At 39.9% G+C, this 60,948-nt stretch overlaps 5 protein-coding genes across 11 annotated transcripts in view; 4 read left to right on the plus strand and 1 right to left on the minus strand.

The window, feature by feature from the left end:
- The window catches only part of nbeaa (neurobeachin a), an 80,598-nt gene extending 56,178 nt beyond the window's left edge, over positions 1 to 24,420 (plus strand). Inside the window, exons 27-61 of one of the 6 annotated variants that reach the window (XM_068331069.1) lie at positions 405 to 488; positions 1,159 to 1,339; positions 2,874 to 2,998; positions 3,099 to 3,167; positions 3,278 to 3,446; positions 3,741 to 4,123; positions 4,629 to 4,765; positions 6,023 to 6,177; positions 7,115 to 7,241; positions 8,206 to 8,325; positions 9,265 to 9,392; positions 10,019 to 10,080; positions 11,433 to 11,497; positions 11,910 to 12,018; positions 12,835 to 13,001; positions 13,884 to 14,008; positions 14,100 to 14,249; positions 14,727 to 14,863; positions 14,993 to 15,110; positions 15,469 to 15,571; positions 15,734 to 15,849; positions 16,717 to 16,829; positions 17,094 to 17,234; positions 17,323 to 17,442; positions 17,969 to 18,121; positions 18,208 to 18,372; positions 18,657 to 18,746; positions 19,244 to 19,436; positions 20,254 to 20,325; positions 20,583 to 20,738; positions 20,855 to 21,025; positions 21,107 to 21,208; positions 22,084 to 22,280; positions 22,382 to 22,533; positions 22,750 to 24,420. In XM_068331069.1, the coding sequence (XP_068187170.1) occupies positions 405 to 488; positions 1,159 to 1,339; positions 2,874 to 2,998; positions 3,099 to 3,167; positions 3,278 to 3,446; positions 3,741 to 4,123; positions 4,629 to 4,765; positions 6,023 to 6,177; positions 7,115 to 7,241; positions 8,206 to 8,325; positions 9,265 to 9,392; positions 10,019 to 10,080; positions 11,433 to 11,497; positions 11,910 to 12,018; positions 12,835 to 13,001; positions 13,884 to 14,008; positions 14,100 to 14,249; positions 14,727 to 14,863; positions 14,993 to 15,110; positions 15,469 to 15,571; positions 15,734 to 15,849; positions 16,717 to 16,829; positions 17,094 to 17,234; positions 17,323 to 17,442; positions 17,969 to 18,121; positions 18,208 to 18,372; positions 18,657 to 18,746; positions 19,244 to 19,436; positions 20,254 to 20,325; positions 20,583 to 20,738; positions 20,855 to 21,025; positions 21,107 to 21,208; positions 22,084 to 22,280; positions 22,382 to 22,533; positions 22,750 to 22,840 (4,746 nt within the window). In that variant the 3' untranslated portion in view covers positions 22,841 to 24,420. Of the gene's footprint in view, positions 1 to 404; positions 489 to 1,158; positions 1,340 to 2,873; positions 2,999 to 3,098; positions 3,168 to 3,277; positions 3,447 to 3,740; positions 4,124 to 4,628; positions 4,766 to 6,022; positions 6,178 to 7,114; positions 7,242 to 8,205; positions 8,326 to 9,264; positions 9,393 to 10,018; positions 10,081 to 11,432; positions 11,498 to 11,909; positions 12,019 to 12,834; positions 13,002 to 13,883; positions 14,009 to 14,099; positions 14,250 to 14,726; positions 14,864 to 14,971; positions 15,111 to 15,468; positions 15,572 to 15,733; positions 15,850 to 16,716; positions 16,830 to 17,093; positions 17,235 to 17,322; positions 17,443 to 17,968; positions 18,122 to 18,207; positions 18,373 to 18,656; positions 18,747 to 19,243; positions 19,437 to 20,253; positions 20,326 to 20,582; positions 20,739 to 20,854; positions 21,026 to 21,106; positions 21,209 to 22,083; positions 22,281 to 22,381; positions 22,534 to 22,749 lie in introns of all 6 variants that reach the window. The other 5 variants (XM_068331063.1, XM_068331065.1, XM_068331066.1 and 2 more) reach the window with 5 other exon arrangements.
- Positions 24,421 to 27,841: 3,421 nt separating this feature from the next.
- LOC137605733 (serine-rich and transmembrane domain-containing protein 1) lies at positions 27,842 to 28,183 on the minus strand. The gene has a single exon (XM_068330440.1). It carries the CDS (start codon positions 28,181 to 28,183, stop codon positions 27,842 to 27,844), a length of 342 nt encoding a protein of 113 aa, XP_068186541.1.
- A 15,467-nt stretch (positions 28,184 to 43,650) lies between these two features.
- On the plus strand, positions 43,651 to 45,642 carry ccna1 (cyclin A1). Its single transcript, XM_068330441.1, has 8 exons — positions 43,651 to 43,800; positions 43,891 to 44,110; positions 44,212 to 44,321; positions 44,445 to 44,671; positions 44,767 to 44,971; positions 45,084 to 45,197; positions 45,293 to 45,426; positions 45,591 to 45,642. Exons 1-8 carry the CDS (start codon positions 43,651 to 43,653, stop codon positions 45,640 to 45,642), a joined length of 1,212 nt encoding a protein of 403 aa, XP_068186542.1.
- A 706-nt stretch (positions 45,643 to 46,348) lies between these two features.
- On the plus strand, positions 46,349 to 54,872 carry sparta (spartin a). Of its 2 annotated transcripts, none has more exons than XM_068331715.1 (8): positions 46,349 to 46,500; positions 47,670 to 48,463; positions 51,804 to 51,998; positions 52,328 to 52,466; positions 52,635 to 52,829; positions 53,060 to 53,221; positions 53,310 to 53,400; positions 54,132 to 54,872. In XM_068331715.1, exons 2-8 carry the CDS (start codon positions 47,693 to 47,695, stop codon positions 54,379 to 54,381), a joined length of 1,803 nt encoding a protein of 600 aa, XP_068187816.1. In that variant the 5' UTR covers positions 46,349 to 46,500; positions 47,670 to 47,692; the 3' UTR covers positions 54,382 to 54,872. The 2 variants fall into 2 exon arrangements, with proteins under 2 accessions (XP_068187816.1, XP_068187817.1); XM_068331716.1 differs by lacking the exon at positions 54,132 to 54,872 and adding an exon at positions 53,618 to 53,982.
- A 448-nt stretch (positions 54,873 to 55,320) lies between these two features.
- On the plus strand, positions 55,321 to 60,032 carry ccdc169 (coiled-coil domain containing 169). The gene is made up of 8 exons (XM_068330442.1): positions 55,321 to 55,397; positions 55,467 to 55,549; positions 55,678 to 55,788; positions 57,312 to 57,352; positions 58,347 to 58,445; positions 58,806 to 58,859; positions 59,155 to 59,231; positions 59,846 to 60,032. The coding sequence occupies exons 1-8, from the start codon at positions 55,321 to 55,323 to the stop codon at positions 60,030 to 60,032; spliced, it is 729 nt and encodes a 242-aa protein (XP_068186543.1).
- Positions 60,033 to 60,948: the final 916 nt, after the last annotated feature.

Here is a 60,948-nt window from a genome sequence, read left to right on the forward strand (position 1 = left end):
CCTATTGTTCTACCAGTACTTGGTTTTTGGGTTATTTACAAATGTGTAGACACAAAACCTTTCTTGTCAGACCTCCACGGTGTTTCTATGTTTTGTGTAGCTTTGTTGCCCTTAAAATGTTGTATCTATTGTTATGCATTCATCCTCCGGCCCAGATGTGTCTACTTCTTGAAATTACAAGTACATGGATCAAGAAACACTTTGTATAATATTCCAACACTTTTTTAATATTATACATATAAGTCTAACTAAAGCTGAGAAGAAATGGGTTGATAATAAGGAGAAGTCAGTCTAAAGATATTTAGTGTATTTTATGAAAAAAAGAAAGAAAAAAAGACCATGTTTTCCAAAAGTCCTTGGGGGTTGCTTCTGCTAAGCCTGTCCCGTTTGTATCAACACTAAAGAAGGCAGGAGGAGCCGGACCCCAGAGAGGGTCAAAGGGAGAGGAGGTGACCCCTGTTCCTGGGGGAGGAGGCACAGGGGGAGAGGTGCGTAAAAGCCTGAGAGTCCCAGCATCACTAGAAGAGCTAACAGCACCAACCCAAGCCCTTCTGTCATCTCCTTTTGTGTCTGTTACTTCCCAAATGTCACTGTTCACTCGCTCTGACGGGCCTGCACCTCTTTTTGCACATCCTGCTTACTGAAGCAGGGACACAGCAAACCACACTCTTGATGTGGTTTCAAATCAACCACTGCTATGCTGCTTGCAGAGTTACAGATCCACTATGAATTTGTTAATGATATAGTTTGACTTTAAAGGGTTATTCGAGACACTGTTCCTGTTTTTACGCCACACTGCTGCTGTCATGGTCCCACTGTTACCATTAGCTGTACGTCATCAGACTGCATTTCCCGTGTTGTGCAGAAAAACCTCATGTTGTCAGATTTTATCATAGAAGTATATACTTTCACATCCCCAGCATGATGAGTTGCTTTTCCTGTTTTTCTGTTGATGCAATCAGCCATTACTGTTGTGGTCATGTATGACCAGCTCCTTACGTTTTCCATAGGTTGCTCATGTTGTTTACACGGTTATAATACAGTATTTCAGCACCTTTCCAAAACCCAGTGGGAGAGGATCCAGTTCAGTGTTTACAAGCTTGTTTGTCAGTTAATAACCAACAAGTGTGTGTGTTTGTATTTGCCTCCCTTCCCCAGACGGAGCTGGAGAACATCGAGGCGACACAGGGTATGTCCTCGGAGACAGCGGTCACGTTCCTGTCTCGTCTGATGGCCATGGTGGACGTTCTGGTGTTTGCCAGCTCTCTTAACTTCAGCGAAATTGAAGCGGAGAAGAACATGTCGTCAGGAGGACTGATGAGGCAGTGCCTCCGTCTGGGTGTGTGCCACTTTGATGCATTCAGTTTTAACGCAACATCTTCACGAGCGTATCGATCAAAGCTGACACAAAACTGGTGTTTTCTTTCAGAGTCATTTGTTTGATTGACAAAGTTAAAGTCTCGTATTTTTCTTCTTGAAACCCCAAAATATTTAATTCCAATTATGAAAGCAGAATAGCAGCAGTGCCCCACATTAACAAGTTTTTGTTTTCTAATGAAGTTAGTAGTTTTAGATTAACTTTCTGTTTATTTGCCAATCAGTAATGAACTATTGGATTCAGCATTCCTGTCGACGTAGTTTAAGAAATAATGTTCAGGATGTCTTAGAATTTGTTAGCAATCGCTGTGCATATAGTCAAAATAAATGCTGAATCTTTTGGTTTCTTATCCTTTAAATATAAGTAAGCTCACCTTTTCATTTCTTTTTATGCTCCTATTATAGATGAAATTGTGACTAGTGTTTTTAAAGTAGTTTTCTCATCATATTATTGTCACTGGTTTTCTGTCAAATGCACATAGACTTAAAGGGACAGTTTACACCAAATTAAAAAATACTATTTTACACAAGTTTTGGGGCACATTTGGAGTAAGAACAGTGTTTTTCATGTCTCGGGTTAGGTCCCATAATTCTAGTGAGGGGAAACTTAATGCTTCAAAATACCAAGAGATTTCAGACAATCATATGCCTTCTACTTTGTGGGACCAGTTCAAGTGAGGTCCCTCTCTGTTCCTACGTGACTATATCCCACCTACACAAAACATATAAAGACATTGTTTGAGTTCCATGTGGATAAAATTTACTGGCCTCCACAGATCGCTGACCCCCACCCTACTGAATGCCAGGTCTTCTTATCCAACATCATTGTCTGACCACAAAAATGCTCTTCTGGATATGCAGTCAAACTTTTCTAACAGACAGTCTCTAAAATCTTGTAGAACGGCTTCCCAGAAGAGTGGAAGCTCACATACGTGCAGAAGTGGGTCCTATTTCATATTAATTCCTCTGAAATAAAAGTTCCTATGGGTGTGAGGACCGGATGTTCTAGTGCTTTTGGAAAAATAGTGTGAATGTGTTGTCTCACCTGCAGTTGTGGTGCTCAAAAATGTTCTATGAAAGTCAGCTATATCATCTGTGTTGTGTTATATAAGGAAAATATATTCACTGTGAAACTTAAATTCTTCTTCTGTGAATTATCTTGAGAAAAGACGTCATGAGTTCTGGAAAGAGGGATTCTTTGGGTGATTTTAGCCCCACAATTAAAAGGCCATGTAATTCCTATGTACTGTATTTAATAAAAGGCAGACAAGTCTACAACTGATATCTCCATCAATCTGAATTAATTAAAGATAAATGTTTTCTTTTAAAATGAAAATGCCCATCTGTGCCTCATCCAATTGTACAGAAAGCAGAGGTCATTAATTAATCGGAAGGATTTATACTTACTTTGGTTGCATTTTTCAGAGATAAAATGCTATGACAAATAAAAACTCTCCAGCACCTGATACTTACTGTTCCTATCTCCTCTTCATCAGTTTGCTGTGTGGCAGTGAGGAACTGTCTGGAATGCAGGCAGAGGCAGAGAGATCGGAGCTGCAAGTCCTCCTTAACCAGCAGCAAGTCACAGGACAGCCTTCACAGCGCGTCCACCACCAGCAAGGTACAACTCACACACATTCAGTCTAAACGTATTCCACACTCACCACTTAAAATCTGACACAGACACGTGAAAATGTATGACATCTGTTTTCCATATCAAGCAGGATCCAGACAGACTCCTGCAGGATGTAGACATCAATCGTCTGCGAGCTGTGGTGTTCAGAGATGTGGTAAGCATGTGTTTGTGTGTATTTTGTAATTTATATGCTATCTATGTTGGGTACAAATGCTAATAGTGTTGTTTTTACTGAATAAATTTATGTCTCTTATTTCGTGTCAGGATGACAGTAAGCAGGCTCAGTTCCTGGCGTTGGCAGTCGTCTACTTTATCTCAGTTCTCATGGTATCGAAGTACCGGGACATTTTGGAACCCCAACGGGAGATTGGCAGAACCACCAGTCTGTCGGGGAGGAGCATCCGTCACGAGATCAACTCCCCAACCAGTACAGGTGCTGTATTTCACCTGCTATAGTATTCTCAATGATAAAATATTATTTCTTCTCAGTGGCGACTCATCATTCTTACATTATTCTCACACCGATTACATCACCTTTTTCAAGACAAGAGATAGCAGAGAAAACAAAAAAAATGAGAAGTTATTTGATGGACAAATGAAAGCTTCAAAAAGAGAGAAAGGGGCTGAAAATCATCAGTTAAAGATGGACAACATGCTAGAAGTGCAGTTTTTATGTCATTTCCTTTCTGTTTCATTTCATCCTTTATTCCTTTCTTTTTTCCTCCAGAGCACCCATCCACAGCGTTCTCTGACCGCGACAAGCAGACCCCCACCCCTGTGGATGACTCTCCCCGGGGCGGCCTCCCACACACAGACTCAGGCATCGGAGAGGAGGGCCATGTGGCCGGATCTCTGAATGGCTCGGAGATGGGTTTGGGGCTGGGCCTCGGCCTGGTGGGGAGAGAGACAGAGAGAGACAGAGATTTGGGAGGAGTCGGCGGAGGTGGGGGAGGAAGTACGGATCTGTTATGTAGCCTGTCTGATGTCAGGAGGTCCCAGGAGAGCCTCCTGGATTCTCCCCACAACCCCAGTTCCACCCCCAACTCCAGCCAAGCCCCACCCTCATCCATCTCCAGCATCAGCCAAACAAACAAAGGCATCAATGTCAAGGTGGGACTGAGCGACTCCATTCAGACCCGCTTGAAGCCATATTTGCCTTCTAGTAATTGGATTTCTCTCTGTGTACAATAAGCATGTTTGCATGCGTTATTTTCCGTGTATGTGTGCTCATCTCACCGAGATGAAAAATATAATGAGGTCAGGAAATACATTTCCAGTTTCTCTGCACTACTGAGTACTCCTTGCACCTTTGAACCATAAATATGGTTTGGAGACTCAGGCAGTGTGTGTATCTCAGATCTGAACTTTTCTATATCCTATATCCGTTTCTCAGAGAAGGGAAATAAGGTTATATATTGTACATGCACATCTTTCTTACTTATTTAAATTTATACTTTACTGCAAGAAAATATGTTTTGCAAAGCATAACATGAGCAATTTCAGGGTGCAAATTTAAAAGATTAGAAAATAGCAAAAAAATATTAATCTGTTGAAGTCTTCAAAGCTTCCGATGAATCCTGGATTCACCCGACGGGTTGTTTCCCCTGAAATGCAGGAGATCCTGAAGAGTTTGGTGGCTGCTCCAGTTGATGGCGGGGAGTTGGGACAGGAGTCTGGGCCCACACCCTACCATCCAGACCCCGCCCTGAAGACACACCCCATGCTGCCCATGCAGTTCCATTCCTTTGACAGGTCAGTACCAGTTCAGCGTTTCACCTACAAGAAGGCAGAAAAATATAATAATAGCAACTTGCACCCTCCCATCAATGAACAAGGCAGTCAGAGATAGCAACATCCTGCAACGCCCCTGAATTCCAAATTTTACCCTAACCTACTTTCATAATGGTCGCAGCAATGAATTCTATATTGTAATATCGAGTATGACATTGATCCAGGTTTCCAAAGGTGAAGGTCATCATCGCATTTTTGTGCCTCTGGCTTCCTGAAAATGTTGGTTTTTGTTTTGTGATTACATCTCATCCGGTTTCAGAGATGTGTACCTGAAAAGGTATAACAGTGAAAATTTGACCTTGATTTAGTTTGTCAAGGTCAATGTTTTGATTTAGTTTTCATCCCCTTGCCTCCCTGAATATAACGTCTTTTGTTTCGTCTTTCTATCCTGTCTGGTTCCTGAGATATGTGCAAAAAATGTACAAAAGTTGACCTGGTTTCGTCAAGGTCAAGGTCATCGTCTCATTTTCATCCCATTTGCCGCCCGAGTAAAGTGCTTTTTCTTTCATCTTTCTGTCTGCAACGGTTGTGAAGATATTTGGTGGATGAACGGACAGACGGACAAACACACAAACACTGACGATTATGATAACAGTTTCTGGAAAACAATGATATTTTATAGATGTGTATTATTATGTGACTGTGAAATTTCTGCATTATTTGTATATGCTGTTGATAAGCAAGAAAACGATACGCTTGAAGTACTACTTTCAAGTTGTTGTTACACTGTATTAATAAAAAATAAAATCAAACATAAGAAAAGCATCAAATTAACACAGCATTATGGCTTATTAGAAGTTTCTTGTATTATATTTGCCTTTATTTTGACAATTCAGTATTTAACTATACAACAATATAATGAGCATATGAAGTTAACACTGCATAATTGAGATGCGCTTTATTTTTCCATCCTCGTATCTAATCAATATCACGGATATTATTGCTGAATATTAAATTTCCTGGGCAGGTCAAGCTATCGATTTGCACAGAGGCACAGATTTTCCTCTCAGTTTCCACATAGATTTTCCACTGAGTCATGATCTGCTTGTATCTTCCATGCATCACATGCATCTTATCCTTGATCCTGCCCTGTGGCAACCTTGAGAGCGGAGTTATTGATTGGTTATGCGTAGCAGACCACAGATGGCTCTATATTCACCTCAAGTTTGCTACACTATCAATCATGCAGGTTGGCTGATTTGGCCCTTTTTCTTACAGGAGCGTTGTGGTTCCAGTCAAAAAGCCGCCGCCTGGTAGCCTGTCAGTCAACACAGTGGGCACACCTACCACTGGTGGATCAGTCACTGCTGGCAGCACACCAAATATTTTTGCTGCAGCAACAGCAACACCCAAGAGCATGATCAACACTACAGGTGAGAGATTAACAGATGCATATATCTTCTTCAGACTCTTGTCTTTATGAAGTTAATTTATTCATTGTTGTTCTGCAGTATTTTGTGAAACACCTTCAACCATTCAAAGGCCTTTTAATGGATGAAGGCTAAATTATTTCTCTCTTCACAAAAGTCCTTGATGTGTTGCTCAGCTGTCCACTGAATAAACTAGATCAGAAACAAACTGTACCAATATATAATAATAATAATAATTATTATTATTATGATTATTATTATGATTATTATGATGATGATTATTATTATTATTTTATTTTTTATTTTTTAAAAACATTTTTTTAAATTATTATTATTATTAACAGGATAATAAGATAAGACTGAAGTACATGCATATGAGGGTTTGGTAAATAGCAGAGTGGTTCTTGTTAAGGGCACATAATAAGAATCCCCTGATCAGGTGAGGAGCAGCTTTTACATTAAGTACTCTTTCAAAATAGGTTAGAGCACAATTTAAATGGTTCTGAAATTTTTGGGAAAAGGTGGCCTAAAGAAAACTGTTTCCTGTTTTAATTTTACCACATTATATATCAAATATCAAATAGTGGACAAAGGTTTTTGTTGCTACTTTTATTCTTTTATGAGAAAAGATCAGGCTGGTTCTGAAAAGTTGTGCTGCATCATTAATATGTAATGGATAAAGAAGAGATTTGTTCCCTGGAAAGGATTGTGTGTATTGATTTCAGTGCTGTTCTCACAAACGGGACCATTACCAGAAGACGAGCGGCAGCCTATCCCGTTAAATACTAGACAAATTGAATCAGACCACGTTTGACCGAGACATTAATTTGTTTCTTGAGCTATTATCCTGCACACTAAACTCAGCCATGACTCATTCGTGGCAATATCACACGTTTTTTAAATTTATTTATTTTTATCACTCTTCTTCCTGCCTTTCTAGGTGCCACAGACTCTGGCTCCTCCTCCTCCTCCTCTTCCTCCTCATTCGTCAATGGTGCCACTAGTAAGAACCTGCCGGCGGTGCAGACAGTGGCACCCATGCCAGAAGACACTATGGAGAACATGAGGTTAGTGGCCTCCGTCTCACAGGGCTGGTTATCGCTCTAACCATTCACTTTCCTCTCATTCTTTCTTTTTTCCTGCTTTTGATTTGGCTTTTTTCTTGAATGCCTGTTGTTGTTTTGTTTTTTTGTTTTTTTGTTTCTTTCAACTTTGTCCCTCTTTCACTTCACACTTAGGTCTTCATCCTCCCCAAACACCTCACACTAGCAGTTCACTCTCACAATAAGGATCCTGATGATACACACCGGGGTGCAGACACATGTCTTCTGAGGCTCAGGTGGCAAATACCTGCTATTAAACATCGTCACAGTTTTCTAAGTAGGGTATTTAAACATGTTTTAAGACTTAAATTGCTATTTGCAATTGAACTGGGCAGCAAATGGACAGAAATAAAAAGTCACAAATATTTCATTTCCACATCATCAAAGGACATTGAACCAATCCAGACATTGCTTTTAACGCTGATATCATCTCATAAAATCAGGTAAATGTAAATCATGTAAATCTGAATCTGTGTTAACTCACGTGTACAAACTGCCCACACATCCTCCTCTGAGGGTCCTCTTCATCCCTGACATGCCAACTCTGTTTTAATGTTCAAATGTACCAAAGAGTCTAACATCAATAATCGTGATAGATCTCACAAGTGAAAGACATGTCAAATAAACTGTAATAAACCTGTTTTGAATTGTGTTTACATCCTCTGTGTAGGCATCTGACACTCCAGTAGCATAAGACGACCTGTGATGTGAGGCTATCCGTAATGACGAAACACGACCGTAGCGGTTCTATAGACGTTTTTTCTCAATGTGCTCTTTCTCTATCCCTGATCTGTGCAGCGTCGTGTGCTTCTGAAAAGTCCACACGCATTCGAGTGGGAGCGTGCGAGCGTGTTCATGTGCTCCTTAATCAGTGTGCATCTCTGTTAAGTGTGTGTTTGTATGACTGTGTGTGTGGTTTGTATTGCAGTGCCTATTGTGAGGTGGCGCAGTGTGCGCTGCGCAGCGGTCAGACGCCCCCTGAGCTCAAGTCTTTTAGCTCTCTGGCAGGCTTCCAGGCAGCTCCCCGAGATGCAGGACAGTGTTTTAGGCAAGGAGTTACTTACCTGTCCTACCACCCCCCCACCCCCTAACCCCCTCCCCCCACTCCCCTCTGCCCCAACCACCACCACCACCACCACCACCACCACCACCACACACCCTCTACCACGCCCAGCCACTCCAAAGTGTTCCCAGAATGCCGGCAGGACATTCTGGGTGTCTTCCTGGTGTCTCTGCTCACACTAACCACAACCTGGACTTCAGACCTGAGTCACAACGTCTTTACAAATCACTATTCACTTTTTAACCTTTATACAAAGATCTGATTTGTGAACACGAGAGGCTCAGGTCTGTGTCAGAACCAACATGCTTATCAGGCATAGTTACCGCACTTCACTGCCATCGCGGTTCCATTGTATAGACTGCTTTGCTCTCTTACTGCCTTTCTTTTTCCATTCCTTAACCGAACACAGAACAGAGAAGTCATCCGCACCTCTACACACGAGACCCTCATACGAAAATGTGTAGCTTCTACATCGACAGTCTACTTAAATACACTATATTTACCTGAAATAAGGGCAGTTTCTGGCAGGTTTATCTATTATTTCCCTTCTGGCTTCACTCATCTCTCAATACACTCAGCGATTAGCCCTAAAACTAGCATCACCAACCCATCATTTACCACACTAACCCAGACCTAGCATCATAACATTCCCCATGATGCTTTACTTTTTTTTCTTCTTTGTTTCCTTTTAGACATTTTATGTTTTTTCTTCTTAAATTCTCTCTGTTTGCCCTTCCCTGCTCCTCCCCTGCATTGCGCTCCATCCTTTTTTCATGTCTCAACTCATTTCTTGCATGTTTACCTCGTCCCCTGCTGTAATCCGCCCCCCCCCCCCCATGCTGTTTTTCTCTCATCATTATTTTATTCCCCTTATTTTCATCCCTATTATCTTCATCTCTCTCTCTCACTTACTGCCCTCTGCAGCATCACCACTAAGCTAGAGCGTGCTCTGGAGAAGGTGGCCCCCCTGCTGAGGGAGATTTTTGTGGACTTTGCCCCCTTCCTGTCCAGGACGCTGCTGGGTAGCCATGGGCAGGAACTGCTCATTGAAGGTACAGGTGCTGTACACGGCTCCTTTTTCTCTAACTGGCGTCTCTCTGTGGAGTCTCTCCATTCACTGTCCCTCACTGCGATGTGTGTGAAAATGACTGAGGGTGAAAGGGTGTGAGTGTGTGTGTGAACCAGTGGATGTGTGAACATGTGACGACCTGAGCGTGAGAGGGATGCGTGTCTTTGAGCTGGCTGCTTCTCTCATTCGTCAAACAGGTATGAGGTCAGGATTTTACACTGAATGAATTTAGATGAAGTCATGTTTAAATCAGAGATTTAAAGAGTTTTAGCTGTGATGCTACAGATAATGATGTGTGTGACGTTTCCCCCCTCTGCCCACCTGCTTCCTGGCGTCCTGTTGTCGTAATCCACCGTCTCTGTGTAGCTCTCTCCTTCTCCTCACTTTCTTATCCTTCCTTCTTCTGGTCCCTACTCTCTCCTTCCTTATCTTTTTACTCTTTGTTCGTCGCACCTGTCTAATCTGTGGCATGCTTTTTATAAACATGATGACTGTATTTAACGGACACCACAATGTTATCTTAGATATTTCTGTAACTCGCACCAATCTGCTCGTCAGAGAGATGAAAGTGTGTCTCCTGACTGTGATGTGTGTGTCTCTTCACTGCAGGTCTGGTGTGTATGAAGTCGAGCACGTCAGTGGTGGAGCTTGTCATGCTGCTCTGTTCTCAGGTTGGTAACCCTTCACCTCTCCCCATCCCCATTCCTCTGTTCACTGTCCTCACACAGCTTGTCCTTAAATCTCGTTCTGAACATCTGCTTTAGGCTCCTCATAATGGCTGTAAAAGTCGGCTGCACACAGAATTATTGATCTGACCTATGAAACACAGCCAACTATGTAATGAGCGCATTGCAGATGTAATACAATATCAGCTATTGTGCATCATAGCAATGCAGATTTTACTCAGCAAAGCACAAAATGTATTTTCCATGTCCATGTTAATATTCATTTTACTGTATTTCAGTTCCACTAAGCAGACGTAATCATTTGACTCACTTAAGAGTCATATCTATCATCTATATTTTCCTGTGTAATGCTCAAGTTACTCCAGACAAGTTTTACGAGTTGAAATAGAAGGTAACTTACCTCTGCAGATCGTTCTCCAGTGGTGTAGGTGATCGCTGATGTTCTTTTCTTTTTTATTATGGTTTTTTTCCTCTTTGTTGGACTCGCTATAGGAGTTCTCTTTTCTTTCCTCCAACTGTTCTTTTTCTCAGCTCTACTTCTTTCCTGTTCTAATTTTTCTGGACTATTTTAACTCCAGTCATCCAGGAGCAACTGTCTCCATCTACCTACCCTTCTCCTCTCTGCCCTGTCCTCTCACCACTCCCTCTGCTTTACCCCTGTCTGGCTGCTCGTCAGCATGTATAGTATTACCCATGTCTCCGGTCCTGTCTGCCATTAGAGGCCTGGGAGAGCAAACCCTAGCCCAGATATCGATCCTCTAGATGGGGGGGGTGTAATAGGAGCTGCTCCCACGTGTCCTTAACGGCCTTAAGAGCTAATGGAGCTTTGATAGTTTGAGGCTTTCAGCAACATTCATGCTCAAAAGTCCTCACTCTCACATGCACAAACAAACAGCATATTGACTCTTAGAGCGATGCATTAGGTTCAGGAAGCCCCAAAGAGGTTCCTTCATCCTTAATCTAAGCGTTTTTGTGGGTGTGCACCGTCACACTGATGGTCATTAAAGAGGAAACAGTAATCCATCTAGTTGGGTGTTTGAAATGTGATTGATGATGCGATAATGTGATGATGTTATACCATGGAAATATGTAGGAGTTTTGTCCACACACAGACCGTTTTAGGCAATAAAGCTTTTCTTTTTTGGTAATACTGACAAGTAAGTAAATACTGTACAAGATACTGTATATTCTATTTTAAATGACATGTTTCTTTAATTGTAGTCAAAACAGATGTTTAATGATTAACAGAGTAAAATTTGTATATTTACACCCTATCTACATCATTACATCAGCAGAAACGATGCATCCAGTGGTTTAATTTTGATGTCTCCTCTTAGGAGTGGCAAAACTCCATTCAGAAGAACGCTGGACTGGCCTTCATTGAGCTCATCAATGAGGGGAGGTAATCCATGACACAGGCTAATTTTTCACCCAACGTAATTCCCTCTGATTCACACATTAACACCAACGCTGTTATTAGTGCCTAAGAACTAATGGGCATGACAAAGCTCTAATGAGGACCATGCCAGGATAAGTGCATGGTGTCATGTGTGTTTTAGCAGTAAATCAGATCATTAAACTGCAATTAAGTGTACAGTTACGTTGGGTTGGTCCATTTCTACTGCCTTTAATCGGGTTCTTTATTTTTCACTCCAACCTGTTTATTGGTGTGTCAGTTTAAATTAGCCGTACTGAGGATAATTTGACTGCCTAATGTTTAATGGAGGACAGATTTCTCAAGCCAGAGGTGTTGCTAATTCCCACAATGTTTGTTGCTCTCTTTCACTTCCCTGTGTGTTTCACCCTTCTAACAGACTCCTGTGCCACGCCATGAAGGATCACATTGTACGAGTTGCTAATGAAGCCGAGTTCATCCTGAACAGGCAGAGGGCAGAGGATGTACATAAACACGCTGAATTTGAGGTATAAATAAAAGGACACCTGATATTTGTCACAATATATGATGCTGTTAAATCTCTTGCGTGTGGATAATAATTAACCCATACTGTTGTTACTAATAAACATTTGTTTTACTAATAGAAAAAACAGCCAAGAAACAACTTAGTCTTCTTGTTTTTTGGCTGCTTTTTTTTTGTTCTCATCCATTAATGCTTAAGGAAATGGAAAAACCAATCCTCATCCTGTACATTTGAATTGTATCTTATCCTCTGATTTAGAAATCCAGTCTATGAATGTATGACTGTCTATGACTGTCTATGAATGTATGATTGTTTAAAGGAGTGAAAGACAAATTCTAAAACGAAAAAGTGATAAATAAATTTTTATCAGTGTCAGTAATTTAAGAAGCAGTAACAGCACTAAGAGACTCCTCGGTGTCCTCTGGTGGACAAACTGGTGGCATAATGATCACTTGGTATGTGTGCAAGTACTGTTCAAATTTCATTGAGTTTTTGCATTTCTGCCATGTTTCTACTTCAACATGTCAGAGGAATATGTAATGTATGTCTATATATGTTCAATAACTCACTAATATGTTTTGAATAAGTTAATGTAAGCTGATGTATTGTCTTAGATGATATGTCGGTCCGTCATGACTGTATATGTAAGTAAAAATGATCAGGTATTGTCATGAGGTGTTTGAATTGAACATCATCCTCTACAGCATTAGTAACGTGACATGAATTCTCAGTCCATGAGTCACAGTATAGCAGCTGTCTTCTCTTCACTATGACCATCTCATCTCTGACATTAATGCTATTTCCTCCGGCCTGGTTCCAGTCAAACTGTGCCCAGTACGCTGCCGACCGGAGGGAGGAGGAGAAAATGTGCGATCACCTCATCAGCGCTGCTAAGCACAGAGATCATGTGACCGCCAACCAGCTGAAACAAAAGATCCTCAATATCCTGACTAATAAGCACGGGGCCTGGGGGACGATGTCACAGAGGTGAGCAGCAGATGAAAAGGAAGCGTGTTTCAAATTATTCTCCGGAACACCTTCAGATTACATGAGAAGTTGGATGTTTCTCGGATATAATTAGAAAATTATATTATTATATTATTATTAAGTCAGCATCATACATGATTTTTGCTCCATGGCGCCACAACACACTATCACTATATGTTATAGCCTTATTTGTGTGAAATGCAGTGAAATCATCAGCGTCTACCATTAATATCAGTATGGAACATGAAACTAATAAAACAATAAAAAAACAATAATCATGTATAAACTTTAATATGGAAGATATGAGAAGCAATCAAGTGTTGTTTAACACAATTTGCCTAAGAAATCAACTCCAGCTGCATCATAACATCACCTCACAGTGTTCAACACGCTGACACACTCACATTAAATCAATGATTGCTTATCATCCAGATCTGCCTTCAGGCTTTGAGCTAAGCTGAGGACATGCAGCATCTGAAGCCTGTCATCCTCCTGTCACTGTTGATTAAGTAAATAGCATGCTGCAGTGTGCATGATGTTAATAAACACCTTCTGCACTCGGAAGAAAACTAATTAAAATCAACTTGGATGTGAATGCTTGGCCCCCATGGTGATATTTTTTTTAAAAATTTGTTCACATTAGTGTAATGATTATGCCAATCACACTTGACTAAGCCTTAATATTCATGTGTAGACAAGGAAAATTAATGTTTTAGTTGTTGTTGGAATTTAATAATTACCAAATTCTTATTTTTTATCCCTAAGAAAAATCTGTTCAGTGTAGGAAGGTTGTTTAGGAAATTCCAAGCATCCCTGAAGTAAATATCAAAAAAACGACACCCGTTGACCTGCTAAAATCCCCCATCCCCTTAATGTCTCTAGCCAATTGCATGACTTCTGGCGTCTTGACTACTGGGAGGACGACCTGCGTAGGAGACGGAGATTTGTGCGAAATGCTTTTGGATCCACTCACGCCGATGTGTCACTGAAAACGCTGGAGGACTACGGTGAGTGAGAACATGCTATACATCATCCGTTTCCTTGTTTTGCACTCTCACTCTTCTATGGATACTCAAAAAAACAACAACATTCAAACAGGCACAGAAGATGATGAAGAGGGCCTGAAATCAAAGAAGAATTTCCGCAGCCAATCAGTCGTCACGCAAAACCCAGAGGCGGAGCTGATGCTGGAGGGAGACGATGACGCCGTCAGCTTGCTGCAGGAGAAAGAGATTGATAATCTAGCTGGTAAGGTGCACACACTGATGCGCGCGCGCGCACACACACACACACACACACAAACACACACACACACAGATACACACATAGTTAGGTGAAGTAACAATACATGTGTACAGTAAACTGTCTATGACTCTTGTTTTTAGTACGTTTTCGTCCAAGACTTTTTATCTCCAAAGGCAAGTTGGACCTTTTAAATGTGTGTAGTTGTACTAACCACCGGACTGATTTATCTGATTCAAAATTAAGACTTAATCCACTAAAAATGCACAAAAATCACATTAATTTCAGGCCAGTGTTCTTGCTCTATCCGATACAACTGTAGGCAAAGTAAAAAAAAATAAAAAATCATCGTCTGAATTACCATGAAATGACTTTGTGTACCATTTAACAATCTTGTGTGATCCCTGATTAATACTATCATCTATTAGTAAGTCATAATATAGTAATATAGAGTCAAACAAATGCGCCCCCCCCCTCCCCCAGGCCCGGTGGTTCTGAGCACTCCAGCCCAGTTAGTGGCGCCGGTGGTGGTGGCTCGAGGGACTCTGTCCATCACCACCACTGAGATCTACTTTGAGGTGGATGAAGAGGATCCTGCTTTCAAGAACAGCGATGCCAAGGTGACACCTCTTTCTTTAGTACTCTTCATTCATGGAAACAATGATTTAGACCGTGTTCTACTACACCGATCCAGACAGACGAGGAGTCGTTTCCCCGTCTATCTAAAGTCTCATATGTTTTCTCAACAGGTACTGGCCTACTCAGAGGGTCTGCATGGCAAATGGATGTTCAGCGAGATCCGAGCCGTGTTCTCCAGACGCTACCTGCTGCAGAACACCGGACTGGAGGTTTTCATGGCTAACAGAAGTAAGTCTGATTCATTTTTTTCCCCACAGACTTTCAGATTTACCAATGAAATAGGAGAAAAGACATTCTCTGTCTCATACACTGTTAGTACAATTTGTTCTATTTAAAATGATTAAGCTGTGCTGAGACAAATGTGATGTAATGTGATCAGCTGTTCCAGTCTTGGGAGAAGATTTTTGTTAACACAAGCTGTGTGTGACTCATCATCAGTAGGGGGGTTCACACCGTCTCCCCCTTCCCTTGTGTATAAATATCTCTGTGAATCAAGTCGTTTCTCTCACTCGCAGAATATTCTTCACCAGTTTACATTGTTATCATGATCAATGATTGGCATAATGATGTTCATTCTTCTCTCCAGCATCTGTGATGTTTAACTTCCCTGATCAGGCCACGGTCAAGAGGGTGGTGTACAGTCTCCCACGGGTGGGTGTGGGGACGAGTTATGGCCTACCGCAGGCCAGGTAGGTGCAGCGCTGACTCAGCAGGTCCACAGCCACATCCGCTGAATGAAAGGGGTGTTTCCTGGTGTTATAGAGAGGACATTCACTGTGTGTCTGTGTGTGTGTGTGTGTGTGTGTGTGTGTGTGTGTGTGTGTGTGTGTGTGTGTGTGTGTGCCCCCCAGGCGGATCTCTCTGGCCACCCCTCGCCAACTTTTCAAGTCATCCAACATGACTCAGCGCTGGCAAAGGCGAGAGATCTCCAACTTCGAGTACCTCATGTTTCTCAACACGATTGCAGGTGAAACCCGCCGTCAGTTCAGTTTCATGAGCTTTCATATCCGCTGTGGACCAAATGTAAATCTGTGGACCAATCAGAGGTTGTGAAGTCAGACAGTCATGTCTGATGCATAGTTCCTTTTTACAAGATCAAACCACCAAGTCATTTCTAGCTGTTGTTTTTTGTGTCCCCGTCCTCCGACATCAACACATTTTTTTAGCTCACTTGCTTTGAAGATTTTACCGGCATGACCTTGTTGGGTTCCTTTGACAGCTAACATTTTGCTGTGTTACAGCAGCACAGAACGCCCTGAATTGCAGAGTCACCTTTTTAATTTTTCTTCGCCATTTGAATAAATGAAGCCCTCATTTTAACAGTCTATTGAAGAAAAGCTTTGTCAACTGTTAAAGAGTTCAGCGTCATCCAGTTTGTTATATAAAACTATTCAAATTTAACCACAGTAACAATGTATTCATATATATATCCTAAACTATCTATAAATGTTTTTACAAGTTTATTCAAAACAAGCGAAATGAGTTTCGGATGCAAGTCTTGATGAACAGCAGCGGGTTTTAACGACAGCTGTTTGTCGACAGCTTGTGCGTTCACTCCTCTGTTAGAACATCTTTCATCACACTATCATACAACCTCGGTCGGAGTAATTGTAATCCCAGTCTGCCACTTAATCTTTGTTGGCGTCGGGAGCCTTTGAGCATGAGCCTGATTTATTAGGCTTGGAGGTTTTGAAGCCTGCCAAAAGGTAGCAGCGGCTCCGTAAATCAAGTTTAGTTAGATGACCATATTAAAAGCATCATGGGACTGTTTTGAGACAAGGGATCGTGTTTTATCCATATAGAGTCATCTCCTATAAATCTTTTGTCCCCACAGGAAGAACCTATAATGATTTGAACCAGTACCCCATCTTCCCCTGGGTTTTGACCAACTATGACTCAGAGGAGCTCGATCTCACCCTGCCTGGAAACTTCCGAGACCTCTCCAAGGTTAGACACTCGTAATTTAGTATGCTATGAACACTGACATACAGGTCAGGGAGTGCAGGCTTATACATTTCTAATAGCGTCGCCTGGCATTGTATAACATGGAATAGCACAACATTGATGTGGATGTTATTCCTGCATCTTTTCCTCCTCCAGCAGAGGATCAGAGAATATTTTAAATGAAAACATAACCTTTCACATTCCTAAAAAAGAAAAGATATTAATGGTTTTTTTGTAGTCACACATTTATTTCCTCGTTTCTTCCAGCAAATCGGCGCACTCAATCCCAAGCGGGCTGCATTTTACGCAGAACGCTACGAGACGTGGGATGACGACAGCACGCCTCCTCACCACTACACGACCCTGTACTCCACAGCGCATTCGACGTTGATGTGGATGCTCAGAATAGTGAGTGCCCACTTCACTTGGAAACATGAACCTGGCCAGAGACTTGAGGCTCCTTTCCAAATGGATATGTCTCCTCTTTTGATCGCAGGAACCCTTCACCACATTCTTCCTCAACGCCAACGATAACAAGTTTGACCATCCAGACAGATCTTTCTCTGGTATCGGCTGCTCATGGAGGAACTGCCAAAGGGACACGGCTGATGTTAAGGTAACCCAGATCAGTCAGACATACACAGTTTCACTGACTGAAGGGTCACTCAAATTCTTGTATTAATTGAACACGTAAGTAGGTACAACTTTAAGCTTTATTGCACAATTTTAAACACATATAATATTATTAGAACATATTATAAATTAACATATAATTATAAAAGTGCTGTACATGTAAGAGAGGAATAAAATTAACAAAAAGTTGTATGACTGTGCAGCAACAACAGCAAATAAACAAGAAGACAGAAGTAAACTCGTGCAAAAACACACATGCATACAGATGCATTATGCAGACACACAGAGCCTCACATGTACTCGAACACAAGGACACAATGCTTGAAATGGACCTATAAAAAGGCTTTTCAGTAGAATTAAAACAGGACAGATTTTCTGTTCTTGTGACAGATTCTTATGACGTCTGTTCCAAAGCTGGAGGTGACGCCAGCTGAAGCAGGGTGAATTTTTTTTAGAGCTGAAAGGAGATCACTTTGTTCAAACAGACCTGTTTCTGTCTCATCCGTTAGGAGCTGATCCCAGAGTTCTACTACTTGCCTGAGATGTTTGTCAACAGCAACGAATACGAGCTCGGCGTGCGTGACGACGGCGTTGCTGTGTGTGACGTGGAGCTACCTGCTTGGGCCAAGAAACCAGAAGACTTTGTCCGCATTAATCGGATGGTGAGAGCCTCAAACAGCGCTTTTCCACAATATAATAAAAAGACTTTTCATACCACTGACTGTTTCTGTGATTGCTCTTCCACCAGGCTCTGGAGAGTGAGTTTGTGTCGTGCCAGCTTCATCAGTGGATCGATCTAATATTTGGCTACAAGCAGCGAGGTCCAGAAGCAGTTCGAGCTCTAAACGTGTTCAGCTTCTTATCGTACGAGGGAGCCGTCAACCTGGACATCGTAGATGCTACACAACGGGAGGTGCGTTTCCATGACAAACCGAGAAATCACTCTTGTGCCTCACAAAGTCGTATTTTAAAAGCAGACATCCTCCTTCGTCAGAAAGCATTCACATGAAACAAGCAAGAACACGTTTGTTTGTTTCTCTGTTATGACATAAATCCTTTTAATTTGACTGGTTATTAAACCCACAGAACTCCATCAATCAAGGATCAAACTATCAAAGTGAATAAATAAAAATAACATCAAACATATACGTAATCTTCCTCAGCTCAGCATCTTCATCTTTGTCTCGCTGACTGTAGGTGCTCGAGGCCCAGATTCTGGCGTGTGGCCAGGTTCCCTCCCAGCTGCTGATTGAGCCACACCCACCTCGCTCTTCCGCCATGCACCTGGTGAGGACACCCGAATAAACGCACTAAAATACAAACAAAAACCATACATATAGATATAGATATAGATATAGATAGATGGATAGTTTTTTCATTTTATTTAGAGATTGTTGATTTATTTTTTCATTGTAAAAACAGGAAACAGGAAGAACATTTTTTAAAGGGTTGTGTAGGTTGTGCTGCGCTGGTTTTAGTTTCCTCCCTGCTCCCCCCAGCAGCAGGACGCCTCGTCGTCTCCACATTAGAGTCCTCCATTTCAGGTTAAAACCCTGAATCCTTTCCAGGCAGCACCTCCACCTCCACTCCTTGGCCCCTGAGCCCCCCCCTCATTGTGTGTACCTGCTCTGACCCTGTACTCCCACTAATTCACCTTTTCCCTTCCTCCCACTCTCCCATCTGTTTTGTCTCCACCTCTCTCCATTCCAAACTCCTTCTCTCTCGCCCTTCTCTGCCCTCCTTGCTCTTCTACTTCCTTTCTCTTTCTCTGTCTCTCACACCAGTGTTTCCTTCCCCAGAGCCCTCTGATGTTTAAGGATCAGATGCAACAGGATGTCATCATGGTACTGAAGTTTCCCTCCAACTCCCCCGTCACTCACGTCGCCGCCAACACCCTCCCTCATCTCAGCATTCCAGCGGCCGTCACCGTCACGTGCAGCCGGCTGTTTGCCGTCAATCGTTGGCACAACACAGTCGGTGAGTGTGTTTATGGGAGTCGGTGTGTCTGTTTGTAGCTGGGTACTGTTATTTTGTTTACTTCTATTTAATGGGCGGTGTATTGCAAACTGTCATTTCTTTTGAGACCGTGTGTTTCTTGAGAGCACTCCTTTTATTTGATAAATGTAGTCATTTTCGTTCATGACACAGAAATTTGTTCATTCCATTTTCTAAAAGGCAAAAATGTTTGATTTTTCTCTGTCTGCTTATGGAACCTGCTCAAACTGTAATTTTCAAGCTTTTTACAATTAATTGAAAATGATTAAATAAGTCAGATAATTATTGGGAAGTTGGATCATTCGAATTGTAAAAAAAAAAAAAAATCCTGTAAGTTTGTAGTTTCGTTGTTTGGGATTGAATTACAGTCATGTTAACTTTTGTGTTGTCCAAATCCAGGATTTAGATTGAGAAATATCTGTTCATTAATGTCTTGATTACACCAAATAATGCACTCATTAGCACAGCAGGCTAGTTGTAATTACTCATGCTAATGTGATTATGGAGGGCCATGAGTGTCATTATTATATTGCTGTACTTCTTTTAGCATAATCCTGCACAAGAGCTTTCATTAAAGAACACTCCACCAGGGTGATCGTATGAGAGGATATAGTGTGTGTGTGTGTGTGTGTGTGTGTGTGTGTGTGTGTGTGTGTGTGTGTGTGTGTGTGTGTGTGTGTGTGTGTGTGTGTGTGTGTGTGTGTGTGTGTGTGTGTGTGTGTGTGTGTGTGTGTGTGTGTGTGTGTGTGTGTGTGTGTGTGTGTGTGTGACTATAAATTCTGTCCTTTTCCCCCCTCAGGCCTTCGTGGAGCTCCAGGATACTCCCTAGAACAGGCTCATCATCTTCCCATTGAGATGGATCCTCTCATAGGTCAGAGCATCTTCATTTAAAACACAGTGTATGAAATAATGATACCACCAGTGGGGGGGGGCACTGGTGCGGGGTGAGGCCTTACATCCCATTACATACTGGGGAATAATGTACAAGCACTGCTGAGACTGCAGACACTTGAAACGCTGTAAGGCCTCACTGCTCAGCGATCAGTTGATGTCTGTCAGGTGACTTGTTTACCTGTTTGTGTCTGTTTATCCTCATTAACCTGCTGACATCTCTGTCCTCTGGTGCAGCAAATAACTCAGGTGTGAATAAGCGTCAGATCACTGACCTGGTGGACCAGAGCATCCAGATCAACACACACTGTTTTGTAGTTACTGCTGACAACCGTTACATCCTGGTCTGCGGCTTCTGGGACAAGAGCTTTCGTGTTTACTCCACAGAAACAGGTAGAATTTATAAATCAGTTCATTGCTTTAGAGGTTTAACTGTGGCCTGCAGTCTGTTGAGCAGAAGGCACAGGTTGAATCCTTCATCCACCTCCCTTCCTCCATACTCTTCACAGGGAAGCTGACTCAGATAGTGTTTGGTCACTGGGATGTTGTGACATGTCTGGCGAGGTCGGAATCCTACATCGGAGGAGACTGCTACATCGTGTCCGGCTCCAGAGACGCCACTCTTCTTCTGTGGTACTGGAGTGGAAGACACCACATTATCGGGGATAACCCTAACAACAGTGAGTGGTGATGATGTGAAAAAATCATCTCAGATCGGTTGGGACTTCAGTCAATGTTTCCTATTGTGTTGTGTCCTCCAGGTGATTACCCTGCTCCCAGAGCAGTGCTGACGGGACACGACCATGAGGTGGTGTGTGTGTCTGTGTGTGCAGAGCTGGGATTAGTCATCAGTGGAGCTAAAGGTCAGTCTATGTCCATGTACAGTAATCCTTGCTACTCGCAGTAAATGCGTTCCAGGAACCACCCGCAAAGAACTAAATTATGCAATATAGCGACAAACTTCCGGACGCTATCAGCCAATAGCATGCAAGTGCGGTATCACATGACTTCCTACTAAAAATCCACAATTTAGGGGAGCCGTGCATCTTGAAGCACGAATAAACGAGGAATTAGTGTTTGTGAAGCCAGAGTTTGCATTTTGGTCTTATTAGAAACATTGTACAGTTAACATTGAATTTTTTTTTAAACATTCATGGAAATTTTTCTATATTATCTTATAGAACTGTTATTATCTCTGTATTTTACATGATTTAATTCTGACCTGTAAACTTTGTTAAAGAAATCAGGAACAAAGTCATAAGCAAATCATGGAAAAATGAACCTATTATGTCATTTATAATCCATTGAAGTTTCTGTTTATTTCAAGAGTTGATTATTAAAGTACAGTTTGGGGAAAAAAGTATTTTGGGAAATAGTGAAGAATCATTCTGAGAGAAGATGCAGGCTATGTCTCAGAAGCTGAATTTTGAAGATTTTTTAAATGTTCAAAACATTGATTGATGCTAAATTGAGCTGAATTATGTCTTGGAGGAACAAAACAAACAAAGTGATGCTCTTATTTTGAATTTTCAATCTAGCTTTTCAGTACGTGATAAAAATTAAACTTTATTTGTTTTGCTCTGACAAAGTGGAAGAACGTTTTGCTTCAGGGCATTTCAGGGGAACCAGATTTCAATTGCTGAAACAAATCAACTCTTTCTTCCTCAGTCTGATTTCCGTTTTTGTTTGATCACCAAAGCTGCATGTTCTAAAAACCATTTCCTGTCTTGCTGTTCAGAGGGCCCATGCCTGGTCCACACTATCACAGGGGACTTGCTCAGGGCCCTAGAAGGGCCGGAGCTTTGCAAGCGACCCCGCCTCATCTCAGTGTCCAGTGAGGGTCACTGCATCATCTACTATGAGAGAGGTCGCTTCTGCAACTTCAGCATAAATGGAAAACTGTTAGCACAAATGGAGGTTAACGATTCCACCCGGGTAAGGCTGCAGGAGGAAATCCGGCTTTATGTGACCATGTAGTTTCTTGACTTGTAATCGATGCAGCACAGAAGTTTCATTTGTCACATCCTTCTTCCCAGGCAATCCTGTTGAGCAGTGATGGACAGAACTTGGTGACGGGAGGTGATAATGGTGTTGTTGAGGTGTGGCAGGCGTGTGATTTCAAACAGCTTTACATCTACCCAGGCTGTGATGCAGGCATCCGTGCCATGGACCTCTCACACGACCAGAGGTAAAGCAAACACTTGAGACATTGTGAGCAAACGTCTGATTTGTTGTTACTGGAGAAACTGGTTCACCTCAAAGGAGCCTGTAGAATGATCAGTGGCATTTTCTGAAGAACTCTGACATTCTCGTTTGAAAGAAAAATGCTCCAAAGATATCTTTTATGAGTAAAGTTTGATTTCTATTTAAAGTTTGATTCCTAGATGTGTCTCTCTTCCCTCAGGACTCTGATCACAGGGATGGCATCTGGCAGCATTGTCGCATTCAATATAGACTTCAACCGCTGGCACTACGAACACCAGAACAGGTACTGAGGTGGACAGTGTGAGGAAGATGAGGATGGAGTGATGAGGAAAGAACAAGAGAGGGAGGAGGTGACACATTCTGCTGTCTATCTGCAACGTGGGGGAAACTACAGTATCAAGGGGAAGGAAAGACACGTACCGGACCTTCAGACTCTGTTCCCTTCTAAAGTTGATTTGAGGACACGGCAGCCAGGGTGGAAACAACTTCCTCTGTGCACATGTGTGTGTGTGACCACAGACACATAACAGCCAGAAGATACACACTAAAACCTGCTAACAAAATAGAAATACTGCAGAATGGAGTCATGCAGACCATGTAGAGGTCGATCATATCCGTACCACTCACAGGACTGGTTGCAGTTACCATTGCTGGTACGCTTAACGCTTCACAGACAAAGAGCATAAGTTTTCTTTTCCATTAAAAGTTTCTTTGGTTTTGCGTTCTAGTTTTGATTTGTTTTAATTTGAGTCTGGGAATTTTTTTAATTTTTTTGGGTGGACTATAAATTAAGACTCTCTCAATGTCTCTAAACTGATTAGAAATGGTCAGAGATGAACCAGCGCCACCCACTGGTCAAAAACCGGTGCTATTGGCTTAATCTTAAAAAAATATATTAAAAAAACCCTCGAAAATTTGGCTGGGGTTATGATTTCATTTTATTTTATTTTTATCTGGTTTCCTTTTATTTCATTATTTTGTTTCTTGCGTCTACCTGCAGCAGGGTTCAATCTGATTTTTATGTAATTAGGGCTCTGCTTCCTGCAGAGTTTCTGTATTCTTTCCCTACACAAACTGCTTATCACCTTTAATTTATTAATGACTTGCTGTATGTAAAATATTGTTTAATAATTATTATAATGTTGACAAGGCTGATGATAATAACGGCGGTGTCAAGGATGGAGATGATTGTGCCGAAGATGGCTACGGATAAGAGACCTTGCCAGTGCCACAGAAGATGACAACCACGAGACCGACATGATTTCCTTTGTATATTTGGTGATTGTTTTGTCAATAATGTACATATAGTCTTGGTTCTGGCTTGATGGGAGACTTAATCAGCTGAATAAGACTGAAAGCGCAAAGGAAACCTTCACTTACCCACATTTCTTGATTATTTAAAAAAAAGAGAATCAAATCAATGTAAGAGTTTGTTTTGTATTTGCACTTTGCACCAATCACATATCATTATTTATTCGCTTGGTTCTTTCTGGTCGGCTGCCATTTCGTTTAGGTCCATCTTCCCGACGGGATTATTTGTGCATTGATGTTTGTATTTAAAACGTTGAGCTCATATGTGATTATTAGGTTTTACAACCACACAGTTGTAAGCAATATCATGATTCTGTAGCTGATAGAGGTGGGGAGAGGAGGGAGGAGATGGGATGACATGCAAGATGTGTACTGTATGTGTGAAGCCATCTTGATCAAATGCGCACATGCACATACTCTATCGACAGGTTCAACTTACGTATCCAAAAAAGGTTAAATATTTTTGGATCTATGAAACCCTAAAAATTATTGTATTCATGTTTTATTGCAAAGATGTAAAATATGACATGTGTGAGTTGAAAAAAAAAATCATAAGAAAAATAAAATATGCAAAGAATTTGATGACTTGCTTGTCGTTCATCACACATCCTCATTCACTAAAGGTTTATCCTGCATCAGAGAATGTAGTGTCTTAGTATTTTCCACACTATAAGGCGCACTGGACTATAAGACGCACCCTCAATAATTTGTTTGCTTTATAATTTATTTCATATATAAGGCGCACCGGATTATAAGGCGCACACAATAAAAAAAATTGATAAAATGCAGCGGTTGTAGTTGCGTAGTCCGTCCACTAGATAGAGCTGCGCTACTCAGGCAGTCATGATTGCATTCATGACTTCCTGACTACCTTTGAATGGCCCCTACTGTTATGTCAATAAGCCATTCTGAGCCTCATCAAGGAAACCTGATCACTTGATCACTTTGCCATCTTGGAAAGAAATCAACACACATATTAAAAAACCTGACATTAAAAACTGGTTAAATTCATTACAAGTGCAGTCAGTGCGAACAGAGCGGATTATTTCCTGATCTGAAGTTCGAAGCAGATATTTAAGCTCCGACGTTCGTCTTCGTTTATTAATTAAATATTGTTTCGATCGATCGGTAGTCCAGTTGGAGGCGAGGTGCAGCTATTTGCTGCTGTGTGTCCTAAACAACTTTTTAACTAGTTTTTATTGTCAGGCTGCTAATTTACTGGCAAATATGACGCTGTTTTACTCCTAGAACTGACTTTAACGTCGGTGTCTCACCGCCGTGAATCTCACCACACGTCGCTGCAGACAGAATACACAAGCCTGAATGCACCCCTCCACCGCCCCCCAGAGATATCAACTACATTTGCAAATCAATTGCAGTACAGTAGACACCTTTGTCTAGCAGTGACTGCTCTTGAAATTTCAGAAAAGGCTGGAAGTTCAGCTTTGAGGGTCTTTCATTCGTCTTTATGCCAGTTTCTCCGTGTGTTTCCACAGACTAATAGAATGGACCGTCACTAGATTCCAGATTTATTTATTTTATTTAACCTTTATTTAACCAGGCAAGCAATTAAGAACAGGTTCTTATTTACAAATGCTGCCTGAGATGACAGCACAATGACATTTTTTAGACCAATTAAGTTTAAAGTGGGTTATTTCCGACGCAAAATAGTTAGGAAATACTGAGGTCAGTCAGTCAGTCAAACTTTATTAATATACTTGTTGAAAGTTCCTTATGTTTTGCTACATAATCACCGGTGCTCCTACACTCTGCTCTACCATCTGAGAGCAGCTCAGTCAGAGCCGGGACTTGGGTGACGCCCCTTGACTACCGTTGTTAGGGGGCGTGGGCCCGAGTGCTTTGTGAGGGTGCGCCTCTGGTGGCGGAGTGCGGTATGACTGGCGGCCAGACTGCCGGCTTTTTTTCAGCGATCATGTTTTTAACCAATATTAATATGAATATTAATCCATATATGAGACGCACCGGATTATAAGGCGCACTACGGGTTTGTGAGAAAATGTTAGGCTTTTAGGTGCGCCTTATAGTGTGGAAAATACGGTATCTGCTAAACACACCTTCCTTTCTCAAATAAATGAGTAGTGTAATTGCTGCAAGGCATGCAACTCAAGTATTTACTCTGGAGCTCCTTACAGCAAAACTGTTTAAATGCTAAAACTGCATATCTTCCACATCTCCCTTTGGAATGGATAATTGTAGGTCATCAGCGTAAGTGGAACTCAGCTCCTTAGAGTTTCAGTTAACCAGATATTAAAGCTCCTTATGCAGCAATAAAATAGAGGTAGAAATTGTATGTCCCTCGTACGTATTAGTATAGGTGTAATAGAGGAAGAGATTACTGGCTGTATTCATTTCACACACTGTACATGTACAGTACATTAAATCCTTCAAGGTAAAGTAACAACATAAGAACTGACACTGGTCACTCCAGTTGAGAAAAAACAAATTTAATAATATATTTTTGACCAGTTCGTTTTAAGTGTTGACATAAGTGATCCGTACATGATTTAAGTGTTTGTTGTTTTTCAGGACAGACACATCAAGGAAGAACTGTAACTGAATCCTAAACGGGATGGTCTCTATAGTATTGTTTTTGCTTCATCATAACAAAATATTTTTTTTAGATTCATTGAAAAAAAGTGTCTATAATTGCATCTTTTGTGCTACTTAAAATAATAATGACTGGTCTGCATACAGATCAACGTATGAAATAGACGTCCGTTTTTAGCTGGAAAACATTTGTTACCCGAATTTACGGATGAAGAACAATATGATGTGTTTTAATTGCAGTATTTTCCCCCAATGGTATTAACCTGAATTTGCACAAATAACATCCTATTGACATCTCAAACTATAAGACAAAACATGAGGAAACACGGACTAGAATTTTTCCAGATTGTGGATCCATGTGTCGACTGAATCTTCCCACTGATGTGAAGCAAACAAACACGTTGGCCGATGTGGAAAGGAACTAATGTGTTAACAAAGACAGAAAAACTGGAGTTGGATAGAGGTCAACCTTTTTGGCGTCCTTGTTGGTGAACGTGTATTTTTGGTACCATATCAAAGAATGTAGATCTCCCAGTCATAAAATGCACTTTGTGTGTTTTGAGTGGAGTCGAGCGTTGATGTCGTTTTGCTCCTGGAGTACAGAAGAGGCTGCCAGCTTCACCGAGCCCTGATGCTGCATTCTCTGTCATCACACACCTTAGAACTGACAGGCGGGAGAATGTGATCTGTTTTGCTGGTAGACCTGCCTGTCAGGGCCAGAAATTCATCTCGTCGCTGATACTATTTTTGACCTTCTTCTGTCTGCGGATGCAGAGTCTGACTGCCTGTCAAGACAAAATCCTCACTACTTTCTAGTCTTTTCATCCACAGCGAGACGTCCTGAGAGATCTCTGCTGCCCAAGAACCATGAACAAATTGATATGTGGAAAGTTTTTGAAGTGATGTTATCCTTTATTATGGTAAAAGATTATTTATACCATCCAAAATTCTGACGGAACAACTGAGGCATTGTCATGCATTTCTAGTCTAACTTTGCAAAGTTGTGTACAGGCTTAAGGAGACATGCTGCACAAAGCATCACCGGAAAGCAAAGTAATTTGTTTTACGGTAACTGTAACAAGCAGAGTTCGAGAAATAAAAAATAACTGGAATGAATTTTTCATTATGCTTTCTTCTTGCAGAGGGAAAAAAGTTATTACTCTTAAAATAAGCCTCTAAAAGTGACTTCTGCCTCAGTTTTTGAGCTGTACGTCTCCTGTTTATGCAAATTCAATCCAGTGTGGAAATACATGCATGGAGTGGAATGCCAAGCTTTATTTGAGGCAATTTGTCACATTGAAGATGGCTTGTGTGTGTGTGTGTGTGTGTCTATTTTTGCATGCATGGAGAAATGCCCTTCAATGCACCGAAATGTACGTTCAAGCGTCCTCTTGTGCTTCCTTCCATCCTCCTCATATGGACAGTGAGGAGATGGTTGATCTTTGGGATGTGATGCTGCAGATCTCCATGTTGGTGAAGGAGCTCCCTCCCTCGCTGCAAACGTCAGGGAGAGAGGATGAGGAGGAGATGATGTTCTTCAGCCTGTGGAGGGAGATGACCAGCAGTGTCAGCAGGAACGCTAGCAGTCCGAGGAAGAGCCACACGTAGACGTAAACGTCGACCGGGCGTCCCTGTGAGGAGGCAGCCGCTGACGTGGAGGCAGAGGTTGGGGAGAAACGGAGGAAGGTCCCATTGACTGCTGCAGAGATTCCAGTTTCATTGTGACTTATCAATGGGGCGTCCATCGCTGACATCCTGGCGGTGGTTTGTCATAGATTTGCCTGAAAGAAAAAAGGAAAGAGGAGTGAGATTCATGATTACACTGAAAAATAGAACACCTGAACCATCATATATTAAAAAAAATCTTTTCTGTGTGATGAAGCTGCCGGAGAATTGATTTCTCCCTTCGGGACTCTTGAGCATACCAGATGTTTGCTGACACAAGAGTTTCACCCACATCCTCTGCTCAGAATGAAAGATCTATCTATCTGTCTGTCTGTCTGTCTGTCTGTCTGTCTGTCTGTCTTTGTGTGTGTGTGTGTGTGTGTGTGTGTGTGTGTGTGTGTGTGTGTGTGTGTGTGTGTGTGTGTGTGTGTGTGTGTGTGTGTGTGTGTGTGTGTGTGTGTGTGTGCGTGACCTGCTGCGGTCATCACATATGAGCCCGCGGTGAGGTGGTGATGAGCAGTAACAGCAGGGGGAGCGCTCATCTCATTGAATACCTGTCAGGCCTGATGCCTGGAGCTGCTTATCCTCATAAATGAAGGCATCCTTATCTGATGAAATTAGACTTCCCATAATCAGTTTCCACAAAGACAGCTGAGTCTCAGCCTCCTGCCCAGAAGATTAACTGCAAATAATGTTCCACTACGAATTACTGCATGGCACAGAAGACCATGTGGTTGAGAAGTGTCAAGCAGAAACGTTCCCAGCTTCGCTGAGACTCAGGGAGTCTGTTTCATATTTGGGTTAGGCCGGCCTTGTGTGTTGTCTTCTTCTCTGACAGCAGATAGACACTTCAAATGGGAAAAAAAAAAAAAAACCATGACCAGAACAAAAGCAAGAGGTGATCACAGACTTCATCTTCTCAACGGTGGTACTGCCAGGGCTAAACTTCTCTACATTTTATGGCCACGCATTTCATTATTGACCGTATGTGTGTTGGTCTACATAATAAACAGAAGAAATAAAAATAAACTGTATTTATTATAGTCTGCCCTTTAGCAATGATAACATGATGTTGGGACCCAGAAGTAAGAAAAAACCTACCAACACTAAAAATTGTGCAAATGAAAGTAAAAAAAGTTGAAGTTCATAGACTTTTGGTCAGAACTAAAATATCTTAAATTGCGTGCAGAGCTGAGATGTGTGTAATCCCTAGGAAGCATGGGTCCTGTCAGGTACAGATCAGGAGCCAAGGAAGCTTCACGAAAAGCTGTTATCTGTGTGTGTCGCTGAGACAGAGAAACCACAGTCCGTTCAGTCTGATGGGAAAAGTGAACAGAAGCATAAATCACCAATTGTTTTACCCTGCAGTAACATGAATAATGCATAGAGAGTAGCAATGCAAAAATGAGAATTATTAGCCAGCTAGCGGATATAGACAGACGTGAAGCCTCGCTGGGGCTCACCTGTGCTGAAAAGGTAATAAAAGGACTGATTGTCATGTATATCAGAGTAAAGACTCCATGTGTCATTAGTAACATTTACTATATATTTTTGTCAGTATTGATTAGAATGTATTGCTCTATTTAGGTTGTAGATTGTCAGAGGTGTGTTGTCATGAGCCCCTGCTGGTTTGAGTGGTGAACCCCAAGCAGTTCCCAGTCTGCTGTGTTCGGTCTCTGTGATTGGCTTGAAACGCTTTTAAAAAAGTCGTTCTGGTTTGTCATATATTATTTTACTCTATGCTTAAGTGTGCTTCACATTTCTATAATAAACACATTTGAAATTATATGAGGTGTCATTTGTTGTAGAGTCATTTGTTGTTTTCTACATCAGTACTGACTTTGCTAACAATAAATAATCCATCCCTGTGCTGTAACATACCAATTAATTTATAAATATATTTATTTCATTGTTTTAGTTTTTTCTGGTCTTAAAAAACCCAAAATCATTCTGTGTCAAGTTAAACACAACACACAACAGAGTACAACTGCTACACAGCCATAGAAACATGCTGATTGATAATTAAAAAAAAAAAAAACTTTTGTGGAGAAAACACAATTTCCTGTTTACTGATATTGATCGTTCAAGTTTTATTATGTTATTATAGATCATGTACAGTTAAAGGGGACAGCAGTGCAGATGCACATTGTGATGTATGTATGTACACACACACACACACACACACACACACACACACACACACACACACACACACACACACACACACACACACACACACACTCCTACTCACTGTCACTCCTACTCCTTCCTGCTCCCTGCATGCCTTGCTGTCATTAATAATGTGTTGTTTTGAAATCTGTGATGAGGCTGGTTCATTGAGAGATGGAGTGGCAGATAATTGGGCCTAATGATGCTCTTTGTTTCCAGGCAACAAGGTATGTTTAATTCTTTTCCAAGCTAATCTACTAGTCATGGAAACGCATACTCAGGCCTTCATTTCCACCTTGAAGTTTAATTTAGTTCCCCCTACCATAAAAAGGCAATTTGTCACTGACATCACTCGTTGAAGGTTTCACCACTGGTCACTCATAATTTTTTTTTTTTTTTTTTTTTGGGAGGGGGGCTTAAATTTTGATAATTTGAGAATACATTTCTAAATTTAATCTCATACATTCTTACAAATTAAATTATGGATTTTTTTTCACACAAGGTTTCAATGGTTTCTGATTTTTTTTCCTATCTAAGAATAACATTCCATCTTTGTGAAAACTTTTTTATGCCTACTATGAGGCAAGATGTGAATACACTGGAGTAAAATTTTTTTTTTTCTCTCTGAACATAATGTATGTAGGTTTTAAATAACTTCAAGACATAGTTTTCTGCAGTCACGCCTTCTCACTTTGCTGCAGTCACCAGGCGATGCTGATTCTCTGGTCTGCTGAGCCTGAACGTCTCTACATTTCACTCCTGAGCCTGAAAAATTCAATTGGAGATTTTTTTATTTTTTTTTTTGCGCACTTTATACCTTTTCCTATTTCTACTGCTCTTAAGTGTCTTGGAAACCTCTGGTGCTCTTTAACAGTTCCATAAAAACATACTCAGCATTTTTCAGCTTGACGGTTCTTGCTTTTTGGTCAGGGATATAAAAACAATATCATAAGAGATGTAAGCCTAATTTCTGGTGAAAGGAAGATTAATGGTTCAATTCTTAGAGAAAAGCTCATTCAAGTTTCATTAAGTTCACCCACATACTTTTTTCCCCCCAATAGCTTCTGTGAGTTCAAAGTTCTTCTGGAAAAGCTTATGTTTCTTGTGTGATGCTGACATTAACCCAAACGATTTCAGTGGATACACTCCACCTGATGATTTATTCTTTATCCAAGCCTGACTGCCAGCCATCTGACTGTGTCTTCTAGTCCACACTGGTAAAACTCCCCTCTCCTGTGAAAAACACACTAGACCCCCTGTGGGTCAACATCAACCAACCCCCTGAGCTACAGCCTTCTCAAATGGCCTCTATAATACTTTTTTCTTTTACTATCCACTGTACCAGCGTGTGCAGTAGAGAATGTATTTGGTTTTATATCCAGTCATGATCATTTTGAGCTTTTGCTGGGTGATATGAACAAAAAGAATCTCTGCATTACATTCATCTCACACATCTATATCCTCCTCCCTTGACTGGACACTAAACATACATTTATGGATATTATCAATCAACAAATCCTTGGGTTATAGATGGAGTTAGCTCTTTTGACTTGAGTGACTTGTGCTCAGCAGCGCCCATCCATGAGATGAACAAAATATTTCACTGATATTGGGTTTTTCTGCAGCACTTCATAGAATTAACGTTTCATGCCACTGCAGAATAGTGTCGGAGTCAGAAACAGAAATAATCCTGGGTTCTGTTCAGAAATGAAAGGGAAGTTGCCTCGAGTAAATCCCATGTTGAATATCACCCGAAAAACGATAGTATTTTGTCAACAGCATGCATAATAGATGTGTCACTGTGACTCAAAATGCAAAAAAGAAGCATCATTGTGCTTTATGCCGTACTGGCAGTAATGGATATCCAGTGACATGTGGGGTGATGATTAAACCATTATCATCATAAACCTAGTTCATCACAAACACCAAGCGAGGCTCTACCTCTGCGTTACCCAAAAGGATTATACACTGAATGATGCATTCACTAACATCAAAAGGAATCTAATAGGTACACTCAATTTTATATATATATATTTTTTGCTTTTAGGAATATCAGATAATGCTACATTCAGACTACAACTTTTTGAGGTTGAATCTCTGCTGCTTCTACAATGAGCATGAATAGTGGACAAGAAGTGGGATCTGTTTGCAGATAATCCTCTGAGTCCTCACTGGTCCTTGGGCGTCAGTACCGTTCCTTCACACCAGATGCCCCCAGAGTCTGAGGCTCTTTGACGTGCTTACATCTCCATCCTTCTCCACCTACTCAAACCAGTCTTCCCACACCTGCGCTCCCAGTCCAGGCAGTGTGGCGCTCAAGCGTTAGACCTTCTTGAGATTTTCCAGAATTAATTTCAGTCTTTTTATTTGCCCATTTCCTCTCAAGCCTCCCAGCCTGGAGCACATCATTCGATTCATGCAGGAGCGCTCCATACTTTTCACACAGCAATGAGTTTTCTCTGATTATGTATGTCAGCTTTTTACAATGTCAGCATTACCCTTTTGGCAACGTCAAGAGCTTTTAATATATTCAGTACATCCTTGGTTAACTCTGCTGCACACTCCCTTAACTGAACCGCCTGGAGAAATTTCTCTTTGTGAGTTCTTAAAGTTTCTTCTCTCTCAGCTGCACCTTTGCGTCTTTCCTCTTGACTTTGAACATTTGCCCACCACTAATCTGTATGGGCGTTGAGCCCTGACTACCAATTCTCCATTTGTCCTAATCAAATTCCTTCCCGAGCTGCTCTAAAAGTCACTCCTCAAACAGACACATGCATCTCTTCCATCTCCTCCTGAGACGTTGTGTCATGAATCTTCCTGTGCTCCACTTTCTCAATCTGTTCTTCGCTCCTCCACCCCCCACCAGTGCTGTTAATTCAGCACAACTGATCCTGTATAATGAATTCCGACCACATTAGCGTGCTAACACCTGACGTGTTAGTTTTGACAATACCGCTTATTTGCTTTCTTTAAATGATACCCATTACTGTGATTGCCTTTGTAGTTTTATGCTCTAAAGCTGTGAAAAAAATGATCCAACCATTTGATTTTTGTTTTTAATTTTAGTAAAAGATTTGAAATATAGTGGATTTGACAGTTGCTAGAGCTAAAACACATTAAATTCGGATTTATCTCTGTGCTCTGAAAATTCATGTTTTTGTTGATAAAACCTCTTATTTATGCATGAAGCTGTTTTTAAATCCACTGATCTTCCATTCTGGGACAGACAGAGATGACCTTTTCAAAGCGTTTCTATTTTAGTTACTAGTGTAGTTAAAAATATCTGTGGCCATAATGGAATATTCAAAGTCAACTTTCATTTGTATTAAAGGCAGATTTCCATTAAAAGACAGACACATTCTGTTGTGTATTCAACTCTGGTATTAGCTCTTTACTTCATGAATAATGGACAAGTCCCACATGTGGCAAAATGTCATGGCATTTTGTGTGTGTGTGTGTGTGTGTGTCCAGCACACAAACTCATATGTGACAGTTCGGCAGATTATCACACATACGGTTTTATTTGACGCAACAACTTACCAGGAGATAAAAGCGTCCTGAATTTCAAACATGTTAAATATCTCATCTTCTGGGTCCGCTCAGCTGAAAACGGGCCTGACACGCAACCACATGAATTCCAAATCCGCACCCCCAAAATACCACAGATAACCCACATGAGGATCACAGATAAGTAGGAATGATGAAAGTATAAAGAAAGAGCTGCTGCAACATGAACAAAGCTCTCAAACATTTCCTGGTTCTAGTTTGAAACTAATCTTTAGAGTTTGGATTTTATCAGCATTTACTCAAATCAACAATAAATATATAAAAACTGATAAATGTCAGGCGATAAGTACTGTGCTTTCAAATTTTAAAATGAGACATAGAATTTGAAGCAGCTCACAAAACAATAAACTAATGTTTTTATGCATGGCGTTGACATTTGAATGGATAATCTCACAGCACACCTGAAGGTACTCAGAGCTTGACCAGGGGTCAAAGCCCCTCCGCTCACGTTATCTGATTCAAGCACGGGAAGGTAAAGATTTAAAAAAATAAAGACAAATGGGATTGAAAGAAGAAGGTGCTTGAACATGTTCATTACATCTGACAGAAACAGTAACACGAGTTAAAACATTATAATCTGTAATTACGAAGCAAGTAGTGGACGGATTTTGTTAATTGGCCAGTGGAGATAATAAGCTCTTTGATGTGTGTGTGTGTGTGTGTGTGTGTGTGTGTGTGTGTGTGTGTGTGTGTGTGTGTGTGTGTGTGTGTGTGTGTGTGTGTGTGTGTGTGTGTGTGTGTGTGTGTGTTACACCCTTTTCTCCTTTGTTAACCATCACCGATTCCTCTGAATGCATATCAATAAATGGAGCAGTCCTTGTCTGCTTGCAGCTCATGTTCAGTTTGGATTTACTCTGAGGAACACATCAAGTCGTACATGGTTTTTAAAAGACAAACAAACCTCACTTTTGTTCACAAAAATCCTTGAATCCTTGAGTTTCTTTTCCTTGTCTATGGACTTACTACTTCTCTCATTCTTCTTCTTCTCATCTATCACATAAAACCCACTTATTTCCCAGGTCAATAAATGTAAATTCCTCCCCTTCTACCTTTATCTTTTTCTCACAAGTCTCAACTCTCTTTTTAATTGCAGTGTTGTGTATTTCCTCCATGTCTTCTCTGTAATGATGTTTACTCTGCCTATGCCCTATAGGCAGTGATAACGCACTGAATAAAGTTGCAGCTAAAGAGAGACAGACGGGTCTCTATGCAGCAGGAATCCCCTCTCACGATCACATTAATACCATCCCTGCCATGTCGCCCCCTTAAAAAACAGTTGGAAACATTTCATCTGAAACAGCCTGACGCATCAGCAGCACACGAGAAATGGACGGTAAAGAAACAGACACAGACCTTTTCAGCCGGTCCTCACTTGTGATCACGTCGTGCAGAGATCCATCCCGTTGTGTTTGGTCTTTCAGCTGAGCAGACCAAATCTGCCCCTGAGATCTACCCATCTCTCTCTCTCCCTCTCTCTCCCTCTCTCTCTCTCCCTCTCTCTCTCTCTCTCTGTCTCTCTCTCTCTCTCTCTCTCTCTCTCTCTCTCTCTCTCTCTCTCTCTCTCTCTCTCTCTCTCTTTCACGACATTGTGAAATGTGGTGGGACCATGAATTCTATGAGTGAGCTTTTATTCATCACCTGTCTGAAAACGAGAGACTGTAATGATTGAATGATGCTGCTTCTTTTCTTGCTCCCTTGAGAAGGGATGAGAAGGAAGGAGGAGAGGGCGAAACACCCCCCCTCCCTTGCTGCTCATCAAATCTATCTTTGATCCTTAATTATCGAGCACATATACCTCATAGTGAACAAGCTGTTGAACATTTGCTTTTAACAGAAAAATAGACAGATCATTACATTCACATACAAATCATAATTTCTCACATTGTTTGGTTATATATTTTATGTCTCCTTAATATTGATGCAATCTTTCTCTGATCACGGGAAACTGCATCAAAAGACAGCATTAGAGAGAAACCAACGACCCAACTGGGACACTGAACTTCACCATTAAGAATGTCTCTAAAATTTTTACGATGCTTTTAGGGAAATTAAACAAGATCGATACAACAATATAGAGATTCATCTATATTCTTAAGATTAAGTCAGTTTCTAAGGTCAATTTACACAAAAAAAGGTCATATAAACGTGTTCAGCAATGCAGATTGTTTGAGATTGTTTGGACAGTTCATTTCTACATCACTACATCATAACAGGGGTTGAATTTGTTTGCAGTGCTGCTGAAAACACTGATTAGCCTGTGTTTAAACAAGACTGATGACTGCGAGGCTCTGCTTTGGCACAGTGGTGCTGATGCCAGCGGTGTTGGTGATAGCACGTTTTGTTTATCCATGAAAATCTTTATTGTTTTCATTATATTAGCTTAGCATGTTATCGTAAGTGTGTGGCAATGTGATGTAGACACCAACTAAAGTCATTGAATTACTGTCATGCATGAATAAATCTGTTCAAGTGTAAGTCAGAACCATCCCCAGAACGTTTTAAATGGTCTTTTGTATGCTTTTATGTATCATAACATGATACGAAATGCAAAATGTTCAATAGGGAAGTTGACAATATCTTGCATACTCAGAGAAAGAAGTAAAGTAATTCCGCACCTGCATTTACGCCTCGAAATTTAATCAGCTCTTCATCAAAATCTGTTGGCAATTTCTTTTTATATCTACACCCTTCTCTCAAATGTGGTGCATAAAAAAATCTAAAGTACAACTATTTAACAGAAACATGCTGCTTTCATTCAGACTGTTTTCTTTGGTAGAAAGTAGATAAAGTTGAAAAGATATCTTTTCATGATTTGTGTGAACTAAGCCTTTAAAGTGCATCAGTACAGAAATCTTTCTAGAGCATGCTCATTTTTGGACTCTTATTATGTTTCCATCTCCTTTGATCTAAAATAAATGCTGTGCATCTGCTTCTTAACACCTTCATGGTATTCAGTGAGAGGACGGCACCTCCTCTTGAACAGATGCCTCCGTCTGTCACCATCTGTCCGCCGACACCGGCAGCAGTGGAGAACAGAGAGAACGGAGACAAGACGAAGACAACTTTATTTTACATCCAAATCCAGTTTTCACAAACGTCACATGGCTGCAGTGTTCCTACTTCAGACAAAGATGTGACAGCTGTGTGAGGAGGTTTGGGATTCATCTGAGGAGCACAAATTCATTTGCGAATATTTTCTTAATCTGCACCAACCAAAACAGAAAAGGCTTGATAAATATTTTTAATGAGACCCTCTAGGCAGTTCCACTGATGTTGATGCTGCTGAGGGAGAAGAACAAGGACAGAGGAAGGGAATGTTTCTTCATTTAATTATTATCTATATTATTTTCTCTGACCTCCAGTCTGTTAATCACATTCTGTAAGGACATTTCTAAATCTATCACAGGGAATCGTTACGTTCCTTGTTTTTCTAAGCAGCGTATATGTTTAGCAGAGCTAATTACCTCTGTGTGAGTACACACACTTGTCTCTGAGCAAACTCCAGTATTCCTGTGAGAATTTGTGTTGCTTGTGTGTCTGTGTGTGACAGAGAGAGGACTGAAGGATGGAGATAAGAGCTTTGGCCTCAGCTGGCTTTTGTTGCTAATCCTGGAAGGCGTGGCCGCCAATTCTGTGTCATTCTCTGATTTCCCAGCCTGTTCTGAGTCCACTCCATCCCAGCACTGCCCTTGTGAGGACACCAGTCTCTGCACTGCATGATAATGAGGGGGAGACATGCTTCAATGAGGGGGCTGCAGCAGCCTTTGGAGGCTATTTTGGGCTGATGTTTTTCTGTGTGCGTGTGTGTGTGTGTGTGTGTGTGTGTGTGTGTGTGTGTGTGTTTGCTTGTGTGTGTTTGCTTGTTTGTTTTTGCATCTTTTGGAATTTGAGATGCTCGTTCTGCTAAACTTGTGGGAATGGCTTGAAACTGTTACATAACAGATGGGAAAGTGTCAGACATTAGTCGCAAATTTGAAAGAAGTTGAGTGTATTTTAGCCGAATACCAGCTGCGGTTTGAAACTCTCTGGTAATCGGAAACAATTTGAAAAACTCCCCGCTGAGACAGAAGCTTACAAAATCTAAATTAGAGACTTGAGCAACGGAAGGCTTTCATTCTCTCTCGGTTTTTTCACAGAAAGTATATATGGCTTTGCATTCCTAATTTTGGAGAAACAGTTAAAAAAAAAAGTCTGTCTCTAAGATGTGATCTATAGTTTGATTTGTAAAAGATTTGGAACATCAGATGTCAGCCACACTGGCTACACTTAACGTCTCATGACAATGTCCTGTCAATCAAAACGAGATGCAGCGGCTGAAGTGGAGAAAAACACTGAGGCATAACAGACCACACACACACACACACACACACACACACACACACACACACCAGAGCAGCTTGACAGACCAAACACCAGAATAAGAATGAGAAGGGAAAAAAAGACATTGACATTGTTAAAATGACAAAACTCAAACCCTCCAGGCTGGTTCAGTAGGAATAAATCCACAACATCCAAGGACAGGATGTAAAGAAACACATGATTAAATAAGTGAACAGAACCCTTCTGAAGCTGCTGAAACCTGAACTGGTTACGGTCTCGGCGGTTTTACCCAAACCTTCTCAAAGGCGCACTCTAAATTCATGAACGAGGGGAAAAAAGGACGAAAGATGTCCTCATAGTCAGATTCATTTGAATATATGAATAATTTAAGGCACCAAAAGATTTTTGGAGTCCCTTAAATTGAAAAAAAAAAAAAAAACCTTACTCTTCAGGCATTTATTATTCATCTGAACCATCCTTGGAAAGAGGGCGAGACATTGGATGTTATACATTGTGGGTGGAGGAACATGGACAAACGCTACAATAGGACACTTGTTCACAGGATTATTGAGTCGTTTAATGTAGCCTGTATTCCATTCAGCTGTCTCCTCTCCTCACACATCTTCACTCATGATTTAACGACTTCAAATTAAAAAGTAGTAAACTTAGTAGTAAAAAGTGCAGGAAGCTTTTGGCGTAAAATTAATAGCTGTGTTGTGAGAAAGTGTGAAGAACTTAAACTTTTCCTCTGTGAGTAAGTTCCACAACTGAGATCTGATCAAACTTCATGTTTGCTTCTGTGCAGGGCAAGAAAATTAAAATAAAGAGACATTTGTCTCCTGACAGCAGAAACTGGACTGCACTCTAGAAAACATACCTTTATCAAATTCTATGTATTAGTAGTAGTTTTAATATAATAATAATATAATATACAATAATATATATTTATTGAAGTAAATATGAATATTTGAATAAATGCGTCACTTCTCTTTCAGTAATTTGTGATGTAAATAACATTTGGACACTTATTGATGTACTTGCAGAAGTGTGACAGGTGTCTTCCAGCTTTTCTAGTATCTTCCAGGTCATTTGACCTACAGTAGTGCATTTACACCGAGCAACGTTGTCACTGGACAGAGGGGAGTAGACTCCAGTTTAGCAGCGGTGTTTTGTGTCAGTCATAGTGGAATATCAAGAGCAGCACATATGTGTATGCAGGGTGTAACAACAAACTCATGCAGAACATAATGAGCAGATTGATTTATAATGAAAATAATCACTAATTTTAAATGAGCTGAAACTATGATCAACAACACAATGAGCAAATGTTTTTTCTTTCAAGCACTTGTCATAATGTAATTTTATCATTAGTAGATGCGTTTGTTCAGAATGTTACAGCACTGTGGCGTCATATTATCGACTACAGTCTGTGATTTCGTGATCAACTGATAGATCGGATCAAATGTCTCATAATCGTGTTGAAGCATATCAATACTGACAGTAGATGAAGACAGATGTTCATCTATTTGAAAATGTACAAATACTGAACTGAACAGTCATTCAGATCAGCTGTCAGATTTGTAACACTATTCGGAGAGAAGGTAACATACCGTCAATATGCTGGGTGTCAAAGGTCAGTTTGAATATTGCTTCTGGGTAACGACGACGACCATCCTTCTGACAAGCAATCTATGAGCAGGAATACCGACAAATTTATTTTTCCTGACCCTTTCAGGCACTTTAGCCAATCACAGCTGGGTAGTTGTTTGCATAGCAGTGTGTCCATCCACTGAGGGGTCTGCTGATGCTCCCATAACGCCAATCTCTTCACGTATTGAATTATTAAAATAAGTGTGTGTTGTTTCCTGGTTTCCTGCATTCCACCGCCATAAATAATGGGTAAAAGGAGCTCTTCGTATTGACAGAACACCTTCCTCCTACCATAGAACTCATTTTCCTACTCTGCCCCAGGGCCACTAGAACGATTGGCACCAAATTTCCACCTCATTCTTCCTCAACAGAATGTCCTTTAGTTTATGACGACCATTAGCATCCGGTACTGTATTCTCATTGCACAAAGACTGAGTGATATATTTAACCATCAACAAGATTTTTATTACTTTATTTATTTTTTCATTATTCCAATTATTTTAGGATATTTTGCTCTGAATTTTTGGCACAGTTTTTAACCTTTTTTGGAGTTGTGGTCTGTGTTGCTTTGAAAACATACCTTTGTGATGCCAGCCCCCTGTAGAGATATTAAATACTGTTAATCCAACCTAATAAAACCTGGTGCATGAAGCATTTTCACAAAATAACTAAACAGTTTAGACTATGTCCTTGGTGGCTGAGTAATTTTGTCTAGAAATATCAACCAGTCACCATGAAACAAAGTTCTCAAGAGAAAAGAGGATAATTAATATTTAATAGATGCTGAGAACTGGTGAGACAGTAGAATTCCACAATGCCTCATCTGTAGCCAGATATGAAACATTTAAGAGAGACATTTGGTTCATCTCACTGTTATCCATAATTGTAAAGGGAAGAGCTGTTTCTCCTGCAAAAAGTGATGAAAAAAAATCCTCGTCACACCTCAGCAGATTAGACTGCATTTTCATCTAACACATCTAACACTGTTTTGTGCTTGGGGTGAGACAAAGTCTCAGTTGTGATGTCTCCCAATAGAGGTAACACTACTGGATGAAGGTGCTGCTGAGAGATGAGATTCGTCCATCCTCGTCTGGACGGATTCTCCCAGATGGAGCTCTATTTCTGAGGTGATGCTCAAACCACCAGCCCATCTGGCCAAAGTCTGTCACCAGCAATACATCACACTAATGAAATGGCAACAACCCAGTGCTATCTGTCATATGCAATCTGCATCTGCTTAAACACTGAATTTAAATGAGGAAGGAGACAATCTTGTGTTTTGTGTTTAAACTTCCATGTGTGTTTATACAGTTGTGTGTTTCTTCTCTCAGGACAATATGAACAGCAAATTTAGATTATTTTAAGAAAATATCCACAGTAGGCCGACGTGTCAGTCAACTGCAGAATATTCCACTGGTTCTGGGGTAGAGCAAAGTTCTAATATGCTGTGTCGGAGAGGCAATCGCTAACGACCAAACCATCCTTCTTTGTTTGTTATAACTGGCACTGATTTATAATCCAGCTGCAAGTCTGTAACCAGTGAAATTGACTAAATTGTATTTGAATTTATTTTCTACTTTCGACACATGCAGTCTTGTTAACATAAAAATTGAGTTCAAACAAAAAATGCAGTGAGTCACAGTATGCAACAGTACTAATAACAAGAACAATAGTAATTCCTGGCACATCTACATGTAAGCCATTTTTCTATTTTAATCAGACTATTTCAGTGCTTTGCACCATCTCCACCCCTAAGGCGTTTGGGTGATTGCTGGATTTGCTCATTTGTAAAATGTGATATTAATGCGTGATAATGACACTGACTTGGTTGTAATTTTTCCATATTGCTTTTATTTAACTTCTTGTGGCTGTGCCCTCATTTTTTTCTTCTAATATGTTTATTAAAGATGACACCATGCTATTAATTTCCTCAATCATGTACAATATACTACAGCAGACGTATCTGACCTTGAGGAGAAACTCTGCCACCTTATGGACAATATAGGAACAGCAGGTTGTGGGCATGGGTTGTAACTGATTTATTTTTTCTCATTGTCCACTGTGGATTTTTTTATACAGTAGTCCCTAAATCAACTACATTACAGGTCATTTAAATGTCCACTTGCTCTCTCGTGTTTTTTCAGTGAACCACACAAGACCAAATTGTAACTTATAGTTTTCCAATGCCTTTTTGGGAGTTTTCGTCAAAAAAAAAACAAAAAACAAAAAACTATTTCTCATATATGCAATTATAAAAAAGCAAAATCAATAACAGCAACTTATAAAGCTTATTTGTAAGAATAAAATACTTATCCTAATGATATAATCCTAATCATTGTACTGATCACAGATGTTCCGGTGGCGGACAGATGAGACTGACGTCACCGACTGTTCGCTCCGGTGCGTCCAGACGTTCAACAGAAGTTAACGAAGGAAACCAACACCAGCCACAGCAGAAAGTAGTTTGGACTCACTTAAACAGAGAAACCGCTATTTGCCTCCTGATCCGCAGGCCAGACGCACAAGAAGGAAACTGCTGATGGTTGCTGTCAGAGGAAACATCCCGTGTCCCATCCTGGTCACCTGGTAACCGGTGATCGGTGAGTGGCCGTCAGGTTTCGTCCAGGAACAGCTGGAACCACATGGTGATCTCTGCGCTAGGCTTCATTTGAAGCCTTGTTATCTCGTTTGCCAAACCATGTGTGTAATTAAAATCCTTGTAACCATGGTAATAATTTTTCACACATGTTTAACGCAGGTGTGTTGGAGAACTCAGTTGTTGTAGATTTCATTTTTCATTGAAATCTGTGCTCACATAAATATGTAGATCTGAACTATTTTGTTTAACACACACCTACTTTTTGGAGTTACGCGGAATGTCATCATTTGTGTTCATATTTCAGTGAAAATAACGTTTCGTATATATCCTTTTCCTTGCTCCCAGTGTTTCTACAGTGCTCCACAGCTGGATCTATCATCAATAATCTTTTAGTCGGCCACAAGAATGTTTTATGTTTTGTCTCCAGTGAAGGTTTGAACTCCATTGAACTGTACTTTTGCAAATTGAAGGTAACCCCCGGCTATTTTCATAATTACTTTGATAGATTTTCCATCGGAAATCTAAAACATTTATTTGTTTCAGTCACTCATATGTGATGATTTGAGATTAAATTTTATTAACATATGATATTAACATTATATTATAATTAATATCTCAGAAGATATGAAATGCAAATAATAAACCAATAAAATCTTTCTTGCATATTTTAGACAGAAACTGTTCTATTGATCTGTGTTATACCAATATAAATTTTTAATGATTCATTTACTTGCTCAACATTTACCTGCTCAACATATCTTCATTTATGTATATGATGCTTGTGGCATCATATAGTTTTCCTTTCTTCCCTCTCTGAATATTTCTCTTTTGTTTGGAGTATAACTCAGAGCCATTGATATGTTTTTATGAATTTCAAACACGTGGAAGATTGTTTCACTTTGAGGATGTTTTATTTTCGCAAACAAATCATGCATAAATATCAGCAATATTTCCTATCTAAAAAAGGCGTAAATTATCTTTGTTTTGTGTTTTCATACCAACATTTCATACAACTTCTTGAGAAAAGAGTGAGATTGTTATTGAAGCACATTTTGTTCCAATTGACTTTGTTACAATTTTGATATTTATTTCTACCTGACTGCTAAATGGAAAGAACTCTTCACGTAACTACACTCAGCGCCTGGAGAGATGTACCGCCTCCTCAAAGCTCTTGTTTATCAAGTGTTTCTATTATTTTTCCACTCCTGTACCACCTAATTATTTGTTCCATTTCCATTTCCTTCTTTAAAGATGGACCTAAGTACAAACTCCCCTGGCAAAAATCTGATTGGCATAGAAAACCTTCCACATCAGAGTAGAGCCAATGCAGTTCCTGTCCAGCACCGGGTGGTGCTGGGTACACTGTCAGAAAATGAGCAACATGGTCTGTCCTCCAGCCAGGTGAGTAAGAAAGGTGCAACGGACAGAGCTAAATGTTGTGATCTCCCCTTACGGAACATTTCAATCAAGTTGTGTCATTTTTTTCCACAGGGAAGCCAGTTTTCCAAGCCTAGTTCGATATCAGGTAGCTCCCAAGTTGCCCTCTTTGGCTATCCCTCCAGTTCCAGTTATAATGTGTACGTCGAAGAGGCTCGTGAAGTTGTTCTCGCTGCTTCCGGTCAAGAAGTCACCTCAAACAACTCATACTTAGATTCCGAAAAGGATATCTTTCAGAATGAAAATTGTAAACTCCTGTTGGAACTCGGTTCAGGTGAGATGAGAGGTGACAGGAAGAGATGAGATGACAGGAACAAAATCACACAAAGACTTGTTTTGTGCTCTTAATCTGAGGTGGTATTCTCTCTTTTATAGGTTCATTCCAGGACACCTCAATGCAGTCTGATGATTCTGTGGTGTTAGAGGAGATGCTGTGTGTTTCTGATTACACAGAGGAAATTTATCAGCACATGAGGGAGAGAGAGGTGTGAAATCATCTGAACTATGAAAAATTAATCCTTAACAAATTACAGTGTGTAATGTTTTGTTTTCTTCTGTGAAATAGCTTTAAATACTTATGAATAATTTGGTTTTGTTTCTAATGCCAGATGAGGTTCATGCCAAGGCCAGCCTACCTGAGACATCATCCAGAGATCACAAATGACATGCGGGTCGTCCTGGTGGACTGGCTAGTGGAAGTTGCCCAGGAATACAAGCTTCATTCTGAAACTCTCTATCTCGCTGTCAACTATTTAGACCGCTTTCTCTCCCGCACAAAATCTGTGAAACGGTCCAAGCTACAGCTGGTCGGCACTGCAGCTTTACTGACTGCTGCGTAAGCGTGTTTGTGTTTAAAGAGATTTCATATGTTTCCTATCCAGTCATTGATTTTTCCAAAATCCCGACGTCATCTGATCTGTCAACCTGCAGAAAATATGAGGAAATCTCCCCTCCTGAGCTGAAAGACTTTGTGTACATCACAGACAACACCTACACTAAAGAGCAGTTGATGCAGATGGAACACATCTTCCTGAAAGTACTGGCTTTTGAGCTGATGGCCCCCACCGCAGACCAATTCCTTAATATTTTCATATCCATCCACCAGGTCTGTGCCACCACCAGGAACCTGGCCCTGGTGAGGAAAACATCTCCAGTGTTCAACTCAATATCCACCACCATTTAAGTTAGAGTTCACCATGTTCCATGATCTTTTGTCGATGCAGCAATGTGTTTTTGTCTCTTCTTAGTATATTACAGAGTTAAGCCTGCTGGAAATGGATCCATTAGTAATATACAATCCATCTATCCTAGCAGCTGGAGCCTACTGTCTTGCAAACTACACTCTAAACAAGGCTCTCTGGGTAAGTTTATTCAGATCATTGCAAAGCCGGCTTAGAATCTCTTTAACATTTTTTTTTTTCAAGGAACTAACAGATTTTTTTCTTGTATGTTTTAGCCTGATTCTTTACATACCTTTACTGGTTATACAATGGACGATATTATGTCCTGCTTCACTGACCTCCACCACCTTTACATCAGCGCAGATACTTGTCCACAGCAGACCATCAGGGAGAAGTATAAGAGCTCAAAGTAAATACTAGTTTGTAGCTTATCAAAATTATTTATGTGAATTTATTGAGAAGCCATTGCTGACAGCTTGTGTAAACATTAGGCCTTTAAGGTATTTTATTTGCAGTTTGGCTTGCTTGTCAATCATCTGGGATCCAATTTTACTCTTCTTTTGTCTGTTGCAGGTATTGTCATGTGTCACTAATCACACTACCACCTATTCTAACGCCCTTATGAATCACCACTCCACCCATCTTCTCATGTTTCTGCTCAGAGAAAATTGAATTGTATTATTAGAGGACAACAGGACAAAATAAGCTGAATCGTCCAACAAATCCTGATATGTTATTATCCTTTGGGTGCTTCATTTGATTCTATTTCCCTGAAGTTTGTGCTAATGCTATCTACCAATAAATTGTTTTAAACATACTTTATGACTGAAGAATGTGTATACTTACTGGTTTTTATATGAATGTTTTTAATAACTGTTAAATTATGAGTGTCAATCTACAATTTATTGAGCTTTTATTTCAAATTATGATTATAAGTGTCACCACTTAAAGCATTCAGTATTTATATAGTAATTTTAAATTACATTTAAGCTATATATATATATATATATATATATATATATATATATATATATATATATATATACGTGTGTGTGTGTGTGTGTGTGTGTGTCCACCACATGTGTAGTGAACAAGTAATAACTGACTAATTTAATTAATTAATTTAAAGAGCTCAGGCTAAAGGAAATATCTTGATAAATGTCATATTCCTTCTGAATAAAGTTCCATTTTCCACTTTGTATTAATCATTTTTTGACTGAATCCTGGAACCTACAGATTTTATTTTGAAAATATTTCAAGGAAGTAATTTTTTTTTTTCAGGATAGTTTGAAGCTCGCGCTCGGTGCTGCGGCTTCACCAGGTGAAGTGAAGTGAACAGATTTTAGGGGAAGAAGGCTTTTCTTTCTTTAAAAATAGAAGAAAGTACGACAAAACTGTTGTTACTAATATAAGGAAAACATTTGTACATTTTTATTTGTTTGTCTTTTTGCTTTTCACAGGATATTGAAGTTATTCTGTTGAGGTAAGTCAGATTTATAGTGTGGTTTTATGATTTATGCTCCAGTAGTAAAGTTGTGGTGATTGATGAGGTAACAAAAGCTCCTTGATGTTCTATACATTTTATACTTGAATGAGTCTACTGGTGTTCTGAAATAAATAAAGAGTGTTTCCTTGAAGTTCACACGCAGGCTGGTCGTTCAGGTAAAACCTGATGTGTTTGCTGCCTCATGCTAATGGCATCCGTGGAGGCCGCCAACATCAGTGCGTGACTGAGATTATTCTCACTCCCGCGGCTGAGATTAACTAGATGGAGCTGTAGACGAATAATAGATACCAATGTGCCGCAATTGCAAATAATTACACAGAAATGAAAATTATTCCATATTATTACAGTTAAATACAACAAATATTATTACAGAATTTCTGAAACATACCCCACAATGCATTTTTTTAACTGACAACTGCAGTTTCTTACTTATTTGACCCCTTAAACCAAGAGAAGCATCCCAAACACTGAACTTTGAGGCCCTTTAGCCACGATGAGCTCCTGTAAATGTGATGCGTATCCAGACAGAAGCTTCTTGCTGCTCTCTTCAGGAATCTTAACCTGTTCCTTATGAGCAAAGACCTCCAGATCTCTAATAATCCTGGATTTAAATTCTGCAGCCACTTGTTTAAAAACTTAGGAATTTCTATGGCATGAGTGTGAAAACCACTCTAGATTGATCCAGTTTCTTATGAAACCAAACCTTAAGAGGAATTATTAAATAAGTTATTAAGCAAATCCATGTTATGCAATAGCATCATGGACACATCACATAGAGTCCTTCATATGCATCACTGGCAGCAGCTGGCCACCAAAGCCCTTGTGCAATGATAAAACAATGTATTAGTAAAATGTTGCTGGTGGGGGTCAGTGCTATCTGAGTGCATGTAGTGTTTGTGATGTCTTATTGTTCCTGCCATCCTTTAATTATGGTGTTTAATTTAAATCAAACAACCCAAATAACTCAATTGTAGTCAGCTAGTCACGCAATGTGTGTGTGTGTGTATGTGTGCGCGCGCGCGTGTGTGTGTGTGTGTCGTAGTGTTCCAAAACAAATATAACCTAAACCAATAACTGCCAGCAACATTTCACTCCTGTTGTTTCAGTGTTTGAGTTCCTCTCTGCCTCCATTCTGTTCCTACTAGTGTGTCCATCCGTGCTGGTCAGTATGGCTGATCCTGCTGAGTTGCTGCTGATCAAGGACCAGTATGAGTTGGCATTTCATTCTCTGAGCCGTGGGCTGGCTGCTGAAGAGGCTGGGAAAAGAACTGAGGCGCTAGAGTATTACAGGAAAGGTCAACAGCACCTTACTCAAGGAATAGAAGTCCCCACAGGGGGGGAAAGACACGAGGGAGCAGCCTGGGACATGGCCAGGCAGCTTCAGCACAAGATGATGGACACTCGGGCCACTGTCAGCTCCCACCTCTCTGAGCTGGAGACCACTTGGATCACAACCAAATCCCAGAGGAGCTGCGTGTTGGAAAATCTCCCTCAAAATATGTACCCAGACCTAGCACCAAACCAGCAACCTCCCCAGAGCTCCCTCCACCATCTTTACCCCACCGTACCTGCTGACACCCCAAACAAAACTCCAACCCACAAAACACCCCCTGCCAGGCCTCCTGCCCCTGCTTGTCTGCACACTAACAGGCTCAGAGCATCAGGAACTGGAGCCATGGCTCAACCAGGCGACAAGCCTCCTTCATACACACCACTGGCAGCAGCCGGCCACCACAGTCTGGCTTATGGTCCCGCGGGAAATGGTTTCGGTTCAGGAAAGCAGGCTGAGGCAGATGGAAAGGAGCTGATTTTCATTCCGGCTGGGGTGCAGATGTTCTTCGTGACACCAGATGGGCAGGTTAGCTCGCTGTCTTCCACAGGATTCCTTCGCATCATGACCTTTGATGCTCAGAAGTCAGATTCCAGTGCATTTCTACATGTAAGTATACAGTGTGAAAAAATAAGTGTGTTTTTGCCTGTGGATGTGTCAAGTTGTTCTATGTATGCTGCATACGTTTAGGCTCTAAAATTTTCAGCTCTCACTGATAAAACATTTAAAATCTAAGCTGTGAAAATTTGGCCTTTTTTTTGGGGGGTTGAACAAACATTTTCCTAATTTAAACTGAATGTGTTGACTGATTAAGGAGATTACAGTTATGCAACATTCATGAATCTGATGAATATTTTTTTCTTTTTTTGACTGGTTTTGTCTCTTAAACCTCTGTGAATAGTGAAAAACATCAGGTGACTCTATCAAATAATGACCGAACTTCCAAAACATTCAGTTTAGACTGATTTTGAAGAGCAGAAAAAAGTTTCCATCAGACCACGAGCACAGAATTATGTTTTGACCATTTAGCTAGAAAAGTATTAATCAAGTATCACAACTGTTTCCCCTGCAATGTGATTATTGGAATAGTTTTGAGTGACATAAAACGAAAATGCACAAAAAAACCTAAAGTATTACTCAAATAATTCTAAATATAATAATTCAATTTCACTTTTCATATTAAGAAATGTATTTCAATAACTTAATGTTTGCCTGCGTGGTAATAGAACAGATCAAATTAAGATACTTTATCGAGCAGGGAATTACCGGTATGTTGTTAATTTACTTCAAAGGAAATTTAATCAAACACAGCTCTATTAATATTAACTCCCTTCTAAAAAGATCTGCTCTGACCTTTTGTATCGTAATTTTTTTCATTGAGTTGATCAACATTGAATAAAAATAATGCATTCTGTCACCTCTACAAAGCATCCTTTATGCTCTGCTGCATATTGCAGTGCAAAGCGTGACTCGCTGTCACGTATTGTGGCCGTTCTTTGTTTGCCGGTCAGACAGTGGTCCCATTAACAGATGACTCTGGGCTTCTGTTGTGCCGTAGGTCTGCCTCCCGCACCCTCACAGGGTCGCTCTGTTAGGGGCATACCAGTGACACAAGGGAAAAATAAATTTCAGTGTAAAGGCTGAGTGGATCCTCGATATGAGTCCTGATGGGACTAAAAGCATGTTATTTTGAGAACACTAAAGAAGACACTGAAGAAGTTCATTTTGAAGATAGCATTGAATGTGGGATGATTTTTAAGTCACATCATTTGAAAATAAAAAGGAGAAATTAATAATTATTTAACGACTTGACAATCAACTGAATATTATATTCTAACCAGTTCTTAGAACTTCTCACTGACATGATCTTTTTTGTAGTTTATTTAGAATATGTACATTCAAGAACCCTCCTCAAATATTACTCCTTTAGAAATACTCCATCATGTATCTCTTCCTTGTACAAATAATGCTAGACCGTGTTCACCCTCAACAAATGCAGGTGAGTGCAAGAGATGATAAAAAAGTCTCAGCCAGAAGGAATGCTGAACAGAAAGTAAAAACATTCCACATTTAATTCAGCATATTTGTACTGCAGGCCTTGTCAGATGGTGTAACAAGACATATAAATTGACTTTCATTAATTTTAATTTCATTTCATTCATTCATGTCATTTATTTATTTCAGGCAAGGCAAGGAAAAAACAAAAAACAAACACAAATAAATAAATAAATAAATAAATAGTTAAAATAAAGAAGCAAAGATCATAACTCAACAATACAATTCTGCCTGAAAGGGAGTGGGAAGAAGAAAACTTATGTAATCCCACCCCAGTTCCTGATTCAGGGACCAACACACTGAGCTTCACTGCTACTTCATTCAAGGACAACCACACAATAATTGCATCATGATGGCATCCCCATGGGCAACAGTAATTATCACATTGCAATAGCAATTCCACACAACAATGTATGGAAGGCACAATATACCAATAATGGTAATGTACAATATACCAACAATGGTAATTGACAAATGCCAACAACAGTAATTAACAAAATACCAACGATGGTAAAGAAACACTAAGCACATGTTAACAAAACAGAACAGCAGTTTGAATTAAAGACCCTCATCTCTATATTTTGACCAGACTTGATGTTTATGTGGTGGGGGTTTCGTTTTTCTTAAGGACAGGAGACAGTGTATTAAACACAAGATATTTATTTTGTCAATTCAAATCATGTATAGGTTGAGTAGCAGTACAATAATATCATCAATAGGTTGAGTATGAGTCCAATAACATCATCGATGATATTGACAGACAGACAAGTTCAACAAATACTTATCTAAGCATGATGAGAGCTCTGGAGACGATGAAAAAGTCCTCCGGTGTGTTGTTGCAGAATATTCTGGTTACAGGAAAAAACTTCAAGTACAAACTAAGAAATGGATCACATATCTTTTTATACTCTAAAGGCGTGACTAGGGGGAGGTATTAACCTCGGCCCATCTGCTTTCAACCAGTTCTTTACGGGCTTTCAGTTGGTTCAGACCTCCAGACGTTACCAAAAATATCAAGTCGACAGTTTCACAAAACTATTTGATGACATAACATAATCAGTCCTGCGAACCCTGTGAGGACATATCTGCTGCAGACATTCTTTGGATGACCCTGTGCAGAAACATACATTCTAATTTCAGGTATAGTATATGAAATGATCTGGCTAGCTGCTTCTGTCAGTGTCTAACTTCTTCCAAGGATACCGACAGTCATGCAAGCATTTCCAAATATGGTCTAACAGTAATTATTTTCATGCAGCGTCTTCATGACCTCGAGACATCCTGGGGCCACCTTCACAAGAGCTGAATAATATGACACACACAACACTCCAGATCTTTGGTTCAATTAAATGATATTATTTTATTATATTATTGTATTATTTTATTTTATTAAAAACTTTCCACCACATTTATATAACACTTTGAATTTATGAGTACTTTGGCATTGCTTGTGTTGTGAGTCCAGATTGTTCCAGAGTTTCACTCCGCATACAGCCACACAAAAACGTTTACGCCTGTTTGAGCTCTCGGCAATGAAAAATATCCAAAACCTCTCAAGTTATGAGGCCTGACTGGAGTTATAAAGAATCGTTGGAGGTTTGGTGGTAATAATTTGTTGAATGCTTTATGTAAAACTATTGATGTATTATATTGTACAAGATCGTGAAATTTTAGCAACTATTTCTAGAGGTATTTGCTAGAAATAATCATGACATTGATTTGAAATCTTAAGGCCCAACACAAATAATGTGCAGCTTTCTTGTCAAAGATCTGAGGTTAAATCAACTATAAGAATAACAGGTCTGAAAGTGTTTGTTTCTAACATACTGTATTTAAACTAATAGACAATCAAGGTGAATGCAACCCTTTATTTATGGTGTGTAATGTTTTCAAGGTGTGTGACTGGTTGTACCCACTGACCAAAGACACTCCAGTTCTGCTAGCAAACTCTGGGATTTATATGTTCCCGGACTCACTGGCAGAAACTCCAGGGTCCTACGTGGGCATCGTTTTGTCCTCTGAACTGCCTGCTGCTGATCAAGAGTTGTTTCAGGACATCTTAAGGCAGCTCGTTGAACTCAGGATCCAGGTCAGTATTTACTGTGTATGAGTATTTTATGTGTTTTAAGAGAAAAAGAGCATTTTCATGTTTTCTCATCTTTTAGCAACCAGTGTCATTCCTGACTCTAAAACATATGCACTCATTCCTTTGTTACCTTAATGTTTGTGTAAACAACAATCCCTTAGGTGTTGTAAATGCATTGATGCCTTTAGAGACACAATATGTGTCACTTTGCTCTTTTGACATTTCAGCAGGAACTGCTTCAAAGACTGTCCGCTAGTTGTTCAGATGTGAAGACATTTCAACAATCTTGCTGTATTTCTGTTAAACAAATAAATGAATTGTTTCCCCGACAGGGTCCAGAAGGGACTGATGCAGAGGTCATCAATCTGAGCGAGAAAATCCCCCTAGTTTCCCCAAAAGATCAGACAGGGGTGACAGAAAAACCTCTTGTTCCTGGCTGGAGTGAGAAGATGTCACAAGGGATCTTGTCAGGTATGTTCGTGAGTGCATTTCCAAAAGAAAACTACCACCAGATGGTGATGTTTACATTACACATAGTATTACTCCAACCAACTCTCCATTGCCAAAAGTGGATATTTTGACAGGCCAACAGAGAAACTGTTGACATGTGTTCATTGCTGAGCATTCTTTTGTCTTTAGGAGCCTCAAAACTTAGTGTTGGGCTTGTGAAAGGAGCAGAGGCCACTAGCAGGGCCATCCACAGAAGAGGATTCAAGATTCGAGACAACATGACGCCTGAAGACACCCCAACAGAGGTCAGCCCACATGTCCACAGAAGTCTGTATGTGATCCAGAAGGCCACTGGAGGTGCAGTGCGGGTCAGCAAATTCTTGGGTAAGGAATTATAAAGATTAAAAATCATAATATAATCATTCTCACAAACCCCAGAATTATTTCATTATGTTTTAGTAACAATTATGATAAAATGTGCAAATCTATTGTATTGGTAAAATGATAACAAACACATAAAGAAAGATCCTTTTCTTTTGGCAGATTCTACTAATTCCACTAATGAGGGAACATGCACCTATACGTACGTTAGCATCTGTTCTGTATATTTGCAGTTGATGGGGTGAGTGCGGTGATGGGACACGTGGCAGAGAAGGCAGCACCTCATGTGAAAAAGCATGGCGCTAAGTTGGTCCCAGAGTCTTGGAAGAAGGGCAAAGATGGACAACCATCCAACTTGGATGGAGCCAAGCTTGTGGCTGCCAGCAGCTTTCAAGGTTTTTACCAGTGTGGTGTATATTTAGATCAAACACTGAGGCACGTTACTTCAGTTCTCAAACCTTCTATCACTGATATTCAAACCAGGTTTCTCTACGGTTTGGACCAGTCTGGAGAGTGGGGCAAAGCTTGTTGCCAAAAGTGTTTCTGCAGAGACTGTTACAAATGTGAAGTACAAGTAAGTTTCAACATTTCACATTTCTGCTCCTTTATATCTGTTCATAAATATCTGTTGAACTTATTCCCAGCATGACCTTCTTTTCTATTTCTCAATCTCTGGTTGCTTTAAAAAAAAAACAACCCTGGAATTGTTCTTCATCAGAAACCAGCTTTATAGTTTCTTCCTTCTTGGTACTTTGGGAAACTGATCTGATTTCACACCTGTTTCTTTTCAGATTTAGGGGATTAGGGAATCTAATAAAAATGTCAAGACACATATGACTGCATGCTGGAGTAAAGGCGAAGGCGAGCCGATCCAGTTCAACTCTTTCATTAACCCACAGCAAGTCAGAAAGTAACTCTCAAAAAGATGTTTTCAAAAAAGACTAACACGACAGCTAACACATCTGGACATGTTACATACAACTTTTGGATAATTTTTTGATTTGGTGTCAATTAACCCTTTCTGTTTTACGTATGTCTTTCTGGCCTTTGGTGCAGGTCTGTTAACTTCAGCTCAGTAAGTGCTTTGTGTTGGGTGGTGAGGCTCTTGATGTTCATGCACTCTGTAGTAATTTTCCTGATTTGTAACTAATAAAACTACTGCAAATATGAAATATGACTTTTTCTTTTTTTAACTTGTTAACATGATTTCATAGAGTGTCAATGTCACATTACTCCAGGGTCTCATTTGTGTACACTGCCTCATCTATTCTCTTCCCTAACTCCACCACATTATTTGTGGTGAAGGTATGGTGACGATGCTGGCGAAGCTACTGGCACTGCAATCAATTCATTGGTCAATGTCGGTGTGACTGCATACAACATTGACAATCTGGGTGTCAAAGCCCTCATGAAGACGGCAGGCAAACAGACAGCAAAGGCCATGGTCCAAAGCCCTAAAGGAGAACCAGAAGGACCTGAGGGGAAGGAGGCCCAGAAAAAGACAAAGGAACAGGAAGACCAGCAAAACAAAAATGGGAAGGACAAACATGCGTAAGAGAAGAAAGAAAAGAAAAATTAGGACATCATTTCTGTGCTTTAGGGTTTTTGAAGGATCTTACATTGCAAAAATATTGGAATTGCCAAATAAAGCAAAGTGCAGGTTTACATCACAAGCTCTCTATAGAATGAATATTTCTCTAGGTCAAAGTTTGTAACTTTGTTTTCAACTGTGTTTGTAACTTTCCACTTATTTGCGTGATTATCTGTCAGGGTTATATCTATAGATTTTTTAGGTAACATTCCTTTAAATATCTACTGAATGAATAGTTTACATTTACTGCCTATATGAGAATATTGATGAGAGATGATTGTTATTTGGTACTTTATTATGAAATGTATTTCTAAAGAGAGATGAAAAATGTGATCTCCTTTGTTCACAAACAAAGTCTAATTTGTCCTCAGCAAAATACATCAATTGACATTTATTGGGTGTTTATGTTGGAAGTTAAATTAAGAGATTAATATATGAAATGAGGTTTAAAAATACAATTTACCGTGAAATTTGTATTTGTACAAGTTATTCATTATTTCCTATATATCATCGCAGGTTCACTTAACATTCATCACTTGACATCACTCCTCCAACAAATAGATTGTACTTTTATTTCGTTTTCCTTTAGTTTCCCAGGATTTAAAAACCCCCCACCTTTTTGTACTTCATTTTTGTTTTCTTTAGTTTCTCAAAAATGTTCACTTGCGTTTTACTTTCATTTGATGTCCAGTATTAAACTTTATTTTAGAGTAATTTAAATTTTCTTGGAAAGTTTTTTCTACTTTCCATTAGTTTCCAACAATACTTAAGTTTTACTTATTTGTTTTTTGTATTTATTTTCCTAAAACCAAAACTTGTATTTGGCTTCCTGGAGAGGAACCCGGAAGCAGAGATCTCCATGACAACCGCGGGCCAAACTTTTCTTTGGCTGTTGTCAGGATCATGACTGGAGACCAGGACTACAGCAGGTTGGACCTGGACGGCCTGCGGATGGAGCTGGAGCAGGAGAGAGAGATGAAGTAAGGTGGTTCTTAGGGACTGATGGTGAGGAAGACGTTCCCCAATCACGGCTTCGCTCTTCATCACAGACAGATGCTGGAGGAGTCCGCGTCCGACCTGCGGGCCACGATGCGTGAACTCCAGGAGCGGCTGCGCAGCGTAGACGGGGAAGGTGAGCCGTCCTAAAACTCAAATACATCCTAAAAATCGGGTGATTTTTTTAGGATGTATTTATAAAGCTGCTAACGTTTATTGATCTCTGCTGTCATTTGGCTGCAATCACACAATCTGATGAGTCAGGAAATGAATGGAAGACGCGTTACGAGACGCAGACAGAGTTAAACAAACAGCTGGAACGACAGACGTCACTCATTCATGAGAGACTGGACGACCTGCGAGGAAATCCTTTAGGTATGTCTAGCTTTTTTTTTTTTTCCCGTAAGGTTTTTAAAAAAAATTAATTTTCCAAGTTATGAAAACAGAGTTTGTACAACAACGTAAATCAGAGAAAGAAAATTCCCACCCACCCAACCTCCCCTTCCCCTTTCTTTCACATAATAGACTCACAAATTCATTACAATAATAACACAACTCGTGTGCAAGACAGGGGTGAGCCTATCACACAAATATACTGATACACATACAACAACAGCAAAAACTAAAAAAAAACAACAACGAAAAATAAATAAAAGCCAAAACATAAATTTAAGCAGAAAATGACATTGATAGATTGTTACATAACAGCCACAGGATGGTATATGACAACATCTGGAAAACAGTGGCCCTTAGTTGAGGAGTTAACGTTTCCCAATAATTGATGTATATGTCCTGTACATGCTCGGCATATAGAATTAAAAAGAAAATTCAGATTATGGGGGGGTTTGTGAATTCGTAAAATATTGCATAAAAGAATACCACTGATTACAAAAATCCACTTCTGTCCCCACGCAGGGTAAATTTGAATTTTTCTGATTTAAAAAAAAACCCAAAAACATGATGTCTTTCAACCAAACAGATATAAAGGGGTGTTGTGGTGATTTTCCAATTATGTACAATTCTACGCCTAGACAGTAGAGTGCTAAAGTCTGCAGTCTGCAGCTTTTAAATGGGTTTCTATTTGAGGCGTATTTATTTTGTGTTATTTATGTAGGGGTTACATCTAATGACGTCCAGCGGATGTTGTCCAGGTGCTTTCTGCTGTGATTTATACATCTATCAGCGGTCTACTTTTGCTCCTTGTCAACCATCACTGTGCTTTGACCACTTTAAAATGAAAATTCATCTTCAGTGTGAATGAGAACCCTTTGCTGATGTGACAGTCATGCAGCTCTCTGATTTTACCCAGTGATTAGTGAATGCATCACATGAAAAGACTTGTGTGTCTGCATCAGCCAGCCGAGCCATCACAACAAAAGTAGGCTTAAAGTACTGTACTTGAATCTATTTCAGGAGAGACTTGATGTTCTCTGCAAATAAGCAGGAAATACTAAATATTTGTGGATGTAAACAACTACCCAAAACAAGTTTGAAAATAGGGCAATACTGTAATGGATATAGGTTTAAAAAATATGAGAGTGAGCATGAGAGAGAGATTACTTTTCACTATTGGAATCTGTCTAAGAGGTACATTATTATTTTTTCTTCTTTATTGTAGTTATTCTATTCTATTCTATTCTATTCTATTCTATTCTATTCTATTCTATTCTATTCTATTCTATTCTATTCTATTCTATTCTATTCTATTACAGTTTTCCTCATCTTTTTACCAGTGTGTTAGCTGGATGTGTATTTGATGTCTTGCTGGCAATCTGATGTAAGATTAAACTAAATTGAATGAATACATTAAAGAGGTTTAAAAAAAATCGAATATATTTAGCAATTCCTATCAAGTCTGTTTTAACATGTCTACATCATCTTTTTTTTTTTTTTTACAGATCGGTTGGCCTTCATACGTTCCTATGACGACATGGCAGTAGTGAGTGTAACCCTTCAGTTTCTGTGGATCTTGACTGTTTTGTTGTGCTGGTGTTATCTGGTGAGTTTGTACTTTTTAACAGCAGAGGGAGTCAGAGACACAGGCTGCACAGAGAGGACAGACAGGACAGGGGGTTATGATACCAGCTGCTCTCCATCCTCCAGTCGATGCTGAACAAACCACAGTTTAAGCACTGTGCTGTAATCACAGGATTACAAACCACAGAGGAGTAATACACACTAATTACGATGTTTTAACACACATGTTTCCGTCTGTGTGCTTTGAGGCAGAGCTAACAGATGCTTATTGGTGCATCCAGGGAGCAACAGAAAGATTGGGGAATGAGTATTTCTAGATAAACCATAAAATTTACTCTGAGATAGATTTTTAGAAGAATAGGAATTATTTTAAATAAAGCTTGTGCAGTTTGTAAGTACTTGGACCACAATATTCTGAGCCTGTCAGTGTTGTCCATAGCATTTGTGTGAGCACATCCTCCAAAAATGAAATTTTTATATAAAAATTTATATTTTTACATATAATACTTAGATTCTCAAGATTAGTAAATATCGTCTGGTATGGGGGAAAACCGTCTGTGTTGCAGATTCTTCACAGTTACAGGTTACAACAACTTAACCACAGAAGATGCACACATTCTTGTAAATTATTCTTAAAACTTTGTATGATGCATGAATGACGCTGCTGGTGTAAAAGCACTTCTCATTATGCTATTTATTAAATATGTTGTAAATATGATGTGCTTTTTTTACACAGAAAGTCTTGTCACTTTGCTAAAGATCACATGAATGAAATTATCTGACAGTTGAATAAGAAATGAGCATAATCTGTTGTTGGGCTCATGGCTTCTGCATCAACAATTCCAGTAGCTTGTTACCAATTGTTTTGTAATTAGATATCAGTGGGACAAAACCTTTATGATTTAAAGCCTCTTTTGTTCTGGATGTTGCTAATTCATGGAAATACTTTGCGGCAGGAAACATTGAAACAACGCCTGAAGCTCCTGACTGAGGAGAAGACCGACCTCCAGAGTCAGCTGATGGACTGTCATGTCAGAATCGAACAGGAGGGAAAGGTCTGAACAAGGACAGTAAAACAGTAGTTTGTACACCGGGTTACGATACCTCCACATCCACTTTAAATATTTCTCTGACAGGCAGCATTAAATTTGGTGATAAAGTACTTCATATGCAAATGAGTTGTCCTTCCACAGGGTTGAAAAAGATTTGGTGGTCTCCCCAGGTCACACTGAAATATTATTTGAATGGAGATTTAACAGGCAGTGTGTGCTGCCGGTAATCCATGATGTAAATCTGTTAGTCATTAACTCTCATGACCTCCTGAAATACATTCTTAATATTTACAAGCAGTAAACAAGCACTTTTGTACTGACAGCTAAATAAGCAATAATAAAACAGTTTCTTTCATGTTTCAGGCATTTCTTAAAACCAACGATGAGAGACGGGCCTACCATTCAGAAATTGCAAAGGTAAGTGCTCCTCTTATCCATCCTAACAGTGATGCCCGTCTCTCAGGTATAGTTATCATTTCTTTTTATATTATATTGCTAACTTTTCTTGTAATAAATCAGTATTTGGGCAGCCAAAGATTTAGTCAAGTACATATACTGGTTTATGCTGCAAATTAAATAAAAATACTAATTAAAATATTTGGAAGAACTCTCAAGTAGGATTCTAGAGACTTCGAACACAAAATCTCCCCTGAGAATCCATGTCTGGAGAAGAATGCAATGTTTTTGTGTCTCTGATTTCTCACCGCCACAGGTGTCCTCAACCCTTGAAGCCCACAGACGACAGTACTCCATCCAGCCACAGGGGGCGCCACAGAACAAACAAAGGCGGTGAGAGATGATACAGATGGTGTTAAATAAAGTTTAATCAAATGTTAATTAATTATTTGTTCCCATAGGCTACATATTTTGGATGGTATTTGAATTCCCTGATTCCCTAATTATTTTCAAGTTTTACTCATGTGATTTATGAAGCAGCATACCAAGTGAAAACTGAGCAGATATTTTAAGATGAGATGAGAATTAATTCTTCTGATCTTTGACATAGCTTAAAATTTAATGTTGAAACTTAAACACTTGAAAGAGAGCTGACACAGAGCTGTGCGCATGATGAGTGATGAGGATGAGTAACTTCATCATAGAGTCACAAAATAGATGTTACAGAAATTGTAATGCAACAAAAGCATGACATACTTTGAAAAAATAGCATGTTGGAATTTCTGTGTTAACTGGTGTGTTGTTTATGTAGCTAGCAAAGGAATCATACTGAATAGATAAAATCAGATTTATAGATTTCATTTCAATACATAGAGAAAAACAGTATCTTAGTTAATTATTTCTGCTAGGTTTGAAAATCCTAATTGGGGGATAGTTCCGTTCTATGAAGCGCTTCAACAGAAAACACTGCATGACTGCTAAACTAAGTGTGTTTTCTGACTGCACAGAGGGAAGCAGGCCAGCAGGAAGGCAGAGGCTGACTCTCAGAAAGGCAAAGAGAGAGAAGAAGATGGAGGAGTGCATGTGAAGGGAGGCGAGGGTGGTGTAGGAGCAGCAGAAAGACGGCATGAGAAGAGATCTGAAAAGGGCAAAAGGTTACCCACCCTGAAGCACTACCTGAAACACAGCCTCTAACTCTAACCTTCTCCAATAATATAAGATAAAAAAGATGCTGATGACATTCTGTTCTTTTAATTACAATCTTCAGTGTAAAAAAAATATTGTTCTTTGCCTTCCTTTGGTGAACTCATATTCCGAAGGCTGGAGACAAAACAGTTCTTGTATATTGCCAACCGTTGTGCCACAGTCAGTGCTGCAGTGTTTTGTAATTCAGTGTTTTCTCCAATTATAAGAAAATATATCATTATATCGTATGATCTTTTGGTTCAAATCTTTATATCAAATCCGTATACCATAACATGTTTGAACAAAATGGCTGGCCAGTGTTTCAGAGAGAGAAATATCAGAGTTTCTCACTGTTGCTAGGTCTTCTCCAAACGTGTCAGAAGCCTGCTGAGTTTGACATTTCTGGTGTCAAAGCAGTTTCTTTTCATGGCACCTCCTACGGCTCTGGTTCATTACGTAAGCAGCACCACATCCACCTCTCTGTCCTTATGTGGTTCAGCTGCAGAGCGAGCAGCCGCCCTCGTTCCACCCACTGACCGCCTTCACAAATGTAGGCGTAAAAAAACTGCATCACATTACGTTCTGTAGTGAACGGGAAAATTGCCAGAAGTTGTTTCATTTTTGTTTTTCCACAAATGGAGGATGGACTCTGTTGTTGTCAGGCTGGAAATATTAAATCGAAAACAGTTCACGGAACACAGAATATGTGCTTATAGAAGACACAAATCTTGGTTTTTATGGTCCCCAATAGCAATTTTTGACGAAAAAAAATTGGTTGTAATTAGTGATATTATTAAAGTTACTGGTGACATCATCAAGTTTCTTTCCTTTTACAGGACCACTGATATTTCTGATTTGATTTATGTCTTTACAATCTCAGTGACAGGTTGTTCATCTACAACGAATGACTTGACCTAAAGATATT

This window comes from Antennarius striatus, chromosome 13 (assembly GCF_040054535.1).
Source record: "Antennarius striatus isolate MH-2024 chromosome 13, ASM4005453v1, whole genome shotgun sequence".
NCBI classification, from domain to species: Eukaryota; Metazoa; Chordata; class Actinopteri; order Lophiiformes; family Antennariidae; genus Antennarius; species Antennarius striatus.

Coding starts and splice junctions, on each gene's coding strand:
- sparta (XM_068331715.1), top strand. CDS start 47,693: ATGGCTGATCCTGCTGAGTTGCTGCTGATCAAGGACCAGTATGAGTTG. Junction 52,830..53,059: donor GCGGGTCAGCAAATTCTTGG/GTAAGGAATTAT, acceptor GTATATTTGCAG/TTGATGGGGTGAGTGCGGTG. Junction 53,401..54,131: donor GTTACAAATGTGAAGTACAA/GTAAGTTTCAAC, acceptor TTTGTGGTGAAG/GTATGGTGACGATGCTGGCG.
- ccna1 (XM_068330441.1), top strand. CDS start 43,651: ATGGACCTAAGTACAAACTCCCCTGGCAAAAATCTGATTGGCATAGAA. Junction 44,322..44,444: donor AGCACATGAGGGAGAGAGAG/GTGTGAAATCAT, acceptor TTCTAATGCCAG/ATGAGGTTCATGCCAAGGCC. Junction 45,198..45,292: donor CTCTAAACAAGGCTCTCTGG/GTAAGTTTATTC, acceptor TGTATGTTTTAG/CCTGATTCTTTACATACCTT.
- ccdc169 (XM_068330442.1), top strand. CDS start 55,321: ATGACTGGAGACCAGGACTACAGCAGGTTGGACCTGGACGGCCTGCGG. Junction 55,398..55,466: donor GAGCAGGAGAGAGAGATGAA/GTAAGGTGGTTC, acceptor TCTTCATCACAG/ACAGATGCTGGAGGAGTCCG. Junction 55,550..55,677: donor GCGCAGCGTAGACGGGGAAG/GTGAGCCGTCCT, acceptor CTGATGAGTCAG/GAAATGAATGGAAGACGCGT.
- LOC137605733 (XM_068330440.1), bottom strand. CDS start 28,183: ATGTCAGCGATGGACGCCCCATTGATAAGTCACAATGAAACTGGAATC.